Source organism: Juglans microcarpa x Juglans regia, chromosome 4S (assembly GCF_004785595.1).
Source record: "Juglans microcarpa x Juglans regia isolate MS1-56 chromosome 4S, Jm3101_v1.0, whole genome shotgun sequence".
Lineage (NCBI taxonomy): Eukaryota > Viridiplantae > Streptophyta > Magnoliopsida > Fagales > Juglandaceae > Juglans > Juglans microcarpa x Juglans regia.
In genome coordinates, this window is record NC_054601.1 from 23,364,405 (window position 1) to 23,435,165 (window position 70,761).

Below are 70,761 nucleotides of genomic sequence, written 5' to 3' on the forward strand. Positions count from 1 at the left end.
AGGTGCTAGTGACCTGAATCACACACGTGCTGGCTCTTTTAGGGTCGATGGAAATGCCCTGCAAGCTATTTTTTTGGGAAAGCCATGCAGCGTCATGTGAGTCTTGAATGTAGCGTCATGTGAGTCTTGAATGTTTCCAGGTGCTTGAGAGGGTCTCTTCCTCCATCATAAATCTCCATAGTGGGGACTCTAAACTTTGGTGGCAAAGGCATTGCCATTACTTCTTCGATATAGGGTAGACCCATGTTTGTGAGCAATTGGTCTACCGTTGACAATGTACTTACTTTTCTTGCTATCTCCTCATATTTTCCTTTGAGGCTATGAACTCGTTCTGTATGTTTTTCTATTCCTTTCCCTTGTTAAGTCCCACTTTCACGTTTCGAGATCCTACGTACTCATTGTCTCTAGATCCCGCCTCGCCGTCTTGCTCCTGTTGGGGTTTTTTGAGCTTCTTGTTTTCCTTGCGGAGTGTCTCTACTTCGCTAGTTAGTTTCATCACCCACTTATCCATGGTTTTCAACCTTGCTTCTATAGCGTCTCCCATGTCTCTTCTAAGTTGTTCGGAATGGGTTGTCACAAGTATGAGAAGGACACACAAAATCTATTACGATCCCACAGATGGCACCACTGTTAACGTCGTGTTTCACACACTTTTGGACCAAGCTCTGACAATTCTGATCTTTGAAAACAGACCCTTCACAAGGTAGAAAAGACTGCGGCCTTGAGGGGACGGCCTAGGGGCTGGGGAACCTCCGATGCCAAAGTTAGTAAATATTATTGGAGGGTAGCAAATAAGTAAGAGAGTCTAGGAATCAGAGAGATATTCTCATACCTGGGATCTGTTATTTATACTACATGCCTGAAGAGCAGATAGTGCCTGCTACCATGATGTCCGTGTTTCCCGTACTGTTCCTTATGTCAGATTTTTTAAATGCGACGTAGCTCTTCGACACCGTCATTATTGTGGCGTGTTGTCCAGGTGGTGGAGCTATTAATGTGGCGTGGTTATCTGACCTCCTTTTCTCAGTATGTCTCTCTTCTGGATCGTTCATCCTCTTTCTGCCAGTAGATCAAGGGCTCCCCGTATATCATACATGTTGTGCGTGCGAGCGGGCACTCGAGGACTGAACACTAATTGGAAGGGGTCTCAAATTGACGAGTCACATCCTTTGCAACACCATCCCTCCTACATGTTGTGTATAGAGGAGCTTTCCAGTGGGCTGGGTTAGGGGTTCGTTACTCCGGGCCAAGCTTTTAATCTTGCTTCCTTTCATTTACGGGCCTCTTGGTCTTAGTGGGGAAAATTCTCTTACACACAGTACTCTAGAAAATTGTTTGAAGATATTTTGTTGGTATTAAACAATATTTGAGTTCTCAAGTAGAATTTGAAAGAATTCCGAAACTCGAAGGTCATACTAAACAAGACTATGACATTCATGTTATCTTTTAACTTTAATGAATGAGAAATACTCTAATCATAAAAAGATCACACAAAAATAAATTCAACGTGATTTGATATGGTACGTCAGATTATAAATTTACTTTTATCGTAAAATAAATTTAACGAATTACATGAATGTACATCACTTTGTAGATTTACTTTTGTTTAATTCTTTTATATTTGTAGCACTTCTATATGAATATTTTATCCATCTCTCGATAAGTGCGGCCGAAGTAACTTCAGAACCGTGACTTAGTTTGTATCATTAATAATCTATTTAATTATTTCATTAATGTGATGATAGCAAATAATTGAAAAGTATTTAGTTGTGCTTCTTATTTGTTAAATCTTATAAAATGACATCTTTCTTTCACTATCACACCACATGGTTTTAGGATAGAGATTCTCTTATATTTTTATCTTTAAATTGAAGAGACAGATAAAATATAAGGACTTTAAAGCATTTAATGCTATTCTTATAAAAGTTGAATTTCATGTAAATATATAATTTTTCTACAGAAGACTCATTTATATTATAAATTTAATTGTAAATTAGTACTTAGATTTTCACGTTTTTACAATTTGAAGCTTCAGTTTTCAATTTTTATAAAACCGATACATGAATCTCAAGAAATTTACAATTGAGCTCCTCTATTTAGTGTTAAGAAATTAACGGTGTGATTGACACGTGACATTCATACGCATGTGCAAGTCATTGATCAGCTGACATGGATATTGATATCATGCATCAATCAATCAAATATTGACACGTGACTAGTCAATAAATACCTATTTGAGAATTTTTTTGATGTTAAATATGGATGTGTAAAAAAGCGAAAAACTCCCATACTGATTTTAAAGTTATAGTTCGGATTTGGTGAAAGTGACAGATGTGTGACCCCAAATGAGGCTTTCACTCTTGAACATGAAGGGAGCAGAGTGGATGCATCCTCTTGGGCAGCACTGGCTGTACCGATTGGGTAGCGAGATATTATCATGTATTCTAATGAAAAAATAATAAAAAAATAATGATAAAATATTAAATAATAATAAATAATATTAATAAATAATAATAAAATAATAAATAATAATGAGATATCATGAAAATATTTGAGATACTCTTAGTAGTCGCTTCGTTCGTAACCTAAACTCATCATTACAATTTTTTCAAATCTTAACATAAAATATAATAAACAATTCAAAATTTTCAAATTCTAAAATAATAATAATATTAAAAAATAATATTCTAACAATATTTTATCATCTCAACTTAACTCAATTCAACATCAGGCGGCATTCAATTGTTTATGAGTTCTATTAAAAAAAAATTTTTACACTTTTTTTTTTTACATGAAATCTACGTTTTTACAAGAACTTATACAAGTTATCCATTTAGAATTTGTAAAAATCATCTCTCTTTGTCGTAATTGTTCCGATAAAAATCTAAAGTTGGATGCAACACACAGGAGGAAGAGCCTGCAGCAATAACAAGACTTGGAAAAGGCTCTAAAAAGATTCCCTTCACTGTCTCTGGTGTGCGAAAAAAGACATTCGAGCTCTTTTTACTTTGCCACCACAACTCTTTCTCGCCGAAATGAGTGTTACGGCATTGCAGCTGCAGCAGTGACTTTGCCCTTTACCCACCAAATAATACGGAAAGTTTCTAAGCATCAGTCAGTCATATTTTTGGGCCATGGAAAACATGAGGAAGGATCAAGAACATGACACAAATGTGCTCTTGGTATGAGACTTTCATTCCTTCTTTCTTTTCTTTTTTTCGTTCCTTGAAAAGGTTTTTCTTTTGTTATTATTCAAACCCAGATTGTGCTGAGACTCTTTCTTTTCTGGTTCTATCTGAGAATTTTTTTCCATTTTAAAATACAATGACTAATACGCATTTGAGGGTTTCAATATCTGTATCCTATTGTTTTCTTTCTGTCGTGGGTTTCGGTAATCAGCAGTATTAATTGCCCTAACAGAATGTAGATGAATCCTAGTTGAAAATGGGACCTTGCAAGTTGCATGTCATTTATTTGTGTCGTTTATTCATGTGCTGACTCTTTTATTGACCAGTAAAATCATATTCGTAGAGGAGTCATGATTCATTCTCAAGGAAATGCATTGATATCTTTCTCGCATTTTGGACACTGAAAACATGCTTGAATTTTTCTGTCAGTAGAAAACTATTTTATGACCCATATCTAGATATATTTATTCGAGAGGAATTTATAAATTTCAATTACTTCTTATACTCTATCAGAATGAATATGAGCATGAACAGACAAAGGAAGACCAGAGCCAGCCCAATGTTGCATTTGCTACAAAGACTGAAAGCCCTTTGCAGGATAGTGCACAATCCCTAAATCAGCTGTACTCACCAGTTCTACAATGGCCATACGCAGCTCAACATGCCGTGGAGCAGTCCCCATTAATTTCTAAACCCTGTCCTCCCACTCAATCGTCCTCACCTATCATCCAGAACCAATGGCAGCAATTACTAAATCTTCAACAGAATCCTACCAACCACCAGGCTCACCATGGACAGCCAATGCATTTTGTTCAACCAACATCGCCCTTTTGGCTGCCCCAGCATCCTGCTTACCTGTTGCCTGGAGTGAATGCACCCTGTACATTTTCGCCACTCACTCCCCTTGGAAAACCTGACGTGAGCTGGCAAGCTCCTGGTGCTTTAGAAGGAGGAACTCCATCTACAAACCAACCCCATATTCCCAATTGCTGTTATCAAGTTGGATACACATATCAAGGCTTTCCAGGTGCCTTTTCAATTTAAGTCATTTTTCTTTGCTATATGTATCGATGGATATCGCTGGGTTCGATTAACATCTTGAACCATGTCTGCCAAGGATTCGGGTAAATTATAATGGGCATCGATTAATTGATGCGATGATGTTAGTGAACAATTCAGGAATGATTTGCAACATACAGGACTTGAACTAGTCCAGCTATGGAGCAGAATTTTGAGATTGGTCTTTTAACTGTCAATGACCTGGCAAAAAAGAAAATACTAATATCTGAATGAATTAATTGTTGCTGGTATATGAATGTAATTTGAGTCATATGAAGGTAGTTTCTTATTTATAGGTCCTTGGGATCACTCTTCTTGGTGGGGTCAAGGGCAACAATCCCAGCCTCCTTGCACTTACAGTTTCCCGGGAGCATGTGGCTTTTTTCCTTTGCCACCTCCACAATTGTCTAATCATGCAGCATCCCTTGGACAACCCTTCCAGAGAGGATTCATCAGGCTTCCAACAAACCTTTCCCAGAAGCATCAGCAACTCTGGGATTCTCAAGTATGTTTTTTTTGCCTCCTATAATACAGTACAATGTCATTTTTTTTTTTTTATTTGGGAAATGATTTGTACAGTCCTATGGTGTTAAAGCCTCACACACTCTCTTTGAAAAAAGTGGACAAATCTGGGACTCAAATGAAAAAACCCATTTTTTAATGGTGGTGGTGAGACCCCATTTTTTTTAAGAGTGTGCATAGGCTTGCATATTCTAGGATTGTATCTAGCATTACTCTTTCTGATTATGAGTTAACAAGCTGGATTATCTGGTGTGGGTTCGCAGTCAGCAGAGAATGTTCAGCTATGGAATGCAATTAATCTTTTGCAATCCGAAATAGCTGATTACAAGAATCGGTTAATGAAGCTTGAAGTGGCAGTCTCATCTCAGAAACCAACAGTGGAAGAGCCTACTGCTCAAGTTACTGGGAGTGGTTCAGCTCAACAACCATTAAAGAGAGGAAGACCGAAGAGAAAATTGATGAATGCACTAACTTCTCCAAGTGAGTCTAATCCCCGAGATCAATGTAGAAAGCTTCCATCATTTAGAGCTCCATCCGGAAGTAAATCAATCATTTTTGAGAAAGTTATCCTTAGAAAGGTTGAAGATAAAGAAAAAGTATCTTGCGTGTCTGCCATTACAGAACAAGAAAACATTGAAAAGATATCCAATATTGTGACACCTCACACTATTGGCAACTCGAAGATCAATGGAAACAATCAGATGATGCCTGCATTCCAAAATCATGTTCATCGGGAATTTTCTGGAGTCCAAATAAGTGGATTTGGTCTTAGTTCCCCTTCAGAATTGAAGAGTATTGATGAAAAGGTCAAGGACTTGAAAACTGACTATTCAATTCTGTCTCAGCAAGCTAAGGGGATGAATAACAATAGCGCTTCACCTATTTATATGGGAGCTACAGCTAACGGGAGTCTTGGATTTCATTCGTATATTACCCCTGACTACTCTGGAAGAAATTTGTTAAATATAGGATCTCAAGGTGTCCACAATGATTGCAATGTAACAAGTCAAGAAGGAAAGATCATTCCTGGATGGGGTTTTGCAAATGATGAGGATGCCTCTGAGGAGCTTGAAACTGCTGTGGTAGGATCCACAAAGGATGAAAATGAGGGGGAAATGGGAGATGACGTCAGCTCAGGAGCCGAAGACATTCTAGAACACAATGAGCGCACCTACAAAATGGATGATTCAGCAGGAATCGGCCTTACTCCCTCCAAATCATAACTGGTGACAGTTTCACTTCCTTTTGTGCTCTTTTGTAGTTTGACAATAGATAATGTGGATATGAGAACTCTGTTTCATTGGGCCAACTTATTGAAACAAAAAGGTTTGCCCAAAATTTTGAAGGGGAACAGGATAATTAAGCTATGTCAAACTTAATATACTTGGAGATAAATTTGGACATCTGAATCTATTGTTGATCAAATGCTGCTACTGGTTACTTACAAAAAAAAAATGCTGCTACTGTGTACTGCATTCAGTTCTTGCTATGTCCCTGAGCTTTCTTTATCTTTGATATGCTACTCCAGACAATGCAATAAACAGGAATTTGAGTGAAACATCAGTGTAATATTTTTAATCAAAAGACTTTCTTGCATGAAACAATGTAAAAGATCGAGATGCCATGTCACCCTCGCATTTCTTCAACCAAGATTGCAACCAAAGCCGAACTTCTCAGATGTACCATATATGGTGGCTTTGTTTTTTAATTTTAATCTGCGAAGGGCCAAGGCGAAAGCTTTATACCCTAGAGTTATTGGCCAAGTTATTTGACCCTCGATCTTTATTGTTTCCTTGAAAATCTTTTACTTTAATTATTGTTGCCCATTTCACCTCTGTTATTAGCTAAACACTGTAAGGGAATGAACCATTTTTCTCTTAAATAATTTGAAGGAAAAGAAGATTGGATTTCTAAGTAATACTAAACATACCTTAAAGAGGTACTTCTACAATTATAATTTGTGCCAAAGTACCAGAGAATTAATTACTTTGAAGTGGGCATATGGTGGAGCAATAAACACTTACCACATCTTTTTTTTAAAAAAAGTACATATATCATACTTCAGGGTCTTCTTCGTGGACAATATAAAAATGGAATGAGGAATTCACAAGGAAGGAAGGATAAGGTTAAATATCTCTTATTAGAGTAATGTTAGATATTGTCCTAAAGCATGCAAGTCTCGCACACTCTCTTTGAATTAAAAAAAAAAAATAGGATCCATCATTAAAAAAATATTTGTCATGTGGTTCTCAGATTTATCCACTTTGTTCAAAGGGAGTGTATAAGGCTTGCATACCCTAGAACTGCAAATATAATTTCTCCTCTTATCATATAATTTTTTCTTGTTTTTCAAAATAACATTTTGTTAGACCAAATAAGAGGTAAATCAGCATTCGAAGTTCTTAAAGGAAAAGACTAGAAACAAAATAATAAATATCAATACAAAATGGTTTGGTTTGGTTTGATTTGATTTCACAAATTTTTGAAACTATCTTATCTCATCGTAACATCTAAATACCATTCCAACACAAACATATTTCAATTTTAAATTTTCAATTTTTTATCTAATCATTAAACCTTTCTCAAACTTTAAAAAAAAAAAAAAAATTAATTTTTTCAAATCTCAAAACAAGAATTATATTAAAAAAATTATATTATAACTCTTTTTTAACTTTATATATTTTTTATTTAATATTATCTCTTTCTTTTTTCAAAATCCATGAAAATCTTAACTTAAATCATTTCAATACTATTCATAAATTTCTTATTTTATATCATCTTATCTCATCTTTGTAACCAAATGAGGCCTTATTTTCCTAAACGGGAGAAATTGAAAGGTCTCCAAATCTTTTAATTTTATTTGATTTAATTGTAAACTAGTATTTGGATTTTCAAGTTTTTTCATTTCAAAACCTTAGTTTTTAATTTTTGTAAAATTGATATATGAATTTAAAAAAACTTACAATTCAATATCTCTATAAATTTTAAGGTTAAAAAAGTAATAGCATGATTGACACATGGCATACGAACATGTGGCATTCGTATGCCATGTGTCAATCTCTAATTGGCTTATGTAAATATTGAAGCCATGTGTCAGCCAATGAGAGATTGACATGTAGCGTATTATTAATATTCTAACAAAAAATTGACAAGATATACCTATTTGAGAGTTTTTGAAGTTTATTAATCAATTTTAATTAAAATTGAAAATTGATGTCTCGAATTACAAAAATTAGGGGTGGGCAGTCCTGTCCTGCATCTGTCCCCCTAACGGGAGCGGGGGCAGAGAGAGCCCAACCCCACCCTACAATTCTCCCACTCCGCACCTCTTTTTTTTAATATAAATATATAAATATTTATTATTTTTACTATATATAAATATAGTAATATGTATTAAGTAGAACTTTTACTTAATATTTTATGTAAGTTGTAGTGTAGTAGGACTCTTGTATTACACTATAACTTATACAAAATATGTACTAACAAATTTAAAAACTACATAAAATTATAGTCATATTTACTAATTTAAATTTACAATTTGAGTCTCCAAATGTGTTTTTGATTATTTTTGGATCTAAAAATCATTTTTGGGCCTAGTGGAATGCAATCCATTATTGAAGTGGGCAAGAGGTGGGGTAATGGGATGCGGGACAAGGGGTGAAAACCCCACCCCCCGGCCCATGCAGGGGGGCGGGGGGGACCTGCACCGCTTGGTGCGGGTAGCACCCCTAACAAAAATGTGAACTCTCAATTACTGATTTTGTTCAACACTCGACTGCCCTATTTGGAACTTGGACTGAAATGAAATTAACTCAGTTCAGTCTAATTTTAAATCGAGTCTGACATTCAAACATCCAATTCTCAAATCACTAAACTTATCTTAACTAAATATATTTTTACACGTAAGATCCACAACCTTTTTAAACTCAATATATCTTTAAACGAGTGATTCGTAACTTTTTTCTTTTCAACTTCTTATAAATATATTTAAACTCATCTTAACATCTAAATATATCTAAACTCATCTTATGTGAGTTTTATAAAACTCATCCTACTATTTCAATTCATTATTATTTATAAAAAAAAATTCAATTCATCTCGACTCACCTCGAAGTTCATACGGGCCTAAACTACTTACCAAAGACTTTAAATGAATTTCGTCCAAAAATATAAATAAATAAATAAAGATTATAGGAACTGCACAGCTCGAACCGTATGTAATTCAAGCCCCTCCATGTCCGCACGTGCCACAATTCTCAATACTCCATTGGTTGGCCCGAACGTTGAGAGAGCATAAAAAAAAAGGGTTTTCAATCACAACGAGGATACGGAAGCTGAGAAATGGCGATGGCTATGGTCCGATCTGGTCTTCTTCGAAACGCTCTTCGTGGTGCCTCCCGACCCTCTGCCCCTTCCAAGCGCACCTTTGCATCCTCTGCTCACCACGACGATGCTCGTAAATCTCTCTCTCTCACACGGATAAGTTGATCTAATTGTTTTATCTGTTGCAAATATGATGATATTATTTGCTTGTATCGTATTGTTTATTATTTGTTTGATTTCGAGTTCATTTCCGATGCGTTGTCATTGTCGGGGTTTTGACTTGAAAAACGATTTTACAGGATTTATGGATTTTCCACTGTCCCGAAAAGTAGGGGATTTGGTTGGATTTTCGGTATTATAAATGGGTTTTATTAAGGTTTTATTAAGGTTTTTTTCTTCTTCTGCCTAATGTTGTTGGGTATATTATCAGATTATTGGTAAATGATCTATTTATTATTTGTTGCAAGTACAAACGGAGTTGGGATTATGAACGAATTTCTAGTTTAAGGGCTTTGCTTAGTTGAGTTCCTCATATTATGTAAGTCAGAACAAGAATAGATTATTTTCTCCCCCGATAAATAGCTTATCTCAACTAGTTGGGGTTATCTCTAATAAGATTCCAAATGGTTTTGGCTGTTCTATTTTGGGATAGTATGCATGATATAAGGGTCTAGTTTTTTTTCTTCTTTTGGATTCGTGTATGTACTTTCTTTGACCGCCGTGTGTAGCTGATAACAAATTGAGTTTGTTGTCATTCCAATTGCTGGCTTTGGTGGGGTTACATATAGCATTGAGATCAAAGTTTTCTGTTTTTACTGACTTTCCCATTCCCTTTTCTCTTACTGGTTTTACTTTCTTTGCACTTGTCAAATATTTACAGGTGAGGCGGGGAAATGGGAAAAGATAACATATGTAGGCATTGTTTCATGCTCTGCTTTAGCAATTTATAACCTATCGAAGGGCCATCCCCATTACGATGAGCCTCCTGTAAGCTTTCTGTTTTACCCATGTGACCTCTCTGATTGTTATTGTCATGTTTGATTCATGGAAAATTTATGAGCAATTTTTATACATGTAACACATGGAGCCAGCATTATTATTAGTTATATCTTGAAGGTTCTACACGTTACTCAACAGTGACATTATCTTTTTTTATGTCTATGTATGCAGCCATACCCGTATTTGCACATCCGTAACAAAGAGTTTCCATGGGGTATGTTTTCTAACATATCATGTAATATATTTATTGTTTTTCAGTAGCAAACAAGAAATGAATAAGAAACTGTTATTTTATTCCGTTGTCAATGTTGTTTGGACTTTTTCCCTCGGTTTGATGTCATTTATATGATATCATGACCTGGTAATCTTTATTATTTGCTTCCTTGTTTTGGTCATTCTATTGTTGCTTTGAGTAGTTCACTTTTGATTACTTCATTTGGCAAGACAGCTTATTTTCAGTCTTCACATACCTTGATTGATACTTCATCTCTAAAGTGAGGAGCAACCATCTCCAGTAGATTAGGAGGTGGTGGAACGGCTTCTAATTAAATTAAAAATTTGAGAAGCATTTTGGTTATCCAACGGAAGCCAATGGCATCATCTCTAGTGAGCTGTGATTACAAGCCAAGTTGATTGTGTTAAGTGGGACTTGGAGCGTCCACCTTTTTTTTTTTTTTCATTTTTATCGATAAGTAAGCACCAAAAGAAGTGCAACCAATGTGCGTAATAAGTGACAATTGCCAGAGCATAAATGTTCATAGTATGTGGGGCAAGAAAAGAGATGGCGGGTTATGTTACCATGAGTAATTTCAACACAAACTCACATAAGTTGGGTTGACACAGGATTTTTATTTTTGGTGTAATAAACCTAAAGCAGTTGTGTTAGATTCTTTTTTGGGTTAAAAATATTGCTCATTGCAAAACGCACTAAACCCAATCTAAGTTTTGATTCAATGTGTCACAATTAGGTAGGTATTAGTTTTGATTGTCTGTTTGGCACTGGTGTGTTCAACATATTGATTACTGAAGTTCAACTTTGTTTTCTGGCATTCCATAGTGAGCTTTCGTTATTCACTCAGGTTAGGATTTGATCCTTAAGTTGCCTTCAACTGTATAAGGAGTATGGCAATCCTCATTTTTTCTTTGGTACCCTGTTTATGATCAGCACTAATTATGCCTTTTATCCTCTCAATTATTAAGAATGTAGCCAATGTCGAATCTGTTTGTTTTTGCTAGTTCTCCTGGCATGATTGGGAATTGGTTGCTCAACAGCTTTGAATAAATCATTGGCATCCACGTTTTGCATTATTTCTGATTCTCTCAACTTTGAGGAACCTTTTTTCAATTGCTGCCTTTGTTATTAGATCTGTCCGCCATCTTGACAAGGTTAAGCGCATGGGCTCTGTGCTGTTTTGGACTTTATGTGTGCACTTGCCACCTCTGCTCTGAATACCTTCTTGGCTATCTTTATCTTCGTGTTAGGTAGCAAAAGTAGTGTTTTAGTGGAGTTGCAAAAACTTGTTCACACCCTTAAGATGCACTTCCACCAAATAGTCTTCTGTAGTCTCTTCATTCTTAAAGCAAAACAAGATGGTGGTGGTCGGTTTAGCTGATTAAAAGCACGGAAATTGATTTTGTTTCCCTTTTTATGCATACCCTTGCGCATTATTATTCTTTCATTACAGTTTAGAGTTTTTTTTTTTATCGGATATGTTTCTTTTGTGAAATCCAGGTCCAGATGGGCTTTTTGAGAAGAAGCACCACCACTAAAACATTAATGGCCCAACAAGGGGATATTTTCCAGAACCACTCATGTAGCACATTTCTCTCGTTCTATCAGATTTTATTGGACTACATCCGGATGTTGATGGTAGCTGTTGTTCTTTTGCATTATGAAGTGTGGTTTAATACTTGCAAGTGCAAGTTATTTGGTACATTTTTTATGATGTTTGTTTTCATCGCTCATTTCACAGCTAAATAAAATTGGTGGTAGTGTGGATGGTTCACTGAGCTGATTAATATAATAATTACAATGGGTTGAAATATCTTTTTAATGAGAAATGGAAGTTGAATTGTCATAGAGGTTTTGGCATAAGAAGACAGACCATTGGTAGAAGTGAAGTTTATTGCTTCACTTGGTGTAAGTGTTTCAGTGTTTTGGATGTTGTTCAGTTCTGGATAGAATTCTTCATAACAGTACAATAATTGATACATTTTACTCCTCATTTTGAAGACAATTGACCATGTTTAAAACCATTTATTGGTTGAAAATAACAGAAGCTGAAATAAAACTGGGGTTGTTTGGATTGAGAGACCCTCGCAAATCATCTCATCTCATTTCATATAATCAGTACAATTTTTCCGAAGTCTCGTACGAAATACAATAAATAATTTAATTTTTTTCAAATTTCAATATAAAAATAATATTTTAATAATATTTTATTTAACTTTCATCTTATTTTAACTCACTATCCAAACTTTTCCGAACTGAAAGCCCAAACCCAAACTCAAAGAGTCAACTTAAACCATCACAAATCTCACAGAGAAAAACCAAAATTAAACTCTTTACCAAATCAATTTTGGAAGATATATGATTGGAAAGGTATGGGGTTGGATGAGCACAAGGCCCGCTCATCCATTAGGTTTGAGATTGGGAACCACTTGCTCAGATTCATCAGGCCATTCAGATGACATTGGTTAGGTTGGAGACATTGAGGGTGTGAGCCTGCTTTATGAGATGGTGTGGGAGGGGATTAACATCAAGGAGGGGACTTGGTTGCAGCTTGTTATATCAAATGGACATGGAATTCTCAAGTCGCTCAACCAGGTGGGAAAATGCTCGTGTTTGTTTTCTCCAGGTTCTTCCTTCTATCATCCCTTGTAGATGCCAAATCTTATTATAGTCAAATTTTGGAATTATTGATGTTATCTTTGGCATTTTCTTTGCTTTCGTGAATGTTGGCCATAAATACTCTCTTATTCTTGAAATTAACAGCGATGGGGAAAAACACAGATGAAAAAAAAAAACAGGGGATGCTTCTGTTGTACTGATGGAGTATTCATGCTGTTTTCTGCTGCTTCTTTTTTCGTGATTGGCTTTTTCACCATATGCTCAGATATGTGTGTGGCGTACGAGTATATGGATTTATCTTAAATGGTTCCTTCTTCATTTGATGATCAGCATATTGTATTAGCTGATTAGGGAATTAATTTCTCGATTGGTTATATTTTATCTTATGTTGGATTACCCTCCAGCAGAATGAATCAATTTAGAGTGTGTAAGCTTGCGTTGTTGCATACATTTTGAAAGCTTTCTTTTCCCTGGATTATTTTTTTTTTTTTAGAACAAATAATGATTTAATTGTTGGTCATTCCTTTCCAGCTATTTAGCTCATAGTTGGTCGTAAATCATCAATAATGTTTACTTATGCTGCTTGCTTCTTAAGGACATTAGATATTAGCCAAATAAAGAGTGTTTTTTCTTTTTTATCCTACCAAAGGTCCCTAAGAGTTTAGGGTGTGTTTGGCAAGTGAGAGTACTTGAGGTACTCTCACTACTATTCTTTATTTTATTATTACTTTTTACCTATTTTTCTATTATTCATTACTTTTTACCTACTATTCATTATTCTATTATTACTTTTCATTACTTTTTCACTACTATTCACAAATATTCTCAACACTTCTCAAGTATTCTCACTATCCAAACTATGGCGAATAATGAATAGTAAGTAAAAAGTAATGAATAGTAAAAAAGTAGGTGAAAAGTAATAATAAAGTAAAGAATAGTAGTGAGAGTACTTGAGATACTCTTGGTACCCAAACGTAGCCTTGCCTAAGACCTATACCACTTTCTCCACGGGTTTACAAGCTTTATCTCAAGCAACACATTTTCTTTTTCTCTTTACCAGCTACATCACCCGGAAAGAAATTTGAGAAGGTTTTCCTCGCATCCTTCTAACACCTGATGGGAAACATTCAAGACAGATATAAAGCATATGAAGGCACATGCTTGAAGGAACATGTTTCACCGGCACTAGCCTTCCTCCACTAGACAGCAATTTAGACTTCTAGCCTGAAACCTTTTTTCTTTATCCATCAAAGGTTTCAACAGGAACACAGCAAGTCTGCCACTGCTAATTGGCACCAAGTGTGTGGGAATCTGACCTCTTTTAAAGCCAGAGAGACAGAGAGAGAGAGAACATGAATCCTCTTCCTTGCCGCTGAAGCTTTATAAGGAAAGTTGATTTAGAAGAGTAATGTTATATATAATTGTGAAGTGTGTAAGTGTCGCATAATCTTTTTAAAAAAGAGTAGAATCTATTATTAAAAAATTATTATTTTTATTTGAGTTCTATATTTACTCATTTTTTTAAAAATGATTACATAACGCTTGTACACTCTATGACTGTAAATATCATTTCTCGATTTAGAAGGATTCACTAGCTGTCAACAAGATGATTCATATTTCTTCAATACGTCCAGCAATGCTCTAGGTGAGTTCTTCGACGCGTTCAATAACAAGACCAGAAGCATTTCTCCTTGAAATGACAAGTTGAGGCGACCTCGTTCATTCAAATTAATAGGGGAGCTCCCGCATAATTGCAACAAGAGACGATTTTATATAATATGTTAAATCAATTTTACAATAAAAATATTTTTATAATCTAACGTATTCTATTAAATCGCATCAGTTTGTAATTTTATTTTTGTAGGATTTTTTGTAGCTAAATCAATTTTGCAATAATTATCCCAAGATACTTGGAAGGAAAACTCTATTATGCCGTCTAAATCATACCGTTGGGTTTTTTTTTACCAAATGATGAAGAAAGTAATTTTAAATGTATTGATGTATTTTTTTATTTTTTAAAAATATTTAAATACATTAAAAAAATGTGAATAGAAAAAAAAAATTAATTTTACAGCTAGCGATAACACCGAGTATAGCTACTTGGACGGCAGAATAGCATCACTCTACTTGGAAATGGGACTTTTAGGCATAATTAATAAATATAGTTTATCAGAACGTAAATTAAATTTTACAATTTTCAAACAGATCAGTGATATTTTGGTTAACTGAACCCTACTTTTCTCTTCCCGTTGAACATCGGGAGAAGTATTGTTTTGGGTTCAAATATCTAAACTCGCAAGGCAAAGTACAGTTGCCACCACTACGTGTACAGTTGGGTGAGCTCTTTGTATAGATCGAAGACCTTTATAACCAAAGGCTAGGTTGCAGAAAAAAAATAGTGTAGAAACAATCAAGAGCAATCAGCTGGCACAGACATCAGTACTAGACCAGAGTCCGAGACCCTTTGTGTTGTTGCCCATCATCCTCGGTTTCTGCTAAAATCGAAAATGTAACCAGAGGGTAGGGGTTCGGTCGCCGCCCTGACATGGAAGCTGTTATATGTAAGGTTATCAGATTACACAGCACCTATGTATGTATGGTGAATCCTCTCGTCCCATCTACGTCATATCATATGGAAATGGGAATGGCGAGCAGGGCATGCATGACTTGTTGCTGTCAGACGTTTCGATATGGCAGAGTACATGCATGTTGTCCATGTCTGAGGGAATGGAGCAGCTTGAATGCTAGCTTGAGAAAAAAAGGCACGGGAATCATAACTACTCCGTTTCTTTCCTTCGCTCTGTCCTTCATTTTCAGTTGTCTCTCTCTAACTTTTGCCTCGACATTCTCTTTATTTTTGGAGTTGCAGAACTTGGAGAGTGCTGCATGCACCTATATATATATATATATATATATCCTTCCATGATCAATGATCCAACCTCACAACCGCCTCAGATCAGTTCAATCAGTCATGTATTATGAAATCAAAACTAACCTCTAAATGGAGAGTGCTTTAAGTGCACTTACCAACGCGAAATATGTCTATTAATTTTATTGAGTATGTTGGCATAATCACCCACAGTGTCACACTTAAAGAACGATCAGCACAGAATTAGCTTATTCCACTGGTTTTGTAGCATAAACCGCAATCCGCAGTCTAAAAGGATGGTCAGTATTGATGACTCTGTCACAGGTTGCCTTGCTCTGTTTACTGGTTTGTGTGGTGTTTTCAAACTACTTGCACCAGGTACTGCAGGAGGATTAATTTGAACAAAAAAGACATGATTGGAGTTAGGACGTTAATTTGTAGAAATAGCAAGTTAAAGATGGAGCAGATTGGAAAAGTGAACGTGAACCATCAAGGGTCTGGTCCTTCAGAATTTCCTAACTTATAATCAGATGATTTTTTAAGTGGATTCGGCTTTTATCCGGTTATTCTTGTAACTACTGGACACGATGGATGAGAGCTACGTACATATCCTCGTTCATATTTTATTTTTAAGAAATTATAATTGCAGTCGTAAATGAGTAAATATTATACATTTACACGAAGTACTTGTGTAAATGAGCGGTACATGGAGAAGAGTAATGGGGAAGTTGGCGTGTGGTAAAAGCCAGAAGGCAATGCTTAATTTCCAAGTTAAAGCTAATTAATTATATATAATATATGGCAAATAGAAGGAAAAGTGTATTTAAACTCTTAAATACCCTAAATATTGCACTGATCTGCACCTTTTTTAGATTAATTTTTTGTCTTTTGCTTGTTTTTTTTTTCACGTCTGTGAGACTAATATAATAATGATTTTCCAAGATAATATTCACGGACGTACGTGTTCTATGGATAATGGAGCTTTAAATATTCAAGAAATACTCAAGAAATTTTATGTAAAGTTAATTCATTTGTGATACACAACCAATCTAAATGTAGATTGACATGATTCATCAATGCACAAATTTTTTTAATATCTATTTCTTTTATCATTTATTTCTCTTTATTTTTTCATTCATTTATTTTTAATGATGTAGATAGAAAATTTGTATAAGCTATTAGATGGTGTTCTAAAAGTGATTAGCTTAAACAGAAAAAATAAAGATTTTGATCGATTAGCTAATAAACTATTGGGAACATTAACGCAACTTCAATATCTTTAAAACACAATTTCAACATCTGTCAAAAGCATGCATGTAACATGACATAACTCTCAGCCTCCAAAATAAAAATCCGGAGTTTGAAACCCCTCCCCCAATAAAAAAAAAATAAATAAATAAATAAATAACTTCCATATCTTGATGCATAAACCATGGAAGTGATCAACTTCGGTATCTTTCGTACAACTGATCTATGGAATAAAATGATAATAATATCCACTTTGATGAGGGGATAAAATATTAATTAGATTGGAGGAAAGATCAGATAATGGACTAAGAGGTGCGTCATCTACAAGCTCTAGTACCATGAAGAATGCAAATTTAAACAGGGATTCTATGTACTGATCATTACATGATCATGAACATGAGACTCATACATGAGGAGTATTTACGTACGTAGGTTGCATTCTAAATTCAAACTTAAACCTGAAGATAGTTATAAAGACAATACCACATCAATCATAATCAACTCATGAATCTCAAGATCTTTCCCTAAAGAACGAACTAAAATTGCATGGGAAAATATCTAAACAAGAAATTAAAGAAACGCTAAAATTCTAATTAGTGTACATAATGCATTTACAGCGCTAAAAAATAATAGATATTATACTTGATAATCACCTGAAAAACTCTGATGCAATTAGTAATTATGGGTTGAATATCAAATTCCCACATTTGCACTTCCAACTCATGGGCTTGTAGTTGGAAGTGTCATCTCCTCTTGAATATGCAAAATTTGAGACCCTTGAAAAGTGGTCTTTGTTCCCATTCTGAAGTTGGGGATTTGCAGGGACCAGAATTGCCTCACAGTGCCCACATGAGTTGCACCTCCTCTCGCACCTTGGAGGCCTTGATCCTATCCTACGGCCTCTCAAAATTGCCTTACCTTCTCTCTCTGTCTAATTTAAGAAGCATAAATAAAAAATACAGATTATTTTCCTTTAGTACATTTAACCAAGAGTAAAGTTTCATAATTTCTGAGGAAGAGAGTGAAAAAGCGTAGATCATTTCTCACCTGGGAAAACGGTTCGGAAAGTGCTCTACCTGCATAACACAGACAAGAAAGTTAATCTTCCAAGTTACCAGAATGTTGTGTAGTTCCAATTTCAACAGTGAGCTATTTACCTTCAGCCATAGTACTTCTCAGCTGGGTAGAGCTCAGAATGAGAAAGAGAATCGAAATAGCAAAATAGCAAAGTCTACAGCTGCAAATGAAGTTCTGACTGCACCCCATTTACAGATCGAGAGAGAGAGAGAGACTAAAGAGCCAGGATGAAGAATGAATATAAGAAAGGAAGGTGTAAGCAAGGTGAGTAACTGAATAATAAATTCTCTAGCAATGTCTCTGGGTAAGATTTTTGAGGTTATGAAACTCGGAAAGACAACTCAAGAAATGCAGAAAGAAGAAAGAAAGGAACACATCCCGAAAAGGCCATGGAGCACCTCAATGTCGTTCGATGAGTCCCAACCCAAACAACGAGGATATATGATGGAGGGAAGAGAACCGGCCGAAAGGACTTTGGGACAGCAAAGAGATGAGATTGAAGACAGGAAGGAACAAAAAACCACAAACTCCACGATGTACGAGGGACATGTACCGCTGCTCACTAACAGACATGCATATACAGCTGTGGATTTCAGGTTTTCGCTTTCTTCATTTTCTGTAGTTTTCAGTTATTTCTAATATGTTTATCATTTTCGGATTGAGAATTTTTTCCTCAGGCCTCGCTCGCTTCTCAACTTTCGCACATTAAAAAATCCTTAGTTTTTTTTTTTTTTAATAAAAACCTCTCATTTTAATCTTTCTATCTGTATATCGTTAGAAAACAAACGAGAATGATCGGGTGGGGTAGTGATATAACTGATATACATTAATTTTGGAAGAGATACGATCGTTGCAGTCGTGAGTACGCAATCGCTGCATAATCACTTTGAAAAAAATGAAAATATACTGGATTCGCATGAAAAAAATTTAATTTTTTAATAGTGGACCTCACTATTTTTCAAAATGACTGCATAATATAGGGTGTTTACGTATTCTACGACTGTATATAACATTACTCATCTTAGAATATGATAAACACACAATCTTTTTTGCAATTTTTTATATATGAATTATGTTTTAAATGATGAGTGTTTTCATAAAGAGTAGTGTTAATGTACTTACACTTTTACTTACAATTTTACTTACAAAACTCATTTTGTTAGTTTTTTTTTTATAAATTCAAATTTGAATTTCAAATTTCATGTTGTCAGCATATCATTAACAGATATGTGGAGAAGCAAATTTTTTATAAATTTTTCTTAAATACGTTTAACATTCTCTTTCATAAAATAACTTATATAAAAATGCCACCATTTTAAAACATAACTATATAAAAAATTGTACATATATTATTACTCATACACAAACAATCTCTTCGTCTTCCTTCATTTAAATAGTTTAATATATATATATATATATATATATATATATATTTATGTCTTCAAATGTAGAGATGGATATGGTTACTCTTTGAGTTGAAGGTTTTTGGAGTTCAAATCTGCTTTTTAAAGTGAAACATATGTTTGGGATTTTAGATGGAATTATTTAAAGTAGCACCAGACCCAATCTACACGCATATATCAATGGTGCTAATAGTCCATTGCTAGCCGAAGACCGGAGTTTGGCCAACTCTATAATCACGACCTATAATTATAGAGAAAAGAAGAGAAGTACTGTAGAAATAAAGGGATTATATAAAAGTAAATCTATAAACAGATATGATTTTAAGTAATTCGTTAGATTTACTTTACAATAAAAATAATTTTATAATCTAATGTATAACTTAAACTACAGTGTGTGAATTTATTTATTTTTTTAATAACTTTGTAACTAAATTATTTCTCACAAAAGAAAGATCATTTACATAGGAATTGAATGATCAAATTAGAAAGAGATTAATATATACAATTTCTAGACACGACAACATCTAATAAACATATATTTGAAAAACTAGGGAGAAAGACTTATAAAGAGTATCATGTTATTGTATTATAGCACTGGATGGCACCAAAGAAATTTGGAAATATACCAAAATGAGAAAATAATTATGGAATGGACTTCTCAATCCGTCTTAGTTCTTTTGTAACATCAATCATGGTTGGCCTAAACTCTGGATTCTCATCTCTGCATATCAGGGCAAGCTGCAGTGAGGCTTGCAATTGCTGCTCCAGACCAGCTTCTCCTTCCCCTGCCTGGATTGCAGATTCGACAATCGTCTTTACAATGTTTTCTCTTATGTAGTCTTCAAAGTTCTTAAAACCAGAAGCTGTTTGGTATAGATCCATGAAAGTTTTTCCAGTTACAAGCTCCAACAGAAGCGTTCCAAAGCTATAGACATCGCTTTTTTCCGTCACAACGCCCGTAACAGCATACCTGGGGCATATGAAACCATAAGCCCCAAGAATATCGTCTTCCACCTCAAATTCACCCTCTGGGATTGCAACAGAAATTGAAAAATCAGATAGTTTGGGAATGTCACGTTGGTCAAAGAAGATGTTGTGTGGTTTTATATCCCTATGAATAATGGGTCTGGAGAAGGCAGTGTGGAGATATGCAATAGCATGAGCAATCTCCCTTGCAACCTTTAGCTTGCACTGCCATGGCATAGGTCGAGCTTGTGGTTTAGAGGCATAAATTCGATCGGAAAGGGTTCCATTTTCAGCAGATTCGTAGACTAAAACGGGAGATGGAGTCTCAAGACAGCATCCTATGAGCTTAAGAACATTCTTGTGAGCGCACATCTTTGCACAGATAACCAAATCAGTGAAGGGAAAGTCCAGTTCTTTTGCGTATCCAATCTTTCTGTACTTCTTAACGGAAATGAGTCTGCCTTCGAGAGACCCATTGTACCATTGATACGAACCATCTTCGCGAAAAAGAAGGTGAGGATCGAAGTTGTTAGTGGCCTTCAGGAGCTCTTCGATGGAGAAGCTACGGAGGGGAATACACCTGCTATTACAAGAGGCAATTAACTTCTCCAGTAATACGCTTCCATTCTCCACAAATGCCTTCTCTCTCTCTTCTTTTCCGAGCATTCTCTCTTAAGAAATGATCTCTCTGTCTCTCTCTCTGTGTTTGTGGATTCAGCAGGGTTTGATATATGGTCGTACTTTCCCATACCATTCATCAAGGTAGAGGCCAGGAGATTAATTTCGTCGAAAGAAGAGGGTAATTTCGTGGAAGCTGCTGCATCGTTGCTAATTCTGCAGGTCAACCGCCATTTGGTTGGCAATGTGTTCTACGCCGAAAGTCAATTTCTGCGGCAACACAAAGTCACAAAGTTCTTTTGTTTGAAATGGATTAAGCGATATTGAAATGAGTGGAATTGAATTGAGTTGAGTTAAGATGGTATAATATTATTAAAATATTATTTTTTAATATTATTATTATTTTAAGATTTAAAAAAATTGAATTATTTATTATATTTTGTATTAAAATTTAAAAAAATTATAATGATAAGTTAAGATAAGTCGAAAAAAATTGAGATCCAAAGAAGAGGTGTTTGGGGTCTCATAACACAGTTTTGGGCACATGGACATGGCAAATTGAGTGGGAGAGGTGATATTGTGATCTCTTTGTTCCAAATTAAATGCATAGCTGCTGGCTTTTGAAATTTGTATTCAGCAGTCTTGATCAAGCTTCTTCAAGCCTGTTTAAATATTGTGGACAGAATTTAATAAAAATTAAGAGTAATATTTTTCTTCATCCTAATATTTCTCATCTATAAATATATATATATATATATATGAATAATTATATTATTATCCCAATACAATACACCTACTTTTATTTTTTATTTTTTATTTTTTTTCTTAACAAGTATGTAGTGTAAGGATGATGAATATAAGAACTTAATTAATTTAATTAAAATTAAAACATATATAATGTGTGGTGTGGGCTGTAACACTGTACTCAAATTCTGAGCTAACGCAAATGTACGTTGCCAGAGACATGAAAAAGTACCGAAAGATGAAATATTATTGAAATTTTACATAAATAAGTCATCCAAAACAAATTCTAACAGCCAGAAAATATATTTATTGAGTGCACTAATTTCATATTAATACGAAATAATTATGAAAGAAGATGAAAGGTACTTGACGCCAATACACCTTTCACTTATATATAACCAGCTTGCAGTATCAACTTTATATTAAATAAATATCTTATAATATGTGGACCACATTTAAATCTCTTACTATAAGAGATGTGTCTTAAATTATTGGTCGTGCTTGGGTAGCATTCTCTTCATGAGTTCCTCAAACCCTAATCATTATTTTAAAAATAAATGATTCATATTATGGTACCTCAATATCTATTTTATATATATATATATATATATATATATATATATATATATCATCCACAATAATTTCAAAAATTAAAGTTTATTTTAAAATAATTGTTAAAATAATCATACCACAAAGCACACCATAAGCTCTGGTTTTTTGTAACTTTTGTTTCTTAAATTAGATTGTAATAGTAGCTTATCCCCACGATTGCATTATATTTATGAGAAATTATATTTACATAAAGGATGTGTAAGTCTCGCGTATTCATTTTAACAAAATTAGGTAAATTTAAATGCACATGAAAAAATTATGTTTTCAACAGTAGACTCCCCTTTTTATTTAAATAGAGTGTGCCGACTGTATATAATATTATTCTTTATTTCTAAATATTATTAGTTTATTTTTTATCATCTTTAAATGAAGCATAAATGGAGAGGATTACTTTTGAAATTTAAGATGATTGGAGTTCAAATAGCTTTATTTGGGATTCTAGATGACATTATGAAAATTACTAACAATAAATAATAGAGTTTGGGTCAGAATTGAAAACATTTAGCAATACAAGAGCTGCTTGTCAGAAAAACTGGCCCAATTTGGACAAAATATTTGGGCAAGATCTTGAGTTCAGTTAATCTAACTAGGCCTATGTAACAATTCGATCCTAATTCGATCCTAAGATTAGAATATAAGATAAGTTTTATATATTTTTATATAACTATAAATATTTTATTATTATTATTATTATTATTATTATTATTTTTAATAGGATTATTATTTATATTGTTAGATTATGTGAAATATTTTTATGGCACCCAAACCCACGAAAGTCAGGAATTAATTTCCACGTTAGGCTCGTTCCATTTTCATGCTCATGCACGTCTCTTTTCCTCTAAGTTTCTTCTTGATTCATTACCTAAATATATATTTATATTACGCTTATCACTTCGGGATGGAAAGAAAACTCCAAGTCGCAAATCTCAAGCCTTCCCCTCCATGTACGCTCAGCCCCTCTACCCAGAGCACACTGACGCCACTGTCGACAACCTTAGGACGACCAACCAACTCCTCGGACAACACGGTAAGCCCTCCCTGCGCCTCAGTCATGCACGAAATGCACCCCTGTTTTGCACTCACGGAACAGAGCACACCCATGCCATGAAAAGCCGCTTGGACACTACTCAGTGAGACACAACAACCGAAGAGGCCACGACTCGATGATGGAACCACCACAGCGACTCCGCTGCGCAAACCATGCGTGACCGAGAAGGACCTCCAAGCACTGTCACACGTACGCCACACGGTGACTTCTTGTTGAGCACCTCGACACTACCAGTTCAGGTTGTTCCGCCGACCACCCCAGGACGTCGGAGCACCACCCATGATGCTAGAAACTGCCGACCAGCTCTTCCCCGTGGTACCTACTCCATCCTGGTTGGCCTACGACCCTCAACCACCCAGCTCAGCACGTGCTCCTCCCTCTCTCTCGGTTGCACTGCCACATGGTTTACTTCCTTCAGCGTCGCACCACCACAGACGAGCCCCCAGTCGCACCGCCGTGACCCCCCGCCAACAGCCCAGAACCGTCGCACGTCAGCCTCTCTCTCGGTGAGCCCTTGCTTCGCGCGCCTCTCTCTCCCGAGCTCTCTGTTTTTCTGCAGAATATATACGTATTTGCTTTAGGTTTCAGTTTACTAAGTGTTAGTTGATGAAAATTACAAGTATGCCCTTTCTAATCTAGTATCTTGAAGTAGTGTTTTTAAGTATAATTATATTTATAACCTTACGTTTAAGTATATGTTAATTATGAATATTATTATGTCATTTTAATTAAAGTTGTGTTTAATATTTCAAGTTGAGTTTAATTTTATTAAATAAATATATTACTTAAATGCTAATTTTATTAAGAAAGTGTTGAATGAATTTAAAATATATTCTAAAGTATATTTAGTAGAATTTTAATAAATTAATATGTTAAGAGTATTAAAATGATATTAGCATTTATTAGATTTCTTGTTAAAGTAAATAATTATGTTAATAATGGGAAAGTAAACCTATTTTAAGAATTTTGATTTTTATGACTTATTTAAAATAGCCCAAGTATTCTACTAAATTAAAATATATTATTAGTATTTAAATAATTTAAGATATAAACATTCATTGATTTTATATTAAATAGAATATTATTTTATATTAAACAGAATATTAATTCTTTATATTTCCACAGTATGAATTTAATTAAGTAGGATATTAGTACATGTTGCTCTTAGACAAATTTAGTGATAGTTAATATTTCGTATAGGTGTTGAATTACAAGGTGATATTCAAGAAGAAGCGCATCGAGATAAGTAATTTGATCATAAATTAGAATCATCACAGTTCAGCTTATATATAAGTATTATTCAAGCCAGTTCATTGACAACCATTATTTATGACCCACTCATGTCACATGCAAACATGTCATCCAGCATAGCATATGATCATGTCATTCCGCAGTTCAGATTCAGAAATTATAATTATGTATGTATTATGTCATGTATCTCATGTGTATAAGACACGTAAGCTATCTTAAGTTTAAAATGCAAGATAAGATCAGATCAGTAAATCAGATGGCCATTCGGATGCATGGTACCAATGCAGTTCAGTTTCAGGGTAGATGTGCAAGCAACGAACTTAGTCGTGGTCCACCATAGTATGCTAGAATACTATCAGCGGCTCCCCTTGCTGCAGCGGGATGTGAGGCCAGTGCACAACCTCGCACACAGGGTTAAGTGTGTTGGCCAGTCAGATCAGTTAGTTAAATCAGATAAATCAGATCAGTCAGTTAAATCAGATCAGTCAGTTAGTCTTGCATAGCATAAGCATCAGTATGAACAGTCATGAATTTTAAGCTTTCAACATGAAAACTTTTATGAAAATCTTACGTTTATTATATTTACGTTGTGATGGATTTCTTACTGAGTTTTCAACTCATTTTAGTTTGTTTTCATGTTTTTAACCACCCAGGTGAGGATGATGAACACCAGGATTAGAAAGAGCAGTTGATTCAATTTCAGACCTTCAAGAATAAAATTGTTTTTATGTCATAAATATTATTCAGTTTATTCATTTAAGTTTTTGGAAGACATTTTTATTAGACAGTTTTTCTGCAAAATAAATCATAATTTCAGTTATTAAAAATGAGATCTCTTGCGGGGTTTATTTTATGAAAAACACGTGACACACCTAACTTACGGGAAGGGGGTGTTACAGCCTAGATCCCATCGCTAGCCCTATCCCTTGAGTATCCCATAAAGCTCTTAGCTCCCTTGGAACAACTTGATATCCAATGCATTCTTGAGAACTCACTCTTTCACCATTATTGGCATCCAATTGGCAATGTTATTTACTTATGAAAACAAGAGTAATGCATAAGGCATTTCCAGTATCATAAGAATTTTCTGAAAGGTTTTGTATGTTTCTTTGTGTTTGGAAGGTGGGTGTGCCTTTGTGCTCATCCTTCTGTTTCATCACCTTAAATCTGCCTGAAACACATATTCTTTTCATGTAACTCTCAAGATAGAAAGCGTTGCTACAGTTGCAGTCTCATTTTAAAGTGTCCCATTGATATGATTTTTGTTATTAATTTTCCATATAAGTTCTCCCTGTCATTGTCTATTTATATATCCTGTGAATATTAAAATATCGAAGCATGGTTTTCATTAACCTGATATTGAGGATCATCTCGAAAGAGTTTAAGCATTTTCAGATTTGGAGAATGGAGTGGTAATCTAATGAGTAGCCAAGTTATAAAATCTCCATCCTGATCCATGTTTAAGCAAAATCTTGGCAAGAGTCTCCATCATGATCCATCTCATTTATGTAGTAGTTGTCGCTGTCCAAGCATGCAGGATGATCAAGCAGTACTTCAGGGTCCCATGCAATTAATCGATGCTTCAACTACATGATCATCATGTAGTCAAAATGGATTGAACTATATATCTCGATCGATCTAAGACAGGCCATGTTCTGTTGTAAAATATGCTTTTTAAAGTGAAATATGTTTGGGATTTTAGACGGAATTGTATAAAGTAGTACCAATATATAAAGAGTAATGCTACATACAGTCGTGGAATGTGCAAACGCAATACAGTCACTTTGAAAAATAGTGGGGTCCACTCATAAAAAATTAATTTCTTTTCATGTGGGTTTCATATTTATTCATTTTTTTCAAAGTGACTACATGACGCTTGCACACTCACGACTGCAAGTATCATTTCTCATATATAAAACAGGCTAAGGACAGATATAGTTAAAACCAATCCCAGCCCCATTAGTGGTTGGGTAAAGGAAAAACAGACCCAATCTACACACATATGGATCAATGGTGCTAATAGTCCATTGCTAGCCCAAGACCAGAGTTCGGCCAACTCTATAATCACGATCTATAATTTTAGAAAATAATGACCTGTTTAATAACATAATTATTTTTAGATATTCTTAAATTATTTTATTTTTATTTATTACTATTTTACTATTACTTTCACAAATTATTATCAAACTATTTTCATATATTCTTGCTCCAAAAGAAAGACTATATATATACAATTTCTCGACACGACAACGTTTATAAAACATAAAGAACAAACAAAGGAGAAAGACTCAGATAGAGTCATCTTAACATTTATAGTAGGGTGGGGTGGCTCTACAGCTATAGTTGGCTTCTGATATTACATTTTATCTATATATTTATATATATATATTTTCTTAACACTTCTAAATATTTTTTAAAAAATCCATAATATTATTAAAAAAACACTTCTTTAATTATTAAATAAAAAGAAGATAAAAAATTATAAAAAAAAATCCCAACCGGAGCTCCAATGGAGAAGGGTAACATTATTCTTTATGTTTTTTTTTATACATATATTTTTTTTATATTTTTCAAAAATTTACAGCATTATTAAAAAAGTTATTTAATTATTAAGTAAAAAAAAAATAAAAAAATCTTAACCTCCAAGCAGGAAGAGTAGGTGTATTTGGATGTTGAAGTGAGATGAGTTGAGTTGAGTTCAGATGATAAAATATTGTTAGAATATTATTTTTTAATATTATTATTATTTTGAGCTTTGAAAAAGTTGAATTGTTTATTATATTTTATATTGGAATTTGAAAAAGTTGTAATGATGAGTTGAGATGAGTTTGGCAACCAAACTCACCAAGGCATTTTAAACTCAGCTGAGTGCACTTCAATTTTAAACTCCATTCAACATCCACACATACAGTTGAGTTGAAATTGAGTGCATTTAGGATGTGTTTGGATGTTAAAGTGAGTTGAGTTGAGTTGAGTTGAGATGATAAAATATTATTAGAATATTATTTTTTAATATTATTATTATTATTTTGAGATTTAAAAAAGTTGAATTTTTTATTATATTTTATGTTAAAATTTAAAAAAAATTATAATAATGAGTTGAGATAAGTTTATGATCCAAACTCACCCTTAACCTTTAATCTCTGTGCGCCCTACAATTGACAAAAAGGCTCAATTCCCATTTGGTGTTTCTCAATTCAAGGAAAAAAAAAAAAGTACAAAAGTAACTTTTGTCGGAACCCACCACAACTGATAATTTTTTTATTTTGAAAATAAGTCTATTTTGCTCGAGCGGTTATTAAAAGCCCTAAGGGGCAATAGTTGGACGAGAGCCGCTCGAGCGAGAGACATGGATCTCAAGCGCTTCATTGAGTGACGACTCAATTGTCTAAGTGAGTTTCTATTTTTTTTTTTCCCTCTCGCATTACATGTATTTTTTTACTACTAATTAAATAAGATGTAAATAAATAATAGAATAAAATGTGGATATGATACTATTGATATTTTTTTGATATTTTTTTTTAACTTTTTATAAATTTGGAGTAAGAATTTTTTTTATAGTGCTCAGAATATTTTGTTTTTATTTTGTTGTAATTTTTTTACATGCACAGAAAGAATTTATGTTTGATTTATATTATTTATTGATAAATGATTTAATAAATTAATTATTCAATCATTACAACAACTTTCCAATTATTAGTGAGTCTCGTATATTTTTTAACTTTCTATAAATAATATTAAAGTCATTTTAATATTTACATACATTTAAATTCATCTTAGATATGCTTACATAACTCACTCCACTATTTCAACTCATTATTATTCATAACGAACTCAACCCAACTCAACTTAACATCTAAACGCAGCCTATCATTATTCTCTTTGGTATTGGTCCAATAAATGGCACCAAAGAAATTTGGAATATACCAAAATGAGAAAATAATTATGAAATGGACCTCTCAATCCGTCTTAGTTCTTTTGAAACATCAATCATGGTTGGCCTAAACTCTGGATTCTCATTTCTGCATCTCAGGGCAAGCTGCAGTGAAGCTAGCAATTGCTTCTCCAGACCAGCTTCTCCTTCCCCTGTCTGGATTGCAGATTCGAAAATCGTCTTTACATTAATGTTTCCTCTTGTGTAGTCTTCGAAGTTCTCAAAACCAGAATCTGCTTCGTCTCGGCGTAGAGCCCTCCATTTTTTTCCAGTTACAAGCTCTAACAGAAGCGTTCCAAAGCTATAGACATCGCTTTTTTCCGTCACAACGCTCGTATTAAAATACGTGGGGCATATGAAACCTGGAGTCCCGGTAACTAGAGTTGCCACCTCAAATTCACCCTCTGGGATTTCAATAGACGTTGAAAAATCAGATAGTTTGGGAATGTCACGTTGGTCAAAGCAGATGTTTCTTGGATGTATATCCCTATGAATAATGGGTCTGGAGAAGGCCGTGTGGAGATATGCAATAGCATGAGCAATCTCCCTTGCAACCTTTAGCCTGCACTTCCATGGCATAGGTCGAGCTTGTGGTTGAGAGGCATAAATTCGATCGGAAAGGGTTCCATTTTCAGCAGATTCGTAGACTAAAACGGGAGAAGGAGTCTCGAAACAGCATCCTATGAGCTTAAGAACATTCTTGTGAGGGCACATCTTTGCACAGATAACCAAATCAGTGAAGGGCAAGTCCCGTTCTTCTGCGCATCCAATATTTCTGTACTTCTTAACGGAAATGAGTCTGCCTTCGAGAGACCCATTGTACCAGTGACACCAGTTACCTCTGAGAAAAATAAGGTGAGGATCGAAGTTGTTGGTGGCCTTCAGGAGCTCTTCGATGGAGAAGCTACGGATGGGAATACACCTGCTATTACAAGAGGCAATTAACTTCTCCAGTAATATGCTTCCATTCTCCACAAATGTCTTCTCTCTCTCTACCTTTCCGAGCATTATCTCTTAAGAAATGATCTCTCCGTCTCTCTCTCTCTCTGTGTCTGTGGATTCTGCAGGGTTTGAGATATGGTCTTAACCTTAAATCCCTTCCGATGCCATATTCACCAAGGTAGAGGGAGATTAGTTTCGTCGAAAGTAGAGGGAAATTTCGTGGAAATTTTGTAGAAACTTCTTCGTCATTGCCAGTTGGGAAACTTTATTAGACTTCTTTACCAGAGGGTTGCTAATTCTGCAGGTCAACGGCCATTTGATTGGCAATATGTTCTGCGCGTAAAGTCCTTTTCTTTGGAATGAATTAACTGAAGAGGAGTTTGGGATCTCAGAACACAGTTTTGTAATTAACTGAATGGACTTGGCGGATTGAGTGGGAGATGTGATCTCTTTGTTCCAAATTAAATGCCGAGCTGGCTTTTGAATTTAGCGAGTAGAGTACTCTGCCGACTGAATAGCACCCATTAGGTCATTTTGGTTTTTTCTTTTTATATTTTTTTAACATATTGAAATATTTTTTTAAAATAAAAAAATATACCAATACATTAAAAATAACTTTATTAATTATAAATAAAAAAAATTAAATATACAATTGGTCAAAGTGAATAGACAAAGTGAGAGGACAAACTAGTATTTTCCTTTAAAATTTGTATTCAGCAATATGGATCAAGCTCCTTCGTGTGGTTCCACTATCTTGAGGATTTGAAGGGAGAGAGCTAAACAAGTGAGTCTATAATATTATAAGTGTGATGCATAGTAAATGAGATTATGAGTAACAAAACTCATATATATATATATATATAAATTCTATTCATCATCCCTTCCACTTCATACCAACATGTGGTTTATTATTTTTATTATTTTATTTAAAAATATATATTTACATATCAATATGTGTATTTAAAAAAAATGATAAAAATAACAAATCACTGTATAATATGAGAATGATAAATAGCATTTATCATATATATATATATATATATACTTTATATACAATATTTAACTTGGACAATGTGTATTTACTTTTATCATCTTATCATCTCCTGTTTTTTATTAAAAGTAATAAAGGACCACTCCCAACCGTACTCAAATTCTGAGCTAACGCAAATGTACGTTGCCAGAGACATGAAAAAGTACCGAAAGATGAAATATTATTGAAATTTTACATAAATAAGTCATCCAAAACAAATTCCAACAGCCTGAAAATATATTTATTGAGTGCACTAATTTCATATTAATACGAAATAATTATGAAAGAAGATGAAAGGTACTTAACGCCAATACATCTTTCACTTATATATAACGTCCTTGTATCAACTTTATATTAAATAAATATCTTATAATATGTGGGCCTTACTATAATAGATGTGTCTTACATTGGTCGTGTCTGGGTAGCAATCTCTTCATGAGTTCCTCAAACCCTAATCATTAAAATTAAATGATTCATATTATGGTACCTCAATATCTATTGTATATATATCATCCACAATGATTTCAAAAATTAAAGTTTATTTTAAAATAATTATTAAAATAAGCATACCACAAAGCACACCACAAGCTCTGGTTTTTAGTAACTTGTTTCTTGAATTAGATTGTAATAATATCTTATCTCCATGATTGCATTATATTTATGAGAAATTATATTTACAGGATGTGTACGTGAAAAAACTATTTTTTGAATAGTAGACTCTAATTTTTCTTTAAATAAAGTGTACCGACTGTATGTAACATCATTCTTTATTTCTAAATATTATTAGTTTATTTTTATCATCTTTAAATGAAGCATACATTGAGAGGATTACTTTTGAAATTTAAGATGTTTGGAGTTCAAAATCAAATAGCTTTATTTGGGATTTTAGATGGCATTGTGAAAATTACTAACAACAAATAAAAGAGTTGGGTCAGAATTGAAAATAGTTGGCAATTCCAGAGTTGCTTGTTAGAAAAAACTGGCCCAATCTAGATAAAATATTTGGGCCAGATCTTGAGTTCAATTAATCTAACTAGGCCTAGAGCCCATCGCTAGCCCTATCCCTTGAGTATCCTGTAAAGCTCTTACCTCCCTTTGAACAGCTTGATATCCGATGTATTCTTGAGAACTCACTCTTTCGCCATTTTTGACATCCAATTAACAATGTGATTTACTTCTGAAAACAAGAGTAATGCATAAGATATTTCCAGTATGATAAAATTTTTTTGAAAGGTTTGTATGTTTCTTTGTGCTCATCCTTCTGTGGTATCACCTTAAATCTGCCTGAAACGCATCTTCTTTTCATATAACTCTCAAGATAGAAAGCATTGCTACAGTTGCAGTCTCATTTTAAAGTGTTCCATTGATATGATTTTTGTTATTAATTTTCCATATAAGTTCTCACTTTCATTAATTGTCTATTTATATATATATCTTGTGAATATTTAATCAAAGCATGGTTTTCATTAACCTGATATTGAGGATCATCTCGAAAGAGTTTAAGCATTTTCAAATTTGGATAAAGGAGTGGTAATCTAATGAGTAGCCAAGTTATAAAATCTCCATCCTAATCCATGTTTAAGCAAAATCTTGGCAAGATTCTCCATCATGATCCATCTCATTAATTTATGTTGTAATGGGCTCATGAAATACATTATGATCATGATGTTCTCAATTATATGATAAATTATTGGTAATAGTATTAATGATTATCAGAAGCCATGTACGTAGTAGTTGTCGCTGTCCAAGCATGGAGGATGATCAAGCAGTTCAGGGTCCCATGCAATTAATTGATGCTTCAACTACATGATCATGATGTAGTCAAAATGGATTGAACTTATATATATCTCGATCTAAGACAGGCCATGTTCTGTCGTAAACGTCATGCAAACATGACTAGCCCTAGCTAGATTCCTTTTCTTCCCTTTAATTTCAATTAATTAAATAGTTCGTCTTGATTTCCACAAACGCTAGCTTATGTATGTAATTATCATCATTAATTATCATACTAATTCTTATATCCGATCAAAAAGGCCGCTGGTGATGACGAGTAATTATCACCAGATAAGGGTCAAAATTAAGAATATCACAAAAATAGCCTTAAGAATACACGTGGGCTACTGCGAGTTTTTAGTCATGACATTTGGCTTGATGAGCGCTCCTTGTACTTTTCAAAATTTGATAAATTAGATTTTTAAATATTTTTTAAGGAAATTCATACTTAGTTTTTTTATGACATTATGACCTACGATAGGAGTGAAGATGAACATGAACAACACCTGGAAATTGCTCTAGACATACACAAGCAGCATCAATTAGTTTCCAAGAGATCCAAATGCATATTTGGTTGCTCTTAGGTAGTCTATCTAGTGCATCATATATGAGTTTAAGGGATAAAAGCCGACCTAGAAAAGCTCAGAGCCATGTTCAATTGGCCCTCACCTACTTCGGTTAAATCTTTGTGAGGCTTTTTGGAGTTGACAGGCTAGTGTCGACGATTTATTAAGGGATATGGAAGGGTGGTAGCTCTTATAATTGAGTTACTAAGAAAGGATGGGTTCAAATGGATTGCTGTAAGAAAAATGACATTTTATGACCTTATGGAGACAGTAACCAAACCACCAATCCTAGCACTACCTAAATTCTCCTTTCCTTTTGAAATCGAATGTGATGCAATCGAGAGGGTTGGGGGTGCTATCCTCATACAACAAGGGCATCATATTGCCTTTTACAGCGAAACCTTGAAGAGTAGGGCCTTGGGACTTATGAGAATGAACTCTTTGCACTCGTTTGAGCATTATAAAGATGGAAGCCTTACCTCCTAGGCAAGCCTTTCATAGTTAAGACAAACTACCAAAGTCTAAAGTTTCTATTAGACTAAAAAATTGGGACCACAATGCAGTAAAAATGGCTAAGCAAGCCTTTAGGCTAAGAATTTTTGGTGGAATACAAGAGAGGGTCTTATAACTAACTAAGCAACAAATGCTCTCTAGAAAAGGTGAAGATGAGGAGACCATAACACTCTCGATGATCGTTGTCCCTACTTGGGATTTATTGGAAGAAATCCAACAAGACTACAAAGAAGACTAAAGTGCAGCAACTCTTACTGAAGGTGAATAATGGGAATGCCTTGTGATTTATTGGAAGAAGTCCAATAGTACTACAAAGAAGACTTTGGAGTGCAGCAACTCTTATAGAAGGTGAATAATGGGAAACCCAAAACTCTCAGTAAAGGAGGGATGCTTATAATACAAAAATATGCTCTATATTCCAAAGAACCCAAACCTTAAATAAAAAATGCTTCACGATTTGCATAGCACCCCCACTAGTGGTCACTCGAGGCTAAATAAAACTTTACACAGGGTTCGCAGAGAATTCTATGGCCTGGACTAAGGTATGAAATTTGTGACTATGTAAAAAACTGTGACATCTGCCAACGTGTTAAATCATAGAATTCCCTCCTTGGGGGCCTACAACCATTACCGATCCCCTATAAACCCTGGACCCACATCACCATGGACTTCATTGATGGATAGTTGTTGATCGCCTAACCAAATACTCCCACTTCACACGCCTCTCCCACCCTTACACAGCTTTTACATTAGTCCATTCCTTCCGCAAAAACATCTTTAGAATGCATGGCATGCCCAACTCAATCATGTCTGACCGAGATAAGACTTTCACCAATACGTTTTGGGGTGAATTGTTCAGACAATAGCGGGTGAAACTAGCCTTCAATACAGCCTACGTTGTTTTATGGGTGAGAGACCCAAAGATTTGGACTTGTGGATTCCACTAGCAGAGTGTTGATATAACACCACTAAGCATCTCTATACTCAGATGACACCCTTTAAAGCACTATACGGCTACCCTTCACCCCGCCTACAAAGTTACTCACTGAGATCTTCACAGGTGGAAGTTGTTGACTCCGCACTTCGTTCATGAGACAGATCAAGCAATTACTACAACAAAATCTTCATAAAGCACAAAATTGTATGAGAAAAGTTGTTGATTTGAAAAGGAAAGAAAGAGAATTTACAGTCAATGATCTGGTTTACCTGAGGTGGCAGCCGTACCAACAACACTACGTGGCCCAACACCAAAATGCCAACTTGGCCCCCAAGGTTTTATGGGCCATTTCACGTCGTGGAAAGTATTAGATCGGTTGCATATCGATTGAAACTGTCGAATTCTGCCCTATTCCACCTATTATTCCATGTCTCCGTATTGAAGAAGAAGTTGGGCAATGTAGTGGTTCCTATGACCCAGCTACCTGCTACCCCCCGTCGACTGCATGGGCATGCTCAAACCTGAACCAGAGGAGATCTTGGACAGGTGCCTTCGCTAGGTTAAACAATGGCACATGGTGGAAATCCTGACTCACTGGTAGGGACGAACGGTGGAGGACGCCACATAGGATCCCAACCATTGCCTGAGGGACACCTACCCAGACTTTTAATCATGTATGTAAAAAATGACAATCAATCATATTTCAAACTTCAAACTTTTAATTTTCAAATATGTTATACACATGTGAAAAATGCAATTTTGAACATTAATCCAATTTCGAATTTTATCAAGAGATGTACAAAATTACTCTATGAGCTTTATTTGTAAACTTGTTCCCTTTCTTGCTCATGCTTGATTCGTTGATATGTTTGGCTTCATTATGTAGACAACTTTAGCTTGAGACTCATTTATGTTTGAATTCATTTGTTATCATCAAAATCTATATGTCGATATATAATTATATGAGGTTTGAAACCCTGGACTCAACATATATATTAATATAAATTATGATTATATATAAAATAATGTTATATTCTAATTTATAACAATAAATTTTAATCTTAAACATGTAAGTTTATTTGATCATATGTTTTAAATATAAAATATATATAGTATATTAATTACATTTTTTGACCTAATAAATTCTCAACATATTCATTTTGATAAATAAATTAGTAATAGTAATATACATTAATATATTAATATTCATTTTGGCAAACTCTATAATCATGATCTATAATTATAGAAAATAATGACCTGTTTAATAACATAATTATTTTTAGATATTTTTAAATTATTTTATTTTTATTTATTACTATTTTACTATTACTTCACTGATCACTATTGTTCACAAGTTATTATCAAACTATTTTCATATATTCTTGCTCCAAAAGAAAGACTATATATATACAATTTCTAGACACGACAACATTTAAAAAACATAAATTGAATAAACAAAGGAGAAAGACTCAGATAGAATCATCTTAACATTTGTAGTACGGGTGGGGTGGCTCTACAGCTGTAGTTGGGAGCTCCGGCGGCTCCTATAGTACATTTTATCTATATTTTTTTATATATATATTTTCTTAACACTTCTAAATATTTTTTAAAAAATTCAAAATATTATTAAAAAAATATTTCTTTAATTGTTAAATAAACAAATTCCCGACCGGAGCTCCAATGGAGAAGAGTAACGTTATTCTTTATTTTTTTATACATATATTTTTTTTATATTTTTTAAAAAATTTACAGCATTATTAAAAAAATTATTTAATTATTAAGTAAAAAAAATAAAAAAAATCTCAACCTCGAAGCACATACAGCTGAGTGCATTTCAACTTCAAGGCCCCCACAATTGACAAAAAGGCTCAATTTCCATTCGGTGTTTCTCAATTCAGGGGAAAAAAAATACAAAAGTATGTTTTGCCTCAGTAGGACCCACCACAACTAACAATTATTTTATTTCGAAAGTAAGTCTATTTTGCTTAAACGGTTATTAAAAACCTTAAGCGGCAATTATCCGGACGAGAGCCGCTCGAGCGAGAGACATAGGTCTCGAGCGCTTCATAGAGCGACGACTCAATTGTCTAAGTGAGTTTCTATTTTTTTTTTCCGTCTCGCATTACATGTATTTTTTTACTATTAATTAAATAATTTGTAAATAAATAATAAAATAAAATGTGGATATGATACTGTTGTAATTTTTTTTGATAATTTTTTGTTTTGCTTTTATAAATTGGGAGTAAGAAATTTTTTTTTATAGTGCTCAAAATATTTTGTTTTTATTTTGTTGTAATTTTTGTACATGCATTAAAGGAATTTATGTTTGATTTATGTTATTTATTGATAAATGATTTAATAAATTAATTATTTAATCATTACAACAACTTTTCAATTATTGGTGAGTCTCATACATTTTTAAACTTTCTATAAATAATACTAAACTCATTTTAACATTTAAATATATTGAAATTCATCTTCGACGGCCCATATAACTCACTTTATTATCTCAACTCAATTCACTATTATTCATAAAAAAATTCAACTGAGCTTAGCTTCACATCCAAACACAGCTCATTATTCTCTCTGTACTGGTCCACTGGATGGCACCAAAGAAATTTGAAATATACCAAAATGAGAAAATAATTATGGAATGGACCTCTCAATCCGTCTTAGTTCTTTTGAAACATCAATCATGGTTGGCCTAAACTCTGGATTCGAATCTGATCTGCATATCAGGGCAAGTTGCAGTGAGGCTTGCAATTGCTGCTCCGGACCAGCTTCTCCTTCCCCTGCCTGGATTTCAGATTCGACAATCTTCTTTGCAATGTTTTCTCTTATGTAGTCTTCGAAGTTCTCAAAACCAGAAGCTGCTTGGCGTAGATCCATGAAAGTTTTTCCAGTTACAAGCTCCAACAGAAGCGTTCCAAAGCTAAAGACATCGCTTTTTTCCATCACAACGCCCGTAGCAACATACTGGGGGCATACGAACCTGATAGTCCCAATAACTTCATCTTTCACCTCAAATTCACCCTCTGGGATTTCAACAGAAACTGAAAAATCAGATAGTTTGGGAATGTCACGTTGGTCAAAGAAGATGCTTCCTGGTTTTATATCCCTATGAATAATGGGTCTGGAGAAGGCTGTGTGGAGATATGCAATAGCATGAGCAATCGCCCTTGCAACCTTTAGCTTGCTCTTCCATGGCATAGGTCGAGCTTGTGGTTTAGAGGCATAAATTCGATCAGAAAGGCTCCATTTTCAACAGATTCGTAGACTAAAACAGGAGATGGAGTCTCGAGACAGGATCCTATGAGCTTAAGAACATTCTTGTGAGCGCACATCTTTGCACAGATAACCATATCAGTGAAGGGAAAGTCCCGGTCTTTTGCGTATCAAATCTTTCTGTACTTCTTAACGGAAATGAGTCTGCCTTCGAGAGACCCATTGTACCATTGATACGACACATCGTCGAGGAAAAGAAGGTGAGGATCGAAGTTGTTGGTGGCCTTCAGGAGCTCTTCGATGGAGAACCTACGGATGGAAATACACCTGCTATTACAAGAGGCAATTAACTTCTCCAGTAATACGCTTCCATTCTCCACAAATGCCTTCTCTCTCTCTTCTTTTCCGAGCATTCTCTCTCTCTCTCTCTCTCTCTCTCCCTGTGGATTCAGCAGGGTTTGAGATATGGTCTTTAACCTTAAATCCCTTTCCATACCATTTATCAAGGTAGAGGCCAGGAGATTAATTTCGTCGACAGTAGAGGGAAATTTCGTGGAATCTGCTGCATCTTTGCCATCTACTAGAGGATTGCTAATTCTGCAGGTCAACCGCCATTTGGTTGGCAATATGTTCTACGCAGAAAATAAATTTCTGCGGCAAGAGAAGGTCCTTTTGTTTGAAATGGATTAAACTGAAGACCGGAGGTGTTTGGGATCACAGAACACAGTTTTGTAATTTTCCTAAATTGGGCACATGGACATGGCGAATTGAGTGGGAGATGTGATATTGTGATCTCTTTGTTCCAAATTAAATGCAGCATAGCTGCTGGCTTTTGAAATTTGTATTCAGCAGTCTGGATCAAGCTTCTTCAAGCCTGTTTAAAAAATAAGAGTAATATTTTTCTTCATCCTAATCTTAGTCATCTCTTGTCGTATATAGTAATGAGACAGATTTCAAGTGGATGTCATTTAAATAATTGATAAAAGAAGTCACTTGAAATATCATACATTTTCATATGTGATTGCAAATGACAAAGTCTATGATGAAGAGTACGTAGCTTTCGTCAATGAACAATAAATGCAACAGAGCTAATTCGACGTTATTATCTCTCTTCCACTTATTAAATCCTCATGTTCGACCAACAACCGTCTTTCTCTCAAATACTCACGCAAACCGGCAATGAATAAAATTCTTCTCCAATTATATCGTGAATTGGATGGTCTAATTTTGAAAAAAAGTATATATTTATATATATATGAATAATTTTATTATTATCCCTATAAAATACACCTACTTTGATTTTTTATTTTTTTATTTTTTTTAACAAATATGTGGTATAACGATGATGAATAGAATAACTCGATTAATTTAATAAGAATAAAAAAAATTAAAACATGTATACTGTATAGTGTAGGCAGCTGTGTAGCATTCATTCCTCCTTATTGAAAGTAATAAAGGACCACTCCCAACTTTACTCATTCTTTTTTGGATAATAACAGACCAAATTTTATTTATAAAAAAGGACATACATAATTGACTTATAAACAAGTCAATTATAAATATTAATAATTTTTTAATACACTTTCGTGATTGACATGGTCTAGTTCAGTTAGTAGATCTCTAAAGACTTAAGTCTAAGAGATAGTACAATTCTATTTATGACAGAGTTAATAATAACCGGGTGACAAAACTCCATATCCTGCTTAAGCGGAGTACGGTGTACCAATCCCACCATAAGCACCGTACTAAGGTCCATTTGGACTAAGGTCCGAAGACACTAATTGTACTCAAATTCTGAGCTAATGCAAATGTTGCCAGTGACTTGAAAAAGTACTGAAAGATGAATTATGGGCAATTTACATAAATAAGTCGTCCAAAACAAATTCTAACAGCCAGAAAATATATTTATTGAGTGCACTAATTTCATATTAATACGAAATAATTATGAAAGAAGATGAAAGGTATTTAACGTCAGTACACCTTTCACTTATATATAACCAGCTTAATTGCAGTATCAACTTTATATTAAATAAATATCTTATAATATGTGGACCACATTTAAATCTCTTACTATAAGAGATGTGTCTTACATTGGTCGTGCTTGAGTAGCATTCTCTTCATGAGTTCCTCAAACCCTAATCATTATTTTAAAATTAAATGATTCATATTATGGTACCCCATTATCTATTGTATATATATCATCCACAATAATTTCAAAAATTAAAGTTTATTTTAAAATAATTGTTAAAATAATCATACCACAAAGCACACCATAAGCTCTGGGTTTTAGTAACTTGTTTCTTAAATTAGATTCTAATAGCAGCTTATCCCCACGATTGCATTATATGTATGAGAAATGATATTTACATACAGGATATGTAATTCTCGCGCATTCATTTTAACAAAATTAGGTAAATTTGAATACACACGAAAAACTATTTTTTGAATAATAGTCCATTTTTTCTTTAAATAGAATCATGTGCTGACTGTATATAACTTTATTCTTTATTTCTAAATATTATTAGTTTATTTTTATCATCTTTAAATGAAGCATACATGGAGGGGATTACTTTTGAAATTTAAGATGGTGCAAATAGCTTTATTTGGGATTCTAGATGACATTATGAAAATTACTAACAACAAATAAAAGAGTTGGGTCAGAATTGAAAATAGTTGGCAATTCCAGAGTTGCTTGTCAGAAAAACTGGCCCTATCTGGACAAAATATTTGGGCCAGATCTTGAGTTCAATTAATCTAACTAGGCCTAGAGCCCAACGCTAGCCCTATCCCTTGAGTATCCCGTTAAGCTCTTACCTCCCTTGGAACAGCTTGATATCCAATGTATTCTTGAGAACTAACTCTTTCGCCATTTTTGGCATCCAATTAGCAATGTGATTTACTTCTGAAAACAAGAGCCATGTTAGCAAAAATAGATTGAGAAATAAGCAAAAAATTTCGTTATTATCTGATATATGTTTCTGGGATTTTGGTCCTTTTTCTTGTCGATATTTTTCCATGGAATTTGATTTATTAAGGGTTGTCATAATGCTGAGACATGTTCTTTACAATATATAGTACTACTCTACATGGATCGGGGCTTTTAGACCTAACACCTTACAACCATAGGATGATAGTAAAAAACATACCCAACTCCAAAACCAAGAGCTACATATAATATGAGTTGATCTATTACATTAACATTAAAAATCAGAATTCTGCTCTTGGCCATGAACATGACCCTTTAGTCGTAGCAGATCTCATTGATGAGGAAACAAAGTGGTGGAATGTGGGAAAAGTCAGAAGATTACTACCCCCTCGAGAATCAGAAGATGTTTTTAAAGTTTTGTCAGGTACTGAGAGCAGGTCTGACTGTATTATTTGGGAACATGACAAGTCTGGAATCTTCAAAGTTAAGAGTGCATATGATCTCTTTCATAAGCTTTCTAAGCAAGAGGGTGAAAGCTCCAATGCAGCAGACCTGAGGCGGTTCTGGAGGAAAATTTGGCAGATGAAGGTACCAAATAGGATTAAAATCTTTGCATGGAGGGCATGTAAAAATGGATTGCCTACTCGAAGGAATCTGAAAGCTAGACATAGACATATTGTGCAGGAAGCTCCTTGTGAATGGTGTGCAGAGGGGGAGGAGGATGTGGAACATGCATTATGCTACTGCCCTTCTATCAGTCAATCATGGAAGCACTATTTTCCTAATTTAATGACAGAGGAGATTAATTTGGATATAATACAGCTTGTTCTTAAAGTGATGAGTCAAGGCAAATCTGAAGATTTTGAAACGTTCTTTCTTATTGCTTGGAGCATGCGGTATAGAAGGAACCAGAAAATTTTTGAAAACAAAATCTTAACAACAAATCAAGTTATTGAGCATGCAATGACTATGGCCATAGCTCACAAAGAAGCAAAAGTTCAGAAACAAAATAGGAAGCTTCCCAGTTGCTGTAGGCAGGCTCCTCCTCAAAATGCTTTGAAGCTAAATGTAGATGGGGCTGTGTTTGACACTCTTAGCAGAGCTGGCGTGGGGCTTCTTTTAAGAAATACTTCCTGTGGGTGATTTTGGCTGCTAGCATGAAGAAGAATGGTGTTAATGATCCAATGGAATTTGAGCTCCTTGCTATTTTGAGAGGTTTACAAGTTTGTATCCCCATGGGTATAAATGAGCTTATTATTGAATGTGATTCTTTACTCATAGTCAATGAAGTGCTACTATCAAGTGAGTCAAGATCTTTATGGGGGAACCTTATTTTCGAGGTGAAGAATATGATGAAGATGCTCCCGAAATGTTCTATCCAACATAAGGGACGGATGGCTAATGAAGCAGCGCACACTTGGCAAAGTATGCCATACATCTTGATGATCTAGCAATTTGGTGGAATTCTTTCCCATAATGTATTAATTTTCAAATTATTTGGTCAGAATCTTTGATGTAACTGTGGTTGTTTATGAATAATAGTTTTAAACTTTCATTAAAAAAAAAAAAAAACATCACAAATCAGAACCAGCACCAGTTTCTAAGGAAAGCGTTGCCTTTGCCAATTAGCTAAGACACTTCATGTATCCTTCTTGCGAACTGTGCCTTTTTGCAGTCTCTTTCACTGACCCAAATCTTGAGGCTCCTGCCAAAGAATAAAAGCATAAGGCATTTCCAGTATGATAAGGATTTTCTAAAAGCGTTTGTATGTTTCTTTGTGTTTGGAAGGAGGGTGTGCCTTTGTGCTCATCCTTCTATGGCATCACCTTAAATCGGCCTGAAACGCATCTTCTTTTCATGTAACTCTCAAGATAGAAAGCGTTGCTACAATTGCAGTCTCATTATATATATATATATATCCTGTGATTATTGACCTGATATTGAGGATCATCTTGAAAGAGTAGTTTAAGCATTTTCAGATTTGGAGAATGGAGTGGTAATCTAATGAGTAGCCAAGTTATAAAATCTCCATCATGATCCATCTCGTTTATGTGGTAATGGGCTCATGAAATACATTATCATGATGTTCTCAATTATATGGTAAATTATTGGAAATAGTATTAATGATTATCAGAAGCCATGTAGTAGTTGTCGCTGTCCAAGCATGCAGGATGATCAAGCAGTACTTCAGGGTCCCATGCTATTAATTGATGCTTCAACTACATGATCATCATGTAGTCAAAATGGATTGAACTATATATCTCGATCGATCTAAGACAGGCCATGTTTTGTTGTAAACCTCATGCAAACATGACTAGCCCTAGCTAGATTCTTTTTCTTCCCTTTAATTTCAAGTAATTAAATAGTTTGTATTGATTTCCACAAACGCTAGCTTATGTATGTAATTATCATCATTAATTATCATACTAATTATTATATCTGATTAAAAAGGCTGCCGGTGATGATAAGTAATTATCACCGGATAAGGGTCAAAATTAAGGATATCACAAAAATAGCATTTCGAATACACGAGGCGTACTACGAGTTTTTAGTCATGACATTTGACTTGACGAACGCTTATTCTACTTTTCAAATTTTGATAAATTAGACTTTTAAACTTTTTTTAAGGAAATTCATACTTATTTTTTTTTATGACATTTTGATCTACTACAGGAGCGAAGATGAACATGAACAACACCTGGAAATTGCTCTAGACATAGACATACACAAGCAGCATCAATTATTTTCCAAGAGATCCAAATGCATATTTGGTTGCTCTTAGGTAGTCCATCTAGGGCATCTTATCTCAGTTTAAGGGATAAAAGCCGACCTAGAAAAGCTCAGAGCCATGTTCGATTGGCCCTCACCTACTTCAGTTAAATCCTTGTGAGGCTTTTTGGAGTTGACAGGCTAGTGTCGTTGATTTATTAAGGGGTACGGAAGGGTGGTAGCTCCTATAACTGAGTTACTAAGAAAGGATGGGTTCAAATGGATTGCTGTAAGAGAAAATACATTTTATGGCCTTATGGAGACAATAACCAAACCACCAGTCCTAGCACTACCTAAATTCTCCTTTTCTTTTGAAATCAAATGTGATGCAATCGAAAGGGTTGTGGGTGCTATCCTCATACAACAAGGGCATCATATTGCCTTTTACAGCGAGGCCTTGAAGGGTAGGGCCTTGGGACTTATGAGAATGAACTCTTTGCACTCGTTTCAGCATTACAAAGATGGAAGCCTTACCTCCTAGGAAAGCCTTTCATAGTTAAGACAAACTACCAAAGTCTAAAGTTTCTATTAGACTAAAAAATTGGGACCACAATGCAGTAACAATGGCTAACTAACTAAGCAGCAAATGCTCTCTCAAGAAAATGTGCAGATGAGGAGACCACAACACTCTCAATGATCGCTGTCCCTACTTGGGATTTATTGGAAGAAATCCAACAAGACTACAAAGAAGACTAAAGTGCAGTAACTCTTACTGTAGGTGAATAATGGGAATGCCTTGGGAGTTATTGGAAGAAGTCCAACAGTACGACAAAGAAGACTCTGAAGTGCAGCAACTCTTATAGAAGGTGAATAATGGGAATGCCAACCCAAAACTCTCAATAAAGGAGGGATGCTTATACTACAAAAATATGCTTTATATTCCAAAGAACCCAAACCTTAAATAAAAAATGCCTCACGAATTGCATTGCACCCCTACTAGTGGTCACTCGGGGCTAAATAAAACTTTACACAAGGCTCGAAGAGAATTCTATTGGCCTGGGCTAAGGTTTGAAATTTGTGACTATGTAAAAAATTGTGACATCTGCCAATGTGTTAAACCAGAGAATTCCCTCCCTGGGGCCCTACAACCATTACCGATCCCCTATAAACCTTGGACCCACATCACCATGGACTTCATTGATGGATAGTTGTTGATCGCCTAACCAAATACTCCCACTTCACACCCCTTTCCCACCCTTACACAGCTTCTACATTAGTCCACTCCTTCCTCAAAAACATCTTTAGAATGCATGGCATGCCCAACTCAATCATGTCTGACCGAGATAAGACTTTCACTAATACGTTTTGGGGTGAATTGTTCAGACAATGGCGGGTGAAACTAGCCTTCACTACAGCCTACGTTGTTTTATGGGTGAGAGACCCAAAGATTGGGACTTGTGGATTCCACTAGCAGAGTGGTGGTATAACACCACTAAGCATCTCTATACTCAGATGACACCCTTTGAAGCACTATACGGCTACCCCCCCCCCCCCCCCCCCCCCCCCCCCCCCCCCCCCGCCCACAACGTTACTCACTAAGATCTTCACAGGTGGAAGTTGTTGACTCCTCACTTCGTTCATGAGAACGGATCAAGCAATTACTACGACAAAATCTTCAAAAAACATAGAATTGTATGAGAAAAGATGTTGATTTGAAAAGGAAAGAAAGAGAGTATACAGTCAATGATCTCGTTTACCTGAGGTGGCAGCCGTACCAACAACACTCCGTGGCCTAACGCCAAAATGCCAACTTGGCCCCCAAGGTTTTATGGGCCATTTCACTTCGTGGAACGTATCAAATCGGTTGCATATCGATTGAAGCTATCGGATTCTACCCTATTCCACCTAGTATTCCATGTCTCCTTATTGAAGAAGAAGTTGGGCAATGCAATGGTTCCTATGGCCCAGCTACCAGCTACCCCCCGCCGACTGCATGGGCATGCTCAAACCCAAACTAGAGGAGATCTTCGACAGGCACCTTCGCTAGGTTAAACAATGGCCCATGGCGGAAATCCTGACTCACTGGCAGGGACAAATGGCGGAGGATGCCACATAGGATCCCAACCACTGCCTAAGGGACACCTACCCACACTTCTAATCATGTCATGCACATGTAAAAGATTACAATCGATCATCTTTCAAAAGTTCAAATTTCAAATTTTTTATTTTCAAATATGTCATGCACATGTAAAAAATGCAATTTGATGATTTATGAGAAAATATTAATTTTGAACATTAATCTAATTTCGAATTTTATCGAGAGATGTACAAAATTACTCTAAGAGCTTTATTTGTAAGCTTGTTCCCTTTCTTGCCCATGCTTAATTCGTTGATATGCTTGGCTTCATTGTATAGACAACTTGAGCTTGAGACTTCTTTATGCTTAAATTCATTTGTTATCGTCAAAATCCATATGTCGATATATAATTATATGAGACTTGAAACCTTGGGCTCAACATATATATTAATATAAATTATAATTATATATAAAATAATGTTATATTATAATTTATAACATAAAATTTTAATCTTAAACATGTAAGTTTATTTGATCATATGTTTTAAATATAAAATATATATAGTATATTAATTACATTTTTTGACCTAGTAAATTCTCAACATATTTATTTTGATAAATAAATTAGTAATACTAATATACATTAATATGTTAATTATATTTTATGGCCTAATACTAATTTTTTAATGACAAATTGACACTTTATTAAAACCAGAAAACTGACCGGAACCAAACCGGAACTAGTAAAACCAGAAATAGCAGTTTAGGAGATAATAGTTGCGGGATCGGTTCTTGAAAATGAAAAATCAGTGTATACCGGTTAGGTCCCAAAATTTATCCAAAACCAGACTAAACTTGACCAATTACACCCCTATTAATGTAGAAGTTCAGGAAAAACCAATTATTATAAATATATTACTATGAATTAATAAGGTGGGTTTCAAAACCTTAGTTCATTCTCCATTAATAATTTATTCGTTGTTTAGATTAATTTGCATTTTTATAATGTATTTCTTATGTTACTTTACAACTCATATTTCATAACTATATTAGAATTTATTTGATTTATATTTGATTGGTTGTCTACGTTTTTATAAGTCACCGTGGGTTGACCTTGGTTTTGCTAAAACCATATATCGGTACGGTTCGTGCGCTTGTGAGTATATTTAAAATTTCACAACTCTTGCTTCTCAACTTTCACACATTAAAAAATCCTTGGTTTAAAAAATACTCTCATTTTAATCCTTCTTTCTGTTTATCATTAAAAATCAATCTCGAAAAATGATAGACAGACAGACGATTTTTTTTGCCATTCTTTATACATGAACTATGTTTTAAACCAGGATATTTTTGTAAAAAAACTTATAAAAATAAGATTATTTAAAAAAAAAAAAAAACCTCTCATTTTAAAATACAATTGTATTGCAGATGTATCATTACTCATTTACAGTTGGGAGCTTCGGCGGCTCCTGATAGTACATTTTAAATATATATATATATATATATATAAATATATATATATTTTTATATATTTTTTTAACACTTTTAAATATTTTTAAAAAAATTTACAATATTATTAAAAAAAATACTTCTTTAATTATTAAATAAAAAAAGAAAAAAAAATCCCAACCGGAGCTCCAATGGAGAAGAGTAACATTATTCTTTATGTCTTTTTTATACATATATATTTTTTAATATTTTAAAAAAAATTTACAGCATTATTAAAAAAAATATATTTAATTATTAAGTAAAAAAAAAAAAAAAAATCTCAACCTCTAAACTCCATTCAACATCCACACATACATCTGAGTTGAAGTTGAGTGCATTTCAACTTTAACCTCTGTGCGCCCCACAATTGACAAAAAGCAAACAAAAGGCTCAATTTCCATTCGGTTTTTCTCAATTCAAGGGAAAAAAAAAAAAAATACAAAAGTAACTTTTGCCTGAACCACCACAACTGACAATTATTTTATTTCGAAAATAAGCCTATTTTGCTCCAGCGATTATTAAAAGCCTTAAGGGGCAATTGTCTCGACGAGAACCGCTCGAGCGAGAGACATGGGTCTCAATTGCTTCATCGAGTGACGACTCAATTATCTAAGTGAGTTTCTATTTTTTTTCCCCTCTCGCATTACATGTATTTTTTTACTACTAATTAAATAATATGTAAATAAATAATACAACAAAATGTGGATATGATACTGTTGAAATTTTTTTGATAATTTTTTTTTTTTGTTTTTATAAATTTGGAGTAAGAAATTTTTTTTATTGTTCTCAGGATATTTTGTTTTTATTTTGTTGTAATTTTTTTACATGCATTGAAGGAATTTATATTTGATTTAAGTTATTTATTGATAAATGATTTAATAAATTAATTTTTCAATCATTACAGCAACTTTCCAATTATTAATAAGTCCAATATATTTTTTAATTTTTTATAAATAATATTAAACTCATTTTAACATTTAAATACATTTAAATTCATCTTAACTGAATCCACATAACTTACTATACTATCTCAATTTATTATTACTCTTAAAGAATCCTACTTAACTTAGCTTAATATCTAAAGCAGCCTGTCATTTTTCTCTCTGGTACTTGTCCACTGACTGGATGGCACCAAAGAGATTTGGAATATATCAAAAGAGTCCTACTATACAACCTCCTCCTGTTCCCTCAACCTCCGCACACCACCTACGTGGCTTTTAATTTGTTTCTTTTTTTTTTGTTTGCTAGAGAAGTTTAAATGTGCATTTGGGTCTGCAGATTCATTTCAGCTTCCCCCCCACCACCCACATTGTTCTCCCCCTGCATTCTCTCTCCCACTCCCTCTGCTCGTCGTCCTTTCGCCGACCTCACCCTCAGCCCGCACCGTGTGGCTCCATCACTCCAGCACCTCGTAACAAAAGTTCTCCTCTGGCTTCACCATTTCCGCACAGTTTCTCTGGCTTCACCATTTCCGCACGGCTTCAATCCTTCGCTAGCATTCTTGTTGCTGACACCCACCGTTTTTCGTCTGTCTTTTGGCTCCACCGACAAGGGTAACAAATGAAAGAAAATGATTTTTATTTTTCTCTTTTCATTTCATCTCTCCATTTCTAACATTACTCATATTGTGTGTTTTTGTGTTTAATGGATCTGCGATTTTGTGTTTGTTTGATCTGTGTTTTGTGGGGTTTTTGCGTTGTTGACGTTGTATGCGATTCAGTAGTTTTTTGGAGAAGGAAATACGTACTTGAATTTCCCTTACTCTGTTACTAATCACCCCAAGTTCTTCTCAACTCTGATAATCTCTTTTTCTGTTAATTCACCGCTATCCTTCCGCTTACCTAACCAAAAAAAGTATACAGCCTCATACCATGATGTAAAATCTACAAGGTCAGTATAAACTATAAAATGGAGACACGAACTTAGCAATAACTTTGTGGGGAATCGGGGATATTGTCTGATGGAATACCATTCTGACCTAGAGAGTGAAATTGGAAGTGTCATAAAAGACAAGCCAAAAATCAATTGTGCATCTGAATAAGATTGGGAGAGATCGTGCTGTGTTAGGACTTGAGGTCTATTGGTTATCTTTGGTTTGGATTGGATCTACTGTTATGTTAGGATTAGATTGGTTACTTATATATATATATATAAAAGGATTAGATTGGTATATGTTTGCATTATGACTGGATTGTATTTCATTTTCTGACTAACTGAACCACAATACATACATATATATATATATATATGCACACACATATATATTTATTATATACGCACACGGGATTTCTGCTATCTAAAAGGAGTTTCTATTGTATTTGTTATTTGTGAATTTCTATTTGTTGTTGTTTGTGAGTTTCTAATTCCAGCAATTGGTATCAAAGTGGTGTTCCTATCATGGATGTGGGTACATAGACCTCAAGTTATTGAATTACTCCACAAACGAAGGAACTTCAATGGTTTAGGATAATGAATACTCAGTCATATGGCACGAAAATGAGAGCTTCTTCAAATGGAGATAGAAATAATGAAAGAATATGTTAATATTAATGAAAAAGAAGAGAATGAAGTAAAATGTGAAATCAATAACGAGGTGGAGGAAAAAGGCTATATTATCAAGAAAAAGAGCATCTGGTCTCAACAATACAAAAGATATGGCCAAGAAATGGTTTACTTGCTGCATAAATTACAATCTCAATCCTTTAGACCTCCTTTCAATTTAAGAGGTTTGTTATCTCAATACGCAATTGATGTGGAAAATTGTGCAAAATGATAAGTTTAAAGATTAGTAGCAGCACTAATCACTTTTCAGTGGTTAAATCAATGCTGGAATAAGTTTCGTCCTGCCTTTTGTTGCTACGAAAATGAAGAAATGCTTTGAGATGAAATTTTATTTTAAAAAGAAAAAAAAAGGGAAGAGTTTGTGCTCTCTTCTATCCTACAAGAGTTTCTATTTTATTACTTTTGTTGTTTGTGAGTTTCTGATTTCATCATTGTCTAATTAACTTAAAAATGATTGACATTAGCATGAGCACGGTTGGTTGTGAGGTTATTTTTCACCTTTATAAATCTTCCCGGAATCTTCAAATCTTGATGTATTTGTTTTAATTTTCCAATTTTGCATATCTCCAAGAAATGCCGTGCATGCCTGGGACTTGGTGCAAATCAGCAGCTGAGTTTGAGCAACAATTGGTTTAAATGAATCGGTGTAACAAATGGGGAATGGAAATTATTTTTGTAAATGGGGTATGGAATCCGGAAATGTGATTGTAAAATGGTTGAATGAGGTATGGAAATTATTTTTGTAGTGACTTACTAGAGCCGGATGGTCGGTCTTATACATTACGAAATTATAGTGGACTTGTAAATATATAATATGTAAATGATCGGATTATGGAGCCCTCAAGGTTGTAAATGTGTAATATGTAAATTATGGAGCCATGAAGGGTGTTATTTTTTTTTTTTTCACTAAAGATCAAATTATGGTTGTGGTTGTAGTTAATGTTTTTTTTAGTTGAGGAAGTGATGGTGGTTATATTGCTAGTGATTTTTTTTACAGGTTATGGTTATGAGAAATTGATGGTAGTTATGTTGGTAGTGATTTTTTTTACAAGTTATGGTTATGAGAAATTGATGGTGGTTATGTTGCTACTGATTTTACATGTTATGGTTATGAGAATTTCATGGTGGTTATGTTGCTGGTGTAAATGGTGGTTATTGGATGTAAATGAGCTTGTGGCAAGAGCTGCCGCAATAAACTCTGACCCAGCCTTCAAGGAAGATGTGCAAAGAGCGTTTGGGCATAGTAGATGTAGGCTCATATATTGCCAAAAAGATCACCATAATAATTCCTGAAATACTGAATGCTTGGATTTGTTTAAAAATTTGGCTTTATGGTTTGTTAAGCATGATATCTATACTCATAGAATTATCCTTAACCCTTTGTAGTAGTCCATCTATAAGCTTATGAGCAAATATTAGCAGTATCCTAAAGGTCAGGAATGTGAGAAGTATCTTTTTCTTTTTACTTTTTTCGGTACTTCTTGTCGTTTAAGCTTGCAGACGTATCTTAATGGGTATGGCACTATAGACGATTTTGAATAGGCATAGAAGAACGTAAGCACGGGCAAGAAAATAAAAAGTAACGGCTATCATCCAAATGAAAATATTACAAGTAAAGCTCATATTATATAATCATATGGTATATACAAAATATTCCAACTTCTAGACTGAAAATGCCATTACATTTTTGGACTTCAGAAGTATTACAAGAGACCAACTGACTCCACCACCAAGAAGTATTCAATTGGTTGTATATAAAACTAACTCTCGAGTCTTCATTCGGGCACAAGACAACTTTGGAATTACCGCCGGTAAAAAGCAGAAGCCAGAACAAGTGTTCCATCTTTAGCTTCTATCACTACGAACCGAATGAGGGCAAAAGAGAGTTAATAACATTAACAAGGTATTTTAATAGAGACACATAACACACACACACACACAATATGCTAACCCATTTCCTATATACACACATATATTGACATAGATGGATAATCCAGCTTTCACACTACCAGAGGGAGAAAAGCAATAGCTAGGTAGAACATGAGGAATAAAAGTTCGCAAAACAAACATAACAACAATTCTTCTATGCAATTTCTGAACATAGATCGTGAAGGCATGTTTCAGTTAAAGCCTCAAGAGATCTGATGGGCCTTCAGGTTCACATCTCTTACAACTAAGATAGTCCTCTGTTCTTGACTTCTCATATCAGAAGCAATTTGTGACGCTTTGCATTTATATTAAGGTATCACTTATAATAGAAAGTAAGTTACTCAGTTGCTTATTTGATAGCAGCTTTAACTAGTTCCTTTTTTATTATTTACAAATAATAATAATAAAAAAACAGCTAAAGGATGGGACACCACCATTCATGATAATAGTATCACAAGAACCATGAGCCATCGCCCCCAAATGATGGAAACTCACCAGCTTCAAGTTTCAACTTTCAAATATGACTAAATTTTCATTTTGTACTATTGACTGCATTTCTTGACGCCAATGACACCGTTGTCAATAGAAGGACAAAGACAAGAAATTGATTTAAAACCCAAACCCAAAATAGGGGGAAATATTTTATAATAGTCATCTCAATTGTTTCTGGAGAAATTGAAGAAAGCATGCAGATCTCTTTGACATTTCACACTGTGCCATATTAAGCAAAGAAAATTGAAAAGCAGATATCAGAAATGAATCCAGAATGCTAACAACTAATTTCCCAAAATCTAAAGAACCATAGCTTGTAATAAAATATATACATAAATAGTGTCATGGCATGTGATGATAATGGACCCATCTGGAAACTCTCGAAGAAAGAAAAAAAACTCTAAACTATAAATCAATATAGATAAGCAAGAATCACAACCAGGATAAATTGCAAAGCTTTAAAGGGAGCTCAGATACTTGACTACAGAACAAAAGAAAAGAAAACATAAAAAAGAAAAATAGTTACAGGGAACTTTACCATTAGCCTCCTCCGTGGTTCGAGTTGTGAAGAATGACAAGGATTAAGAAAATAGGTATAAAAGAGAAGTGTGAAAAGCGGAAGAAAGTTAAACGAGGAAGACAGAAAAACTGGTCCAATATTTATTCACAATTTTGTTGGGGGTGGGGAGGAGATCTTCTAGGGTTTCAGCGGTGAGAGACGTGTGGTCTGTGGGGCGCTGGGGTGCTGCAACAAGCTGGGGGTGAGGGAGGTTCGTTTCGAGTCTGAGGGAGAAGAGAAATGGATGAGGGAAGCATGATGGGTGAGAGAGAAGAACCGTGACGTGGGCTACAAACCGGGTTCGTGTGGTGTGCGATCAATAGACCGGAAGTTGAGTAGATTATTTCATACCAAAATGAGAAAATAATTATGTAATGGACCTCTCAATCCGTCTTAGTTCTTTTGAAACATCAATCATGGTTGGCCTAAACTCTGGATTCTCATCTCTGCATATCAGGGCAAGCTGCAGTGAGGCTTGCAATTGCTGCTCCAGACCAGCTTCTCCTTCCCCTGCCTGGATTGCAGATTCGACAATCGTCTTTACAATGTTTTCTCTTATGTAGTCTTCAAAGTTCTTAAAACCAGAAGCTGTTTGGTATAGATCCATGAAAGTTTTTCCAGTTACAAGCTCCAACAGAAGCGTTCCAAAGCTATAGACATCGCTTTTTTCCGTCACAACGCCCGTAACAGCATACCTGGGGCATATGAAACCATAAGCCCCAAGAATATCGTCTTCCACCTCAAATTCACCCTCTGGGATTGCAACAGAAATTGAAAAATCAGATAGTTTGGGAATGTCACGTTGGTCAAAGAAGATGTTGTGTGGTTTTATATCCCTATGAATAATGGGTCTGGAGAAGGCAGTGTGGAGATATGCAATAGCATGAGCAATCTCCCTTGCAACCTTTAGCTTGCACTGCCATGGCATAGGTCGAGCTTGTGGTTTAGAGGCATAAATTCGATCGGAAAGGGTTCCATTTTCAGCAGATTCGTAGACTAAAACGGGAGATGGAGTCTCAAGACAGCATCCTATGAGCTTAAGAACATTCTTGTGGGCACACATCTTTGCACAGATAACCAAATCGGTGAAGGGAAAGTCCAGTTCTTTTGCGTATCCAATCTTTCTGTACTTCTTAACGGAAATGAGTCTACCTTCGAGAGACCCATTGTACCATTGATACGACCCATCTTCGCGAAAAAGAAGGTGAGGATCGAAGTTGTTCGTGGCCTTCAGAAGCTCTTCGATGGAGAAGCTACGGATGGGAATACACCTGCTATTACAAGAGGCAATTAACTTCTCCAGTAATACGCTTCCATTCTCCACAAATGCCTTCTCTCTCTCTACTTTTCCGAGCATTCTCTCTTAAGAAATGATCTCTCCGCCTCTCACTCTCTCTCTCTCTGTCTGTGGATTCTACAGGGTTTGAGATATGGTCTTAACCTTAAAATCCCTTTCACATGCCATATTCATCAAGGTAGAGGGAGATTAGTTTCGTCAAAAGTAGAGGGAAATTTCGTGGAAATTTTGTAGAAACTTCTTCATCATTGCCAGTTGGGAATCTTTATTAGACTTCTTCAGGTCAACGGCCATTTGGTTTGGAATATGTTCTGCGCGTAAAGTCCTTTTCTTTGAAATGAATTAACTCAAGAGGAGTTTGGTATCTCAGAACACAGTTTTCTAATTTTGCTAAGTTGGGCCCATGGACTTGACGGATTGAGTGGTAGATGTGATCTCTTTGTTCCAAATTAAATGCCGAGCTGGCTTTGGATTTGAAGGGAGAGAGCTAAACAAGTGAGTCTATAATATTAATTATTGCAGGTATAAATATTTTTGACAGAATTTAATGAAAAAATATCTTATTTCTTGTTGTCTCTAGTCACACATGATTAGGTCGTTGTTATTTAAATAATTGGAAAAGGAAGTCATTTGAAATAGATACAATATTTTCACATGTGATTGCAAATGATCACAAATTATACTATGAAAGAGTAGCTTTTGTCAATGAACAATAACTGCAACAGAGCTCATTTTCACATGTTATCTGTAGTCACACACTAAAATTCTCATGTTTCACCAACATCTTAGAGCATTGGTAATGGACTAACCAAATATTAATGTAAATCTAAACTTTAGCTAGATGTGAGAAAAAGTCTCCACATTGGACTAGCCAATGATCCAAAGTTTAAGACTTGAACTACAGTAAATCTTAAACCATCTCCAAACATGACTAGCTACTATTCACAATAGAAAGTAATATTTTATTATTTCATCACTTCCCTCTCTCTTTGAATGGTAAAACATGCATGGCATACACATTATTTATTCTACTTATTGCGAATATTGATAGAGTAGATACATTATTTCTACAAAGTATGAAGATCTAGGAAATATATTAATTATATTTATAAAAAAAATTAAAAAATATATATAATATTATATTATTATTTTAACTTTAAGATAACTAGTCTAATGTAGACTCATTTAGTCAAAAATTAATATTATAGCCAAAAGTTAAGATTCTAGCTAAATTTTAGACTTGGCAGGCCATTGCCAATACTCTAAATGGTTTGGTTAACTAAACCATCATCTCATTATTATAATTTTTTTAAAATCTTTATATAAAATATAATAAATAATTTAACTTTCAAATCTTAAAATAATAATAATATTAAAAAATAACATTATAATAATATTAAAAAAACACTTCCTTAATTATTAAATAAAACAAAAAAAATTATCGGGACTCATCATCAAGAGAAGTAACATTATTCATATGTATATGAAAATTTCTACTCATCATCCTCACAACACACACCACACATGATTCTTTAATTTTTAATTTTTTTTCTTTTATCACATATATGGTATATAGATGATGAGTAGAAAAACTTAATTAATTTAAGAAGAATAAAATAAAAAATAAATAAATAAAAGTATGGTCATAGTATATGAGATTATGAGTAACAAAACATATATATATATATAAACTCTATTCATCATCCCTTATACTTCGCACCAATATGTGATTTGTTATTTTTATTATTTTATTTAAATACACATATTTATATATCAATATATATATTTAAATAGAATTATAAAAATAACAAATCACTGTATAATATGAAAATGATAAATAATATTTATAATATATATATATATATATATATATATATACTTTATATATAATATTTAACTTGGACACTGTGTATTTACTTTTCATCCTAAATCTTATCATCTCCTATTTTTTTTATTAAAAGTAATAAAGGACCACTCCCAGCTGTACTCAAATTCTGAGCTAACGCAAATGTTGCCAGAGACTTGAAAAAGTACCGAAAGATGAATTATTGGCATTTTACATAAATAAGTCATCCAAAACAAATTCTAAAAGCCAGAAAATATATTTATTAAGTGCACTAAACAGACCACAAGCTCTCTTTTTCAATAACTTGTTTGTTAAATTAGATTGTAATAGTAGCTTATCTCCATGATTGCATTATATTTAGGAGAAATGATATTTACAGAATATGTAAGTCTCGCGCATTTCTTTTAACAAAATCAAGTAAATTTAGAATACACATGAAAAAAACTATTTTTTTTTTAATTATAGACTCCACATATTTTCAAATAGAGTGTGCAAGGTTTTCATGCTCTAGAACTATATATAACATTACTTTTTATTTTTAAATGTTATTAGTTTATTTTTTATCATTTTTAAATGAAGCATACATGGAGAGGATTACTTTTTAAATTTAAGATGATTGGAGTTCGAAATCAAATAGCTTTATTTGAGATTCTAGATGACATTATGAAAATTACTAACAACAAATAAAGGAGTTGGGTTAGAATTGAAAACAGTACGCAATTCCATAGTTGCTTGTCAGAAGAACTGGCCCAATCTGGACAAAATCTTTAGGCCAGATCTTGAGTTCAATTGATCTCACTAAGCCTAGAGTCCATTGTCAGTCCTATCCCTTGAGTAGCCCGTAAGAGTACCAGTAGTGGCTCAATAAAATCAAATTTTAGATAAATAATAGCTAAAATGTAAAATAAAATAAATAAACAGTAATTTTAACTTTAGATAAATTTATTGACTAAATTTGTTAAACAAAAGGGCAGGCTAAATATTTTTTTTAGACTAAAATATTCCCTCCACGCTGCTTCTTCTCTTCCCAAGAAATTTACACGGCCTGCATTTTCTCTCTTCCTTTCACATCTTTCAACTTGAATAAAACCCACGCAACGAAACAAAACCCAAAGCCAAGTCTCCCACGTATCTTTCTTAGTGTTTTTATTTTTTTCCCTCCAGAAAATTGATTTCACATAGTTTTTGATTTGGAGTTTTTCCAGAAAATCCCATAGGTGGGTGTTTCTCTGTTTTGGGATCCATGGTGAAGGTTTTGCATGTCTAGTATTCAAAATAAATAAAAATGTTAAAATTAATATTTTAATAAAATAGTGATAGATTTGTTGAGTCTATTATTTGGTGGTGTTAAAAAGTGGCTAGCTAAATTTATAAAAGTGAATTCTTTAGCCAATTTTTGGCCGAAGTTTATTGAGTCAACTACTAGTATTTTAAAGCTCTAACCTCTCTTGGAATAGATTGATATCCAATATATTAGTGAGAACTCGCTCTTTCGCCATTTTTGGCATCCAATTAGCAATGTGATTTACTTCTGAAAATAAGAGCCATGTTAGCAACAATAGTCTGAGGATGAACCCTTCGGAGAGTGGCCCAGGCCCAAAGAGATCAAGTCGTGAAGGCCCCTCAGGCAGAACCCCAAAGCATGCCAAAAGCCCAAACCAGGAAGCCATGATCTGATCCCACGACTCGCCTGCCCATCCAGAAAGGCCTTGGCACCGAGCTCAGCCAGTCAAGGAGCCAATCATAAGGCAACGATTGCCTGGGACCTAGGTGGACTACCAAGCCCTGCAATAGGGCATGTAGCGGACAACTACAGCAAAGCACAGGCGACTGAGTGTGTCCGATTGTGGGCGAGCCAGGCTAGAGATACGCCATATTCAATGCGTGTCAGGGAGCCCAACACGCAACGACGTGCTGCCAAAGGTGTCGTAGGACGGCACAACCACGACCTGACATACTGCCACAACAAAAGGGTGGTGGAGGTCTAATCTGTGCACAGCCTGACATTCCACGATCTACCTCAGCAGTCGAGTCTAAGCAATGTATAAATATAGCCATCCTTTAGGGGAAGGCTCTCTGAACTCTTTGACTACTTAACTCACTTAGTTTTCTTCATCACTCAAATATTCTCTACTGACTTTGGTATTGGAGTGACCCCGAAATCACCGGAACCCATTCTTATTCTTAGCTACAGGTCCTGAGAGTTTGGTTATCGTGGTACTACTCGGATTGCGAAACACGACATCAACAAATAGATTGAGAAATAAGAAAAATTTTGTTAGTCTGATATATGTTTCTCGAATTTTGGTCCTTTTTTCTTGTTGATATTTTTCCATTGTTTCAGCTTGCTATCCATGGAATTTGATTTTTTAAAGGTTGTCATATTGTTGAGACAGGTTCTTTTTTGTATATTTAAGCAACCACAATATATAGTACTTTATATGGATCGGGACTTTTAGATATAATACCTTACAACCATAGGATGACAGTTAAAGACATGCCCAACACCAAAACCTAGACCTACATATATATGAGCTGATCTATTAAATTTACATTACAAATCAGAATGAGCACCAGTTACCAAGGAAAATGCTGTCTTTGCCAATTAGCTAAGAGATTTCAAGTGGCTGCTGAAGTAAGAATAAATATAGGTAAGAATATTTAATGAGAAGTCATATCTTTTATATATATATATATATATATAGGTAAGTCATATCTAATAGACAATTTTCATGCACATACTTTTCATGCATATACCACAAAATTAAATCATAAGTTATAAAGTTTCAACAAATATAAGCAGAAATTAAAATTCAACCATATCATTTGGGTAAAGGTTGTGATCCATTCACTCCAAATTGCATCTTTAAAGAATAAATAAAAAATATTAATGTGACATCAATATGACTATTAAAAATATCAAAAGTTTAGAAATATTACACTTTCTTGACTCCCAACCATATTTTGAATCCACTAATGTCAAAAGCTGAGCTGACTGGAACAGTCTAGTGATATATAGATAACAACTAAAATATGGCAAATATAAGTCTATCGCATGTATGTGGCAAATCCTTGTCTAAGTAAGGCAGCAATTTTGTAACAAAGATATGTATACCTTCACGTTTCCTTCAGCAGCAAGATCTATCTCGGATGGGCCAAATAAATTCCTACATGTGTTTTGGCCTGGCGTATCTCCTCCATCTCGCTAATAATCAAGTAACAAGTAAAAACTCTATATCAGCACAATATTTGCATAAATAAATCAACCCAAATAAACATGTATGTGACAAATATTCTTGTTATTAAAGATATTGAACCTCTTTACGTTTTCCCTTTACATTGGTTTTCTTCGTCCTCGCTTTAACTTTCTACATTTCTTGCTCCATCCTAGATGCTCTCCTAAGAGATGGGGGTCTGCCGAGTACTTGCTGCGAACTACCAACTGTAGTTGTGTCCTTTGTCGTTAAACCAACATTGGAATCCGTTTGGATCATTGAAGGGGGTTCTTGGTTGCCATGATATAAATCAATCATTGCATATAACTTCTTAGTTGCATCTTCAGTATGCTCTTTTGAACCCGCTGCATGAGTAATCATCTAATAACAAATATTCAACAGACTTGAATATCTGTTAGTATCTTCCCGTTGATTTCCTGTGTCATAGGTACTCTGGATTAACGTGTATCTCCGTTTGATGTTCGTCCTCTATCGATCTAAAATGTACTTATCTGGCAAGTACTTTATCCCGTTACATTTGAATATGGCCAAGATATGCCTACACAATATCCCCTTTATCTGAAATAACCCACATGAACACTTAACATCACAATCTTCCTCATTAAAGTCCACATAATATGTAACATGTTTCGTGAATTCCTCAACACAAATTTCATCTTCTACCAATAGGTCTTCTTCACACCATCCAGTCTAAGTGGAGATGGATCCATATCGAGCACACCCATAATTTGCTGCTGAACTTTCCTGAATTTTACATTCGTGTACAACTCTTAGAATCTCTTCTCGATTTGAGATCTAGATATGTATGGAATTGTAACGCTAAATGAGTGGAAGTGCGAACTGATTTCATTCTCGATTTTCTTTCTCAAGGCATTGTCAAACTGGTCAACAAACTCTTTCAAGTTTGTCTTCGTATGAACATATCCGTCAAAAAATGCATTCATGCTTTCGCTCCGTTGTGTTGTACTCATGCCAGCCCAGAAATACTCCTTCAAAAATACCGGTACCCAACGTGTGCGCTCAGCGTACAAACTTTGCAACCAGATATTCTCTTGCAAGCTGTACGTGCTAATTAACTATTCCCACGATTTCTCAAACTCTTCAATAGTTTGAATGTCATACACATATTTCATCAGCTGAGTTTTCAGACCACTTTTATAGGCACGATGGGAGCCAAGCTTCTCGGGGACTTTTTTCAGTCTATGCCAGAGGCAAAATCTATATCTGCTTTTTGGGAATACAATAGCAATTGCATTTTTCATTGCTCTGTCTTGGTCAGTAATAATAGTTGGTGGGGCTATACCATCTATACACTACAGCCAAGTCTGAAATAACCATGTAAAAGTCTCTGCATCCTCACTGGAAATTAACCCTGCTCCCAAGAGAATCGACTGCCCCATGATGGTTTACACTAACAAATAAAGTAAAGGGCATCCCGTATCTATTTGTCAAGTACATGATGTTAAATGTTACTACATCACCAAAATCTTGATAAGCTGCCCTACTGCGTGTACTGCCCAAAAGACATTCTTTAACCTCCCATCATCACCTAAATTCATCAAGGCAAAGAATTCAGGATTCTTGTACTGCATCCTACAAAAATAGTCTCGAAGCGCTCCAGCACAACCTACTCCAAGTTATAGATGTCTTGCCTTATCGATGTAATTGCGACAATCTTTTTTCAAAAATGGGAGGTTCTCAAATCCTCCCGCACCCACAACAAGAGATCCAAAACTCTTGTTCATTCGAATGCTAGCTAGGTCATTAGTATCTAGTACCCTTTTTACGGTCTCACTAACTTTGCGATTACATCGGAAGAAGCGGGATTTCTGTGGACTCAGTCCGTGATTGTGGGTATTATGTACTGTGGTCAACCGCATATTTCCCTTAACTTCTAAGGCATTAATCCTTGCCTTACAATCAGTCTTTCCTGTCGGGGCGTGGTTTGGCGACATTCATTGTCCTATTCTGAGCTTTCCCCCCACGGGTACAACCAAGAATGACATATCTGACACTCTCTTCGTCATCCCTTTCACTCCTTTGTGTCATGGATCCAAACTCGCATTTCTTAGCATATAACTTATAATAGCTCATTAACTCCTCAAAAGAATCAAACTCCATCCCTGCTTTTGGCTCTTCAATCATATCACAACCATCCATTTGGTCTAACGGAGGTGTCTCGGCAATGCCATCGCCAGTTTCTCCTGAATTTGGCCTATCCTCTTCACCTTGTTCATGAAACCTAGAGGAGGAACATGGCGCTTCAGTTTCCCTACACTCGGGTGTATCCTCTTGGAATCTTTCGGTCGTTCCAGAGCTTGTAGCCATGGGAGGAGTCGGAGGTCTCATCCCATATTAAAATGGGTAACCAGTATTCTGTTAAAAAAGAAAGCAATTAAACTTCCAAAAAAAAGGAAAAAAAAAAAAAAACAACGAAGTTGCATCACCATCTGAATGTTGCTTGGACATTGGTATGCATTTGGATATGTGATAAAAGTCGATGACCATGCAAGCCCTGGTCCGTAACCGTGCATGTAATTTGGAAAGTTTGGAGTAGTTGTTGGGATGTCCTAATATAACAATAATAATGATAATTAGCAAGTACGAGGTTAACAAACTTCTAACAACTATTAAGAATCATATAACATACCGCGGTTGGGGGATTTGAGCTACATGGTGTTGAGAGAGATAGGTTTTCTTTCCCTTTTTCCATGCTAACATGCTGCATTAAAAAAAAATTGTACAACCATTTTTATATGAGCAAAAACATTCAAAGAATTCAACATGTTTGAAAAGAGCGGCTTTTTAAACTTTTTGCAACAATTTAAACATTTAATTTACTTCCAGAACTAATTGTTTTATGTAGACAACCATAGCAGAAACAAGTTAATAATTCTACTACAGGGGTTGGCAATCATCCAGATGAAAAGGTAATTTATAGAGTTTTTCGTAACTACCTACGACGGGCACATGCCAATGCTAAAAAGTAAATTCGAAAACATGGTACAATCGAAATTTGTTTCATATATATTTACTACTAAACCAGATTCCAGTACTATTTTAAGCTCTGTTTTGGCATATAACATGCATTATGGATCTCAAGTTTCTTAATTGGACAGTTTTGGAGCTAGGACATTTCGCTGAATATTCTCTCCACAAAAAATTTGTTGCATATATGTAATGTCAAATTCCTTGCAAGTACTAAATCAAATTCTTTTCTTCCTATAATTAAGATAAGTGATAGACCATAAAAAGAAGAAGGAATTACACTAGGGTATACATCAAAAGCTTCTAATCAGGAGATAAGAGTTGTAAAATTCCAGAACCATAGACTAGAAAGGCATAGAGTGGCTGAGATTCAAGGGTACAGTGCATTAGAAAGAAAGTCTTGAGTTCCTGGATGGTCCTTGCTTTGTCTTCAAAGCTTCACTCATTTCTTACGTTTCATATGCACCACATCAAACAAATCAAGCTGATTTTCCCAAGGTCTCACTATGATGGCGACCAACCCACCCTTTCTCGTAGGCTAACAGCTCTATCACCCAACAAGGCATCACCCAACTAAGTCCATATAAACTGAAAACAGTTTGCTGTAGCATACTAGCTACCTCTTACTTATACAACACCACTTAATCACCATCATGTGTCTCTTCTCAAGTTGTCTAAAGTAAGGATCTTCCCAATTGCAGCCGTCCAAACAAAGAAAGCTGCTCTCAAGGTATACTTGCTCCTCCAAATGGACTTCCATGGAAAGGCAATGTTGTCATGGGGAGTAAAACATAGCTTGAAAAAATATCTTCAAAACAAAGGAAATTTATCCAATACATTCAAAGCATAAACCAATCTATGATTTCTTACCACACGGTGAAGAAGAAATTAACCCAAGTTTTACATAGCAAAACCAAGATCCCTGACCCATTTTTCCCAAATTTGTTACCATTCAATCACACATACAATAATCTATAATCACAACTAACATGAGTATTATAAATTAAAAATTTACATAAATTTAGGAGCATAGAAAACTTACCAGTTCAAGTCCTCAAAGCTTGAGGGTCGGTATATATATATACCTGTTGGAGGATATGGTTTAAATGGTAGGTGAAAATTAAAAAACAAAAAAATTAACAAGGGATTTGCAGACCTGAAATTGAGGGAGAAGAAATGAAGTGTAAAGAAGAAGTAAAGGAAAATAAAGGCTACGGGTAGTCTTTCTGGGCAAAGCTGATTAGAGGAAAATGGAGGTTATGGAGACTACGGGTAAGTCATTCTTTTTTTGCAGTGCTTGAACATTTTCAAAGAAACTTGAAGAAGAAGCTAGCTTCTTTCATCTTTTCCGCACTTATGCTTCTTCGTGTTGTTGTTGTTGTTTTTTTTTTTTTTTAAATTGATGTGGAAATTAAAAAATATTATTTTAAGCGCCGACTGTGCGCCGTTTGCAACTACCGACTGAGCGTAGAAGAATTGATCTGGACAAAATCCTTAGGCCAGATCTTGAATTCAATTAATCTAACTAGGCCTAGAGCCCATCGCCAGCCCTATCCTTTGAGTAGCCCGTAAGAGCACCAGTAGTGGCTCAATAAAATCAAATTTTAGATAAAAAATAGCTAAAATGTAAAATAAAGTGCAATAATGAGCTCAATAAATAAATAATAATTTTAACTTCAGATAAATTCACTGACTAAATTTGTTGAACTAAAGGGCTTGCCAAATATTTTTTTTGGACTAAAATATTCCCTCCATGCTGCTTCTTCTCTCTTGCTGCTTCTTCTCTTCCCAAGAAATTTACACAGCCTGCATTTTCTCTCTTCCTTCCACCTCTTTCAGCTTGAATAAAACCCACGCAACGAAACAAAACCCAAAGCCAAGTCTCCCACGTATCTCTCTTAGTTTTTTTTTTTTTTTTTTTATTCTCCCGAAAATTGATTTCACAAGGTTTTTAATTTGGAGTTTTTCCAGAAAATCTCATAGGTGGGTGTTTCTCTGTTTTGGGATCCATGGGAAGGTTTTCCATGTCTAGTGTTCAAAATAAATGAAAATGTTACAATTAATATTTTAATAAAATAATGATAGATTTATTGAGTCTATTATTTGATGGTGTTAAAAAGTAGCTAGCTAAATTTATAAAAATGAATTCTCTAGCCAAATTTTGACCAAAGTTTATTGAGTCAACTACTAGTACTCTAAAGCTCTTACCTCTCTTGGAACAGATTGATATCCAATATATTAGTGAGAACTCACTCTTTCGCCATTTTTGGCATCCAATTAGCAATGTGATTTACTTCTGAAAATAAGAGCCATGTTAGCAACAATAGTGTGAGGAGGAACCCTCTGGAGAGTAGTCTAGGCCCAAAGAGATTAAGTTGTGAAGGCCCCAGGCCCCTAAGGCAGAACCCCAAAGCAGGTCAAAAGTCCAAGCCAGGAAGCCATGTTCCTATCCCACGACTCGCCTGCCCATCCAGAAAGGCCTTGGCACCGAGCTCGGCCGTCAAGGAGCCAATCATAAGGCAACGATTGCCTGGGACCTAGGTGGACTTCCAAGCCCTGTAATAGGGCATGTAGCGGACAACTGGAGCAAAGCACAAGCGGCTGAGTGTGTCCGATCGTGGGCGAGACAGGCTAAAGATACGCCACATTCAATGCGTGTCAGGGAGCCCAACACGCAACGACATGCTGCCAAAGGTGTCGTGGCACGGCACAACCACGACCTGACATACTGCCACGACAAGAGGGTGGTGGCAGGTCTAATCCGAGCAAGGCCTGACATTCCACGATCTACCTCGGCAGTCGAGTCTAAGCAATGTATAAATACAGCCATCCTTTAGGGGAAGGCTCTCTGAACTCTTCGACTACTAACTCACTTAGCTTTCTTCATCACTCAAATATTCTCTACTGACTTTGGCATTGGAGTGACCTCGGAATCACAGGAACCCATTCTTCTTCTTAGCTACAGGTTTTGAGAGTTTGACTGTCGTGGTATTGCTCGGACTGCAAAACAAGACATCAACAAATAGATTTAGAAATAAGAAAAATTTTGTTAGTCTGATATATGTTTCTAGAATTTTGGTCCTTTTTTCTTGTTGATATTTTTCCATTGTTTCAGCTTGCTTTCCATAGAATTTGATTTTTTAAGGGTTGTCATATTGCTGAGACAGGTTCTTTTCTATATATTTAAGTAACTACAATATATAGTACTCTACATGGACCGGGGCTTTTAGATATAATACCTTACAACCATAGGATGACAGTTAAAAACATGCCCAACACCAAAACCTAGAGCTACATATATATGATTAGCTGATCTATTAAATTTAAATTACAAATCAGAACGAGCACCAGTTACTAAGGAAAACGCTGTCTTTGCCAATTAGCTAAGAGATTTCAAGTGGCTGCAGAAGTATCCTTCCTGCTAACTGTGCCTTTTTGTAGTGCATGATCTCTTTCACTGACCTGGCCATGGGCTATAAATCTTGCGTCTCCTCAGGAGAGTAAGGGCAGAGAAGATAAAGGTGTATATTCAATTGGGCTAATTTGGTGTTCTAGGATTTTCCTTTAAAGGATCCTGCTTCTAGGCTACACATCGTGTACAGCTAGGCGTGCTCTTTTGTGTAAATTATACTCTTTTTTTCTTCTTTTTTTCAATCATTTTTTAAATATTTTTAATTTTTTTTAAATTACAAATTTATTAATAATTACTTCTTTAACTATTATATAAAAAATATATACGAGTGGTTAAAACAAGAAGGCAAACCATGCATGTGACAAGTAAGCATTTTCCTTGTAAATAACGGCTCAAGCGATATCATGTGAACTTAATTACATAAACTATTTTTATTTATTTACAAACTTAATTTAACGATCGAATTGCGGATGATCTGTGATAAGTTGTCATACTGTTGATGATTTAGAGGGCTGATCGACCCATATTTGAAAAGACATGCATCTGCAGCTTATATAATGTCCCCCATATAACATAGTACCTGCCCATTATTGTGACGTGAATGTCAGAACCTCCTCATATTTGGATGGTTTGAAATTCAATTAATTTATAATCAATGTTTTTAGTTATAAGAGACGGATATTAGGTATATTAATTGGAAGTAATGTTAGTTATAAATTTGTTCACGATAGTTTTAACCTTATAAGAAAATTGTTTATTTGTAGTTATGTAGTTATTTTCTATTAAAATGATTATTTTCTATCCAAATGAATTTATTATCATCTCGAATAGTCATTCTCGTCGTAAATAATTCGTATTTTCTTTGTAATATGTTGCCATCAATCTAGATATCATGAGAAGGCTAGCTAGGAAGACAAATGCTCATGTGATCAACTATATTTCACTTTAATAACTGATCATACACTAGGGGTACTATGGGTACAGATCAATCTGAATAATTTAGATAATAATGACAAATTAATCAATATCACTGCGTAATATTATTATTGGATAGGCATTAAACATGATCATGATCACTGCGTAATGTTATTCATCACCTTTTTAACATCATTTCATTATCTTCTGATATGGTAATTAAAAAATAATAAATATTTTACTAATAATTTGACGGCACATGATCAAAAAATAATGAAAGGGTAGTACTGATAATTACTCATCAACACCGGCGGGCTTTTTGATCAGATATAATAAGTATATATCATAATTAATGATGATAATTACATACATAAGCTAGCTAGCGTTTGTGGAAATCATTACGTACTATTTAATTACTTGGAATATTATTAAAGGGAAGAAAAGGAATCTAGCTAGGGCTAGTGTTGGTATGAGGTTTACAACAGAACATGGCATGTCTTAAGATCGATCGAGATATATAGTTCAATCCATAATTTTGACGTGCATACATGTGATCATGTAGTTGAAGCATCATGATCAATTAATTGGACAGTGTCGACATGAACTACTGCATGACTTCTGATCATAATCATTAATACTAATTATACGATATATATAATTGAGAACATCGTGATAATGTATTTCATGAGCCCATTACCACATAAATTAATGAGATGGATCATGATGAAGAATCTTGCCAACATTTTGCCCCACCATGTCAAGTTCATTTTGCCCAATGCTTTCACCAATCCTCAGCTGCTCCATGCCAACCCAAACCACTAAGTCGGCTAATATTATCTCTGCATCTCAGTCTCCACAAATTTATGCATCAAGTTTTTTGAAAAGAATTATTGATACAGTATCTGTAGAAGATATGGATATTAAAAGTAAAATTCCAAAACTTATGAAAGATGCTATGGAGATCAATCTTAGCAAAGAGGAGAAGGAAATGTCACACATGCTACTTTCAATGAAGACAGAAGCCACAGGGAAAATACCAAAGAAAAAAAAAATATTATCAAGACAAAGGCATATACTCGAGCTACATCAAAATTGGGTTCATAAAAAAGAAAAAAGAGGCGGGGGCATCTAAGCCCTCAAAGGCTTCATGAAGACACTTGTTTGGAATTGCAGGGAACTGACTCGACCCAAAGCAATTAGAAGTCTTAGGGCTAATATAAAAAATTATAATCCGGATATTATTTTTTGTCGGAAACCATGGTGCCTGATACTCGCACCCATAGTATTGTTAATATCTTAGGTTTCCAAAATTTTGTACACTTCCCAGCCTTCGGGAATAAGGGAGGCTTTTTGTTATTATGGAGACCGGGTATAGATATAGAACCGGTGCATGTAAATAGTAATGCAATCTCTATTTTGATTTACTCTAAACCTTCCTTTCACCCATGGTTAGCCACTTATGTTTATGCGCCTGCTAGATGGCAACAAAAAGCATTATTCTGGGCTCATTTGGAAATCATTCACAATTCCTATCCGGGACCATGGTTATGTATAGGAGATTTCAATGATATCATGAATCAATTAGAAAAAACTGGAAGAAGGCCAGTAATTTCTTCCTCTTCTGTTGGTGGTTTAAATAATTTAATGACCAATCATGGACTAGTTGATATTGGGTTTTCGGGACCAACTTTCACTTGGACAAATAATCGTCATGGTAGAGCTCTTATCAGATAACGACTTGATAGAGGAATTGCAAGTGCACAATGGAGGTTATTATTCCCTGATGCCACTATTCAACACTTAACATCAGGAGCATCGGATCATCACCCTCTATTGCTAAATACCATAAAAATCCAAAAGAGAGCAACCTCTTTTAAATTTGAAGAATTCTAGACAAAAGAACCTTTTAGCAATATAATCATTCAGGAAGCATGGTGCAAGCATGTAAGTGGAAATCCCTCTTTCATTCTCTGTAGTAAAATTAAAGCTACAAAGGAGGCGCTCAAATACTGGAATAAAGTGCACTTTGGGAGAATACAAGTTAATATTCAGCAATTGGAATTAGAAATAATTCGTCTTCAAAATGCTCAAGGGAATACTGACAATCTTCTTCAAGAATGCTAGTTGCAAATTAAGCTTCAAGACCAATTGAAATACGAAGAGACATTATGGCGTCAAAAATAAGAATCAATTGGCTCACCACCTCGGATCTAAACACAAAGTTTTATCATCTATCGACAACAATTCGAAGGAGAGCTAATGATATTGACTTTATAAAGCTTGGTCCTGGAAATTGGACAATGGATCAGAATACTATCGAATCAGCCTTTATAGATCGTTTCAGGACTGTTTATACTTCTACAAACCCTATCATTCCATCAGAGCTTGATGATTTATTCCAAAGGCAGGTCTTAGATCAAGATAATGCTTTCTTAACGACAGTTCCAACTAAAGAAGAAATATATGGTGCGCTCAAACAAATCCCAAACCATAAAGCTCCAGGTCCAGATGGTATGACAGCTTTCTTCTATAAGCATTACTGGAATATTATCAAAAAAGAAGTCATCGCATCAGTTCAAAATTTTTTCCAAAGTGGGAAGATACTGAAACAAATGAATCATACAAATATTGCTCTCATTCCAAAAGTGCCGAATCCGAGCTCACCGCAACATTATTGGCCAATTAGCTTGACTAATGTTATCTATAAAACAATCACAAAGATTCTGGCAAATCGGCTGAAGACAACACTTCCCAATATAATTTCTCCCTTTCAAACAGATTTTGTTCCGGGTCGCAACATTAAAGAAAACTCCATTATTGCGCATGAGCTATTCCATCATCTCAAGAAATTGAAAGGGAAGAAGGGTCAAATGGCGATCAAGCTAGATATGAAGAAAGCTTTTGATTTTATAGAATGGAATTTCCTCTTTGCAGTGATGAAGGCTTTAGGTTATAATAGTCAGTGGATTAATCTTATCAGAGAATGCATTACAACGGCATCATTTTCTGTTCTGATAAATGGTTCTCCGAGAGGTTTTTTCAAAGCAGAAAGAGGACTTAGACAGGGTGATCCTATCTCACCCTTTCTCTTCATATTATGTATAGAAGTTCTATCAAGATTAATTGCCAAATCAGAGGTCGATGCCAGCATAGAAGGCATTAAAATTTCCAGAACTTGTCCGTCAATTTCTCATTTATTTTTTGCAGATGATCTTATAATATTTGGAAAGGCAAAAGAAAGTGCAGCAAGGTCCATATATGTGAATCTGGAAAAATATCAGGCTTGGTCAGGACAACGAATCAACAATAGGAAATCATCAATCTTCATCACAAGAAATACAAATCAGGCAACAAAGAGAGCTATTCTTGGGAAGTTGGAGTATAAGGAAACTACATCAAGTATGAAATATTTGGGAATTCAAACCTCTTCTGGTAGGTCTAAGAAAGAAAGCTACAGAGAATTGCTGGAGAAGATCAATCATAAGCTAGAAGGATGGAAATCAAAACTCTTATCACAGGCAGGCAGAACGATGCTAATTCGCACAGTGGCAAGCACAATTCCCACATATCAAATGTCTACACATCTTCTACCAAAATCTGTGTGTAAATTATTGAATACGAGCTTTAAAAATTTTTGGTGGGGAACGAAGAATGATCAAAAGCACAAGCTATATCTGAAATCATGGAAGTCAATTTGTCAATCAAAAAAAGATGGAGGATTGGAATTGAGACTAATGGAAAATATGACTGTTGCACTGCTAGCCAAGACGAGATGGGAAATGAGTCAACCAAGCACAAATATCTAGCACAAACTTCTTTCAAAAAAAATATCTGCTAACAAACTCATTCTGGCAGGTGACATCAAAAGCGTCAGATTCATATTTTTGAAGAAATTTATTGCAAACACGAAGAGTGTTAGAAAAAGGTATGTGCAATCAAATTTTTAATGGAAATTCTGTGAAAGTCTGGTTGGATCCATGGATTCCTTCATTAGAAAGTTTTAAGCCAGAACCGCTTAACTCTCTCATGGAGTTATCTCCTTCTCTTAAAGTTTCTGATTTCATCAACAATACAACCCACTCTTGGAATCTACAGAAATTGCTTAACTTCTTCCAATGGGATAGTATTAGAGAGATTCTTAAAATACCATTGCCTCATTCACACTTCAGAGAAGATTGCAGTATATGGATTAAAACTCAAAGTGGGAAGTTCACTGTCAAAACAGCTTATCACCTGACAATAAGTATTGATTGTGCTTTTCAAGTAAGCTTATCACCGACAATAAGTATTGATTGTGCTTTTCAAGTAAGTTTCCCTAATTTTGCAATATAGAAGATTTGGAAACTAAAAATCCATGATCGCCATAAACTTCTTTTGTGGAAATTTCTCTGGGATATACTTCCAACTAGAGGAAGGTTAAAGAACTTCATACCATCTATGTCTTCCTTTAGTTGCCCTCTATGTAATGAACAAGAAGAAACGCTACTGCATCTTTTTGCTGGAATGTCCTATATCAAGAATCCTATTGAGCCAAAGTAAATGGCCACTAAATCTATCTTCCTTGGCAATTATTACAAAGCAAGATTGGATATCTTTCATTCTTAATCCAGAGCAAAAGCTGGGACTA

The 70,761-nt window shown here is 34.8% G+C and overlaps 6 protein-coding genes and 1 long non-coding RNA gene across 10 annotated transcripts; 2 read left to right on the forward strand and 5 right to left on the reverse strand.

The window, feature by feature from the left end:
* The first annotated feature begins 2,923 nt into the window (after window positions 1-2,923).
* Window positions 2,924-6,213, forward strand: LOC121261831. Its single transcript, XM_041164223.1, has 4 exons — window positions 2,924-3,182; window positions 3,702-4,215; window positions 4,544-4,752; window positions 5,033-6,213. Exons 1-4 carry the CDS (start codon window positions 3,135-3,137, stop codon window positions 5,990-5,992), a joined length of 1,731 nt encoding a protein of 576 aa, XP_041020157.1. The 5' UTR covers window positions 2,924-3,134; the 3' UTR covers window positions 5,993-6,213.
* Window positions 6,214-9,016: 2,803 nt separating this feature from the next.
* LOC121263468 (cytochrome c oxidase subunit 6a, mitochondrial-like) lies at window positions 9,017-12,097 on the forward strand. The gene is made up of 4 exons (XM_041166376.1): window positions 9,017-9,225; window positions 9,973-10,079; window positions 10,263-10,305; window positions 11,824-12,097. The coding sequence occupies exons 1-4, from the start codon at window positions 9,111-9,113 to the stop codon at window positions 11,859-11,861; spliced, it is 303 nt and encodes a 100-aa protein (XP_041022310.1). The 5' UTR covers window positions 9,017-9,110; the 3' UTR covers window positions 11,862-12,097.
* A 5,372-nt stretch (window positions 12,098-17,469) lies between these two features.
* Window positions 17,470-18,645, reverse strand: LOC121262253 (EPIDERMAL PATTERNING FACTOR-like protein 2). Its single transcript, XM_041164650.1, has 3 exons — window positions 18,217-18,645; window positions 18,107-18,135; window positions 17,470-17,990 (listed from the first exon to the last, which is right to left on the reverse strand). Exons 1-3 carry the CDS (start codon window positions 18,323-18,325, stop codon window positions 17,739-17,741), a joined length of 390 nt encoding a protein of 129 aa, XP_041020584.1. The 5' UTR covers window positions 18,326-18,645; the 3' UTR covers window positions 17,470-17,738.
* A 1,536-nt stretch (window positions 18,646-20,181) lies between these two features.
* Window positions 20,182-21,171, reverse strand: LOC121262159 (serine/threonine-protein kinase ZRK1-like). Its single transcript, XM_041164565.1, has one exon. It carries the CDS (start codon window positions 21,169-21,171, stop codon window positions 20,182-20,184), a length of 990 nt encoding a protein of 329 aa, XP_041020499.1.
* A 7,504-nt stretch (window positions 21,172-28,675) lies between these two features.
* LOC121261860 (serine/threonine-protein kinase ZRK1-like) lies at window positions 28,676-53,853 on the reverse strand. Of its 4 annotated transcripts, none has more exons than XM_041164263.1 (2): window positions 52,796-53,853; window positions 28,676-28,709 (listed from the first exon to the last, which is right to left on the reverse strand). In XM_041164263.1, the coding sequence occupies exon 1, from the start codon at window positions 53,795-53,797 to the stop codon at window positions 52,808-52,810; it is 990 nt and encodes a 329-aa protein (XP_041020197.1). In that variant the 5' UTR covers window positions 53,798-53,853; the 3' UTR covers window positions 28,676-28,709; window positions 52,796-52,807. The 4 variants fall into 4 exon arrangements, with proteins under 4 accessions (XP_041020197.1, XP_041020198.1, XP_041020199.1 ...); XM_041164264.1 differs by having other exon boundaries at window positions 28,679-28,705; window positions 52,792-53,853; XM_041164265.1 differs by lacking the exon at window positions 28,676-28,709 and adding an exon at window positions 36,869-37,132 and having other exon boundaries at window positions 52,821-53,853.
* On the reverse strand, window positions 28,722-29,720 carry LOC121262161 (serine/threonine-protein kinase ZRK1-like). Its single transcript, XM_041164566.1, has one exon. The coding sequence runs from the start codon at window positions 29,718-29,720 to the stop codon at window positions 28,722-28,724; it is 999 nt and encodes a 332-aa protein (XP_041020500.1).
* Window positions 53,854-58,379: 4,526 nt separating the features above from the next.
* On the reverse strand, window positions 58,380-58,936 carry LOC121261861. The gene is made up of 3 exons (XR_005940017.1): window positions 58,699-58,936; window positions 58,524-58,588; window positions 58,380-58,447 (listed from the first exon to the last, which is right to left on the reverse strand). It is a non-coding gene; the product is annotated as an uncharacterized LOC121261861 (long non-coding RNA).
* Window positions 58,937-70,761: the final 11,825 nt, after the last annotated feature.

Excerpts from the sequence above, each read along its gene's own strand:
- LOC121261831 (XM_041164223.1), top strand. The coding sequence starts at position 3,135 with ATGGAAAACATGAGGAAGGATCAAGAACATGACACAAATGTGCTCTTG. Across the intron at positions 3,183-3,701 it reads ATGACACAAATGTGCTCTTG|AATGAATATGAGCATGAACA; the intron begins GTATGAGACTTT and ends ATACTCTATCAG. Across the intron at positions 4,753-5,032 it reads AGCAACTCTGGGATTCTCAA|TCAGCAGAGAATGTTCAGCT; the intron begins GTATGTTTTTTT and ends GTGGGTTCGCAG.
- LOC121263468 (XM_041166376.1), top strand. The coding sequence starts at position 9,111 with ATGGCGATGGCTATGGTCCGATCTGGTCTTCTTCGAAACGCTCTTCGT. Across the intron at positions 9,226-9,972 it reads TGCTCACCACGACGATGCTC|GTGAGGCGGGGAAATGGGAA; the intron begins GTAAATCTCTCT and ends AAATATTTACAG. Across the intron at positions 10,080-10,262 it reads CCCATTACGATGAGCCTCCT|CCATACCCGTATTTGCACAT; the intron begins GTAAGCTTTCTG and ends CTATGTATGCAG.
- LOC121262253 (XM_041164650.1), bottom strand. The coding sequence starts at position 18,325 with ATGGGGTGCAGTCAGAACTTCATTTGCAGCTGTAGACTTTGCTATTTT. Across the intron at positions 18,136-18,216 it reads GAGAAGTACTATGGCTGAAG|GTAGAGCACTTTCCGAACCG; the intron begins GTAAATAGCTCA and ends TGTGTTATGCAG. Across the intron at positions 17,991-18,106 it reads TTTCCGAACCGTTTTCCCAG|ACAGAGAGAGAAGGTAAGGC; the intron begins GTGAGAAATGAT and ends TTCTTAAATTAG.
- LOC121262159 (XM_041164565.1), bottom strand. The coding sequence starts at position 21,171 with ATGCTCGGAAAAGAAGAGAGAGAGAAGGCATTTGTGGAGAATGGAAGC.
- LOC121262161 (XM_041164566.1), bottom strand. The coding sequence starts at position 29,720 with ATGCTCGGAAAGGTAGAGAGAGAGAAGACATTTGTGGAGAATGGAAGC.
- LOC121261860 (XM_041164263.1), bottom strand. The coding sequence starts at position 53,797 with ATGCTCGGAAAAGTAGAGAGAGAGAAGGCATTTGTGGAGAATGGAAGC.